The sequence below is a fragment of the Amblyomma mixtum genome, chromosome 2 (assembly GCF_055824585.1).
Source record: "Amblyomma mixtum isolate Tamu chromosome 2, ASM5582458v1, whole genome shotgun sequence".
NCBI classification, from domain to species: domain Eukaryota; kingdom Metazoa; phylum Arthropoda; class Arachnida; order Ixodida; family Ixodidae; genus Amblyomma; species Amblyomma mixtum.
Window position 1 is genome coordinate 54,505,334 of NC_143013.1, and position 72,089 is coordinate 54,577,422.

General features: G+C 43.9%; 1 protein-coding gene across 1 annotated transcript; it reads left to right on the top strand.

Annotated features, from left to right (window-relative positions):
* The first annotated feature begins 13,799 nt into the window (after window positions 1-13,799).
* LOC149359398 (lipase member N-like) lies at window positions 13,800-55,427 on the top strand. Its single transcript, XM_089567668.1, has 9 exons — window positions 13,800-13,895; window positions 21,102-21,312; window positions 24,427-24,538; window positions 25,144-25,294; window positions 33,371-33,463; window positions 35,712-35,867; window positions 40,998-41,069; window positions 49,232-49,300; window positions 55,179-55,427. The coding sequence occupies exons 1-9, from the start codon at window positions 13,800-13,802 to the stop codon at window positions 55,425-55,427; spliced, it is 1,209 nt and encodes a 402-aa protein (XP_089423794.1).
* The last annotated feature ends 16,662 nt before the right edge of the window (window positions 55,428-72,089 follow it).

Genomic DNA, 72,089 nt, shown 5'->3' on the forward strand with positions numbered 1-72,089 from the left:
TAGAGTAGAGAAAAAGATCATCACCTTTTCACTGTTGCACACGGCGAAAAACAGTTTGCACCCAACAATCTACTCGTGGAGCAGTATGTCTTTTAGGGAGCAGCGGTATTAACCCCAGCGATTTCTCAATTTTCTCTAGATGCGCGAAACAGTCCGGTATCTAAAAAAGCCGAGACGTCTGGAGTAACCACTGGGCGCCAATCCTGGCACTGCAGGACGACTGCGTCGCTAGTGCTTTATGGCGGAAGTCTTCACTGTGAAAGTGTTTTATAGTGGAAGCCTTCACTTCAAACGGACATGATAGAACAGCGCATTCTTAATCTAGCTAGAAATAGTTCCCAACGACATGTTTTCCGTACAGGGTTAACAAAATACGATACATTTTCACAAACTTGGCATGTTGGTATTAAAAAAAAAATGGCCGGGGGTTTGGAGTAGTTTGGCCAAATGAGAGTTAGGTGGGCTAGCACTTCGGTTTGTGTTCGAGACTGTTTCTGAAGTCAGGGAGGCTGCAGAAAAAGATCCGCGAAATCGGACAGAAGTTCCACGTAAGGGTATAAACGCGATAGCTTTAATGGTTAATGCCCATATATGCCCAATTGGTAATTCTCTGCTTCGCAGCAATGGTTCGCTGGTAATCCACTCCTGGAGCAGCGGTTAAGTGGTGTGCCACTGCCCTATGATACAAGATGCTGCCATCGGTGGGGCTTGCGAGAGTGTGTTTGCTGTTGCTGAGCAACCTCAAGGTCACGGAAAGAAGCTTTGAACAGACAAACACCGGCAAAATCTGAGATTGGATGTTTTAATGCCAGGCGCTGTAATAGGAAAAAAATATGCGAGCGGCGCGGGTGTTGTTCAGAGCGTCCGCCACACACTAAATGATATATGCACAGAGGGTAACTTTCGTCGTCTAAAGAACAACCGTTAAAGGAGATAAAGCTTTTTTTGCTCTCACGAAAAAAGTGGGCTATTCTCAGATCCGAGCCTTGGGTTGCTCCATCGCAGACTCTATATATGTCCGTATCTTGCTACCTGAAAAGGAGTAGATCGGATCTACGGTTCTTTACCTCTGAGCGAATAAATTTCGCTGACATTTCAGTGGCACCTACAAGTCCTGTCCATCTTTTGGTGCCTAGCTTTTGTTGACAAGAATCGCTCTGAAAAAAAAAAAAAACCAGCCTCCGGCCTGGGAGACTTGTGTTAGTCAACGATTGATGGTGCGTGTTCCGCGGCCTTCAACGACATAGCGTCATGGGACCTCGGTCCCGCTTCGATTGTCGGCAAGAAGCATTAGCTTCCGGACGCAGTAAATCTTAGGGGCCATTTGTTGTGCAAGCGCCGCTGGCTTGTAACGAAAGCGAAGTGCTTGATAAGCATCTTCCTTCAGTGGTGCTTGCTTTCTTTTGGTGCCGACCGCCTTTTGCCATTAAGAGAGTGCGTTTCAGCCGAATTACGGCCTGCCAGCGTTTTTTTTTATTCTGCTGTTTTTCTCAGGGTGCCGTAAGACCTTACCTACCTTTTCTACAGATAATGGAGCCCTATTGCGAAAGTCAGCGTTCTGTAGTGTATTTCAGCGAAACACTAGTATGTTCTTCGCCTGGATTTGAGTGGGAACACTGGTGCTCGATGGGATTCGCTACGATTGGGTTTGGGCGGCACTGGTTAGACTGAGGTCATGCTGCGTAACGAAGGAACTTTCTTTACCAGAATGATTTAGCCACTGTACTAAGGATGAACATACTGGAACAAACGGTTTACTAGCTTTGGACCAGTAGTCCTAGTTTTCTACTCGAAAATTGCCGAATTTTCGGAAAGGTACAGTGGAACTATCTATCAAGGAAAAGTATTTATGCGAAAACAACAGTCCGTAGTACTTATTCTACAAGAACAGTATGGGAATTCGTTTGTTCTTTTCAGTTTCGATGTCAGCAGATATTTCATAAGTTCTTTCGGTGGCGTGATCAACGTAGTGTTCTCTCTAATATGAGTGATTAAATTAATGCTTTAGAGTACATTTTTGGCAATAAGTAAGGAATATGCTTGAAGATATTGATGAAAGCGGTGAACTATGAAATATGCTCGGCCTATTTCATCGCATACGCCGTAGTGCACGAAGGATCCAGGATAACTGGGCCATCTTAGCGCGCCACCTAAGAGTGAAGAACAGTGCGAAAGGAATGAAGCACGTAGTAAGAAGTAGATAACATTAAGTACTGTTGACGGAGAAAAAAAGGAATATAGTGCCTGTTCCGCAATATTTCATCTGTATTTGTGGTCACTCCTGCAGAAACATTCGGTATGAGGCCAGAATAAAAAATATTAGTAATACTGAGTCCTTATAATGCAGAAAATGTAGACAAACCTTTATGCTGCCCATATGTTTGCTGTGTAATTTTCGTATTTTCGTATGGCTTTCGTTTGATAGCATTTTGACATCCATGACTTAATTATAGGAAGTCCGAATGCACTCCATTTTTTTTTCTGGAGGCGCTGCCATTATAGACTCTGTAGACTCCGCCCGTTAAGTGCGGTTGTAGCCGTACAGAAAGTGTACTGATTTGTGTGGACTTCAGTACGGAGCTTTTGAGTAGGGCTTCTCATTTTATAAACCAATTATCCGAAGTAACGAGCATGCTGCATTTACAAATTAAGTGTGGCTGAATATCTAATTTGCAGAGATGGAAGTGAATAGTGGGTGTTGCTGACCCTTAGCAAGGTTTGTAGCTAATTGCAACATTCGGCTGGGAATTGCCGCCGCAAAAAGAGGCACCACCATGTTTCCCTCTTTCTTGGAGTCACAGGGCCACGATATTTTTCCAGTTTTGGGTTACCGTCGCTAGACAACCAAAATACTCATGGAGCGCGTTAGCGTTGTGCGCCCCCCCCCCCCTCCACCCCTCTGCTATTTCCTTATCCTCGAAAGTGATAGTGTCACCCTGTTCTAAAGCTTTCTAGTGAGATCTATTTGCTCGGTGACTCCTTGTACTTAAACGACGATGCCTCCTTGACCAACAACTAATCTCGATTGAAAGCTACCATGTGTGTATTTTAATAAATGCAACATTGTCGTTAATGATTACGGTTCAAAATGCCTGTAAGGTTTCTCCAGAGGTATCGGAAAAGTGCCAGACAAATTTGTTTTAACGCAATACCGTTGTGGAGCTCGGGTCGCAGAAAATTCGGCGGCGCCGTAGCCGTTCACCAAGAGAAATAAACTACAAAAAATCCGGACAGAAGAAACCGAGGGGTGTCGGTGGACCACGCGAGTCTCGTGGCTTTGTGATATCATCACGGCTTGCCTACCGGATTGTAAGCGAACTGCGCGCAATGACAGGTGTAACTTAAAATAATGACTGCAGTCGCGAGAGGTTGCGGTGAAGAGCAACCTGTATCGCACAAGTCCCAACAGTAGCAGCACCTGCCATCGCTGCACAATGGCGCATCATCTAACCACTGCAGCACTGCGTCAGTGGTGGCATGAGGATTCCCAGAGATCTATGAATGTTAAATAGAGATTAATGAATAATGTATATATGGGCATTAATCCGTTAGCGATTAAGTTATACCCTTAAGGCGGAGCTTAAATGTCCTCTTCAGTTTTTGTTGCTAATGATAAACGTATATTTCCAGTTTAGTGCTTTCGGTTATATTCACATTTGCTATCGTCAAGCTTCGCAAGCCCACAAGCTCTTCAACGCCGGGGCCACAAGTGTAAACCTGAAGAAAAAATCACTGTTTTCTAAGGCATATAAGGTGAAAACACATGTGTTACGTGTGGTGATTACGTATTATCGCCATAAGCCACATTACATCTCTGCTGGACAAAATAATCTAGCATTGGCCTTCAATTAACCAAATCAGCATCCGCCAATGGCTATGTGTAAACGGGGGTCCTCATGAACGAACTGATACGTTGAGCAAAGCACACCTAAAAGCATATAGTAAATGAAGTTCCTAAGGAATGAAATGCATTTAAGACTACATTTTTCCTTTCTCCCTACAATTATCTGAGTTTCCGGCTTCGCGATGTGCGCTCACTCGCGACCGGTCATTATTTCCGTCAGTCCGAAGAGGTGCCAAGGAGCCCGTTTGCGAAAGTCTGCCTACCTTGCTCTGCACCTCCTCTTCCCCTGTTCAGCTGCATGGACTCCGAAACGTCATGAAACGCGGCAGCGTCTCTTAGTCAGCTTGCGGTGAGCGCCCACCTTGCAACACTGCTCACATGGTAGCAGGATAGCACACATGTATTCACAAGAGCAGACGAAAGCCTCGATGATAGCCTCTGTGGTAGCTCTGTTCTGAGAGCATATCCTGCAGCATAAGATAATTCTGTGTTGCATTTAACGCAATAGGGTTGTTCCAGGCATATCGTTGATTATGTTCATATGTTTGAATTTAATTTAACTCAGCACCAGTCTCGGGTACCTTGCACATGGCAATTACATAAACCTCGCTTTTTCACTTTACCTGGCACGGTAACGTTGAGCTTCCCTTGGCTTTTATTGTGTAGACATTGAAGGTCAAAAGTCAGTAGTGCTGCTTACTACATAACCTGCCGAATCCGTTTGTTTTATTTTCGGTACAATACTACTAACTCGCCGTCATGTAATTAAAAATCTTAAAATATGTCCAATCTGCACTGAAACGGTCATCGCCATCACTGCGAATGTAGAAAGCAGATCAGGATGGATGCGCATGTGAATTTTACGCTCTTGTGCCGAACCGATGTTTAATGATTGTCTGGATTTAGTGGTTGTAAAGGAGTAGAAGGACGTATCTGGTTGCATTTGCCCTGAAGGAAAGGGCACAGAGTCCACATGGAAAAGCTCTTTGCTGCCTCCAGCAGTCCTACGCCGTAAGGAACAGACATCTGTGGCTGATCCCATCCAGCGGGTGAGCTGTGGGTATTTTGCACACGCCGCTTCGGAAGCTGCTCTTAGCAGGCATCATCGGGTTTGATAAATGATTCTTTGCGATGTTGGCGAACCAGACAGCTTATTCATTACTGGACCTGCCAAGTCACTTAGGTAGGGGAGATAATCCATGACACGACTGCATGCCCACTGTTTCCATCATGTGAGCAGATCTCCGTTTTTATGCCTTTGAGGGTGACATAGAAAAAAACTCCCACTGAGCAATAAAGTCAAACAAGAAAAAGGCCACGCTGAAGAGTTTTGGTTTGGTTCGTGAGTACTACGTTACGTCATGTCATTGGTTAGGTAAAACAAATTATTCCTAATTCACCCTTTCGAACGAACCAACTTCAGCTCAGCTGAAAAGTCCACTATGTACAATAGTTTTATAAAAAAAGCTGTATAACTCCGTCTAATACGTGTGCATTGAAATCGTTATAAGTGGTAGAGGCCATAAACTAGTCTGTGTTTAGCTATTTAACGCATAGCCATAATTCAGTGAACCGTAGCATGGACGCTGCAATCCGAATAAATGATGGCTCGAAATAAACAAACCATTTTCTTATTCAACTATGTCGGTGTAAACTTCACGAAAGCAGAAAAAGAAACCCAAAAGATTGGTGACCCTCTGTATTAAATTGAAGACTCTCTGATGCAAAATATATGACATCTCTTTTGAAAACCTCCTCTTGGGATGGGGTTGGTAGTACCTCTATGGATTGATGATAAATACCCTTTGAATCCGTTTAGACTGGACGTCACCCTGCTTCGCGGTTAGACAAATCATTCGCAGACTTCGGGCGGTGGCAGAGCGGCCTATACCGCCAAGCAGGCTGGTGCCTTTGCTTCGGCGTGGGTTGCAATCCCTTTCGGAGCGAACAGGCTACCCTAATAAAAGTTGCATGCGTTCAAGCACCTTGAAAACACGTGGCCTCAGGGAAATAGAGCGACCGTTTGTTGCACATTTTACTGGCATTCATATTGAACTTGCGCGTTCATGCGCTTCTTATTCTTCTGGCCTCCATTCCATGTTTTTTTTTTTGCTGGTCTTTTGATAACTTTCTTATGATAATTGTTGGCAGGCGCCTGATGTGAGCGGATCGGAGTGTAGGCCTGTTTTCTACTCTCCTTCTCTTTAGCTTAGCTGCCGCTACGATGAGCTCCGGCTTTACATTGACATGGACAATGCACCCGGCCAGGAATGTAATCTATACAGCTATCGTTGCAAAAAGCAAGCATTTATTAAACCTTTTTTCCCCAAAGCAATTCGCGTTGCTTAAGTTTACGGCTACTCTCCCAGTTCTACTGTAGCTCCGGTGGCGGTAAAATTGGCGTATCATCATCAACAATAATGATTATGTTGGCGAGTAAAGGATTTGTGGATATTAGGGGCATGTCGTAAGCATATTTTCTTTACACTTTCAGCTCCTTCATGGAACAATAAGAACAATGGTGCTTGTCCAAAAGCTTCTCTTTTATACAATCTATTCAACACGAGTTCATTTAATAATATTAAATTCGCGTTTAAGTCCTCAGCGGTCGCCTTGTAGATTTTGGTGAATAAACAAAACTTATTCTCTCCTTTGCCAATCATCCAGTGTCTTTAAACACAAGTGTTTTCAAACATGCAATACCTGTGCTTTCCATAAGCTGCGCTCTAGCCCCTATCAGATACCCGAAAACATGACACCGAAGGCCCTAAAACAAGACTTTGCTCTGCATGCTGAATGCAGCACAGGAGAGCCGACAAGGCAGACCCCGCGCTGTGTTTCTCTTTGCCCGCTTCTTCTTCTTCCTGTCCAGATTGCGCCGTCAATTCCTATTCCAGCTATGCACCAACTAGTCTAAAAGATGTTCTATTTCTGTGTCATTTGTGTCATCGAACCAGTGATCTATTTCCCTTTGTTTTATTTTGTTTTCGAGTCTCTGCTGTGTTCGCCCTTACTTGGAAAACAACACTCAGGAACAACATGCACTCTGTTGTACCACTTTCGTTCAGTCACTTACGTTATGCTATCCCGGATGGAACGCATGGCGTTCAACAAAATAGCCCTCGGGGTCATCCGACAAGTGGACTGCACCGGATGGCAGTTTCCTGCATCATTTGCGAGGTTTTTTCTCATTAGCGCCTTCCTCCACCGTTCATATTGAGGCAAGGCTTGTTTACTTGGCGAGATGGCCGCAGGCCACTGATAAAAAGAAGTGAAACGGGTCCTGCTCTATCAGGAGATCGAAAAAACAAAACTAAGCCGAATGTTAAGGAAAGATCCAACCTAAAGAGTGTTCCACTGCGCAGCTTTGTCTTAGGGATTAAATGTTAAGGACCGCCTTCAGCACTTTTAATGTTAAAATAAAAAAGCTTCCACTAATCTCACTGAAAATGTCACGTGTGTTATAGGTCCCTTGCCCGATCCTCCGGCGCAGATCTGGGCATTGAATATTTTTGCTCATCTGCAGAACATTAAAATTTCCGATAAACTATAATACTATATTGTTCTTTCAACGCATTATTCTAACTTTATGATGAATTTATCTTCTTGAAATGTTTTGTATTAACCATTTTCTGCGCCCTTTTTTCAGAGCATTTCTTCTTGAGCCCAAGGGCTGAAAGCTGCGGGTTGCAAAATAGCATTTCTCTGCGCTATATAATTGACGCGTGCCCAGAAGAGGCTACATCGTCACTGGGTGATACAGATCCCATCTGAATTGCTCTTGCGTTCACTATGTGCCCTCCACAGAACAAACAACCACCCTCCGATATCAGAGGGTGAGTTCATTTACATCAGGAGAACTACCCGAAATAACAGAAGCAGTTGATTGTACTTTGTCGCAGAGAGTGAGAAAAAAGATCGTTTTACGCGTTGCAGGGCTGGTCCGGAAAATCTTTGTAATAATTTATTTATCTGGAGTGGCTCTGTGTCCGGTTTCTTAGCCTGCTGAGGCCATCGAAGAGGAAACCAGTTTTCCATCACATTGGATTCCTCCATCGCTTCCTCATAGTAACTGTCCCCAAAGATGTTTGTGTTTCACGGGGTCCCTGCATACTGTAGGATATTACGTGACGAGAAAGCAGATGGTGCGGTCCTGTACTAATTTCAGCACTGGAGTTAACGAAAAACATTACTTACAAACACTGGCGCGCCGGTATTTGAAAGGTCAACTACTGTAAGAAAGGAACCTGTTACGGATCTATAATTACGAATTCGCCCAATATAGCACACTTTAAAACAAAGCTTCCTCACTGGCTGCCTCGTCATCCAGACCGTCTCTGCCTCTGGTTCCTTCCGAACGCAAAGCATTTGCAAACAGCTACAGATACCGCTTCCGAGGGGACCATCAATCTGCGTGGTAACCACTGCAGCTAAAACCTGAAAGAGAAATGTAGGCCGCATTCCTTTTAAATGTCTCGCATGTACAGATGGCAGAACATGTTTGCTTTTTAATTTAGAGAATCTATCATCAGTGCTGCTGACAATCAAACGTATGTTAAGTCCATTCCACTGTCCTCCGCAGAAATGCACTCATCTCCAACGTGTTTTTTTCCCCCAGTCGCTATCCCCTAGACAGAGAAGCATGATCTCTTATTAAACAACACTGCATAAAATTTGCTTTTCTATTGCAAAGCTCTCTCTTTGTCACTGTTAATGGAGAATGTCAAAGTTAATGGAGAAACACTGTGTGTATTGTCATTACTGCGCGGGATATTCTCCCGGTATACATCGCTGACATCACATGGCCTACTAACAAGAGTTCTTCACGATAAATAAAATAATAAAACACTAAACTTTGCACTAACTTGGTGATATTAACAGAACTGACAGCTGGTTGACATAGGTGTCATTTGGATTTTACTAAACTTATATTTAAAAAATTAAGTGATCATCAAGTGGCTGCCGTCGGTAGTTTTATATCACCAGAGAAATGCCTCCAAATGTAGTGATATATTGTCGGTTTACATTCAATGCGAGATACGCCTTGCAGACTTGATCGCACGTGAGTGAAAGACGTGGCCCTGAGGTGGGCTGTTACGTCTTTAACTCCTCTGCAGCAGTTTATTTTGAAGTACCGAGCAGAAAAGAAATTCAGCTCATGAGAAAAAAAAAAGAAGCACGCAGGCTGATTCAAGTCAGCTTTCTATATCGAATAAATTCACTTTTATAAAATTTGCCCGTTTAGATATAGTAATGCATTATGCAAGATAAAGACATCTGGTAAGGTTCCTTTAGTACTCACTTTTTTCTTGGTTTATCTACTGCGGAGGTGCTTCGCATATATCAATAACTGCGTTTTTTGTGCATATTTGTAACAAGTGGTCATGCTTCACATGAGAAAGATAGCTACATAATGACGCAGGCATCACCAACACAAGAACCGAGCAAGCACAGCGTTGTGTATGTCCGGTTGATCTGTTCGTGCTGTCCTTTCTCAATTTGACTAGCCTTCACGAACTACACAATAGGCCGAACTTCTACCCTGGATCAGCTACACATCGGGCCGATCGTTCTGCTTCTGCTATGTTATTCCAATACGCATTTTCAATCAGAAATTAGTTTACGAAATTATCCCAGAATCCTTAAATACGTTTAATCGCCACTGTCGTTCCTCCTTACAACGAGCAAGGACAGATGCTATCTACCGCCCTGGTCTAAAATTAACCACTATAAGTCATTCATGGCTACCATGTAAAGCAAAGCGCTCCGGGTAGCGGATCTGTGTCGATACAGTGATATCCACTTGCAACACGCTTCAAGCGCCCTGAAAAGGCGATTGCGTGCAGCCCGAAGACGAAGAGTTTCGAACAATACACTTCGCTCAATCGAACGCTATTGTCGGACGGACGAGGACAATGGATCGAACAGAGCGTAATTATTCAGCACAGCAGCACGCAGCAGACTCGCCTCTAGCAGCCGGAACACCAGGGGGCTGAAGGGTGCTCGGGCACTCCTAAACACGCGGCTCTTGCACTCGGTAACACAATGATCGCAGCCAGCGTGATCAATTATGGAGTAATTAGCGGCTTCCTGCGGCTCCCCGTTTCATGGGACCGGTCAATGGGCTGCCTAGAGCGCCCGCGACTGAAAGTTCCTCCCGCCTGGGATGGAAAGCGAAACTCTGAAGGTGACTCCCTGCGTTGCTTCACGTAATTGCTGCACGCTTGTGTTATTCAGAAAGCAGCCCTGGGAAGAGTTCACTGGCTTGTAAGCTGATCAACTTTTACCACAGACTTCTTTAAAGCATTACTATTGATCCGCGATGGGAAGTTGAGCAAAGGAGGAGACTCAGCACTAGTGGGCTTATTTAGCTCGTAGTTAACTTATTCATTTGAATGTGTATCAGATTAATTGTTAATTTTATTAGGGTTTTACAACTGTGTACTGTAGTAACAAACTTAACGAGCCCACATACTCTGCGTTCTTGTAATTTTTGCAGTCAGTATGTGGAAATGCCTGGTTCTTCAAGTAAGTTGAGACCGACAGCAAGCTTGCTTTCTTATACAACCGCCAGACGTCATACAAACGTTTGCCGTCTTTGCGATGACAATATTGTACGTCTGAGAGGGTGTTTGAAAAGCTCATTGACCTGCTTGTCGCCTCCTCTCCCCTCTTCTCCCCCCCCCCCCCCCAAGCCTCCCCTCCCGCAAGGAAAAAGATGCAATACGAGTGTTCACTGGTTTAGTGTGCGGTCGTCGCCAGGTGGCAGACGCGAAATGGGCGCGAAAGAAAGTAGTCTGGGAGGGTCCAGTAACTACAACTGATTAATGGTGGAGATACTGTGGTGGAAACCTTTCGACTTTGCGTAATCTTGCGTAAGCGTAACCTTTCGACCCTCTTTCTTTCGACCTTCCGTAAGCGTAATAATGGAAGCATTTATGAATGCATGCATCGTAATAAACGAACACAAAAGGGATGTCCTCAACTTGAAAATTTTAAAACCAGTTGTGTTATGGTCTAAGGCTTATAACGAATTTACTAAAGTAACCTCTAATAGAGAGAGAAAAACTTTAGGCATCAGTCATGCAAGAAAACAGTTTGGTTTGCGGGAAGGGTACTGGACAGAGTACCATAAGCCAAGCAGTAGCAAGTGTACAGAATATAACCAGCCCTTATGCATGGCTCTTGTAGGCTAGTAAAATATATTAGATTGAGGCAGATATTTAATCCACAAGTCATTCAGGTTTTGCAAAACCAGAGGACCATAAAGGCACATGTATAGATCTGAGAAAACATTCATATGGAGTCCAGAGACCTTGGGTCCAAAATTTTCTAAACGAAGAGTAATCAAATATTGTATTGATAAGGAAGATGTATGTACGGGGACACAGTCTTTCCGCTTCTTGACTCCGAAAGCTTCTAAGACAAATTCGGAGTGTTCGAATATGTGCAGGTTTTGATAAAGTTGATTGGCAAAGAGCTTAATAATCAATCTTGGTGGTGTGACTGCCTTGCTAAGTAACTCAAAAGAAAGGTTGTCGAGTATGATAGGCACGTGAATAGGCAAAAAATGGTGGGAGCAAATATAGTAATGAAACAAACTAAAGTGACCTCCTACAATTTTGTAATGAAACAACTCTATATAGTAAGCAACGAGGCGTTGGAATCGCTCGAGAAATGCATTGGTGTATGAATAGTAATTACCGTATATCCGGACCGTGAGCCGGAAACAAATGCAAGAAAAGGGATAGTGTGGAATACAATTGGCAGGTAATTTCCGGTCATGAATTACACCTTACCAATATCCCCCAAAACAAGAACACAGTTGCACCTTGCGACCACATACCTATGGGGCTGAAGCTATGCAGCAAGGCTTCAAAAGTAAGCTGAGGCGATCGCAGCAAAGAATGGAAAAGTAAAAAATAAATGTAACGTTAAGATACAAGAAGCGAGGGGACCCTATCAGCGAACAACGCTGCCTAATGTTAGACCTGCTTGAAATCAAGGAGGAGTAATGGGTGCGGACAAGTCACACAGTGCAGAGAGCAGATCTCCGAAGTTCCTTTGGGTTAACGAAGTTGATTCGGAGAGAAGACAAACCTGGGAGGAGCTCAGTCACAGGATGTCAGGTGGGCGGATGAGATAAGACATAATGAGGGGATAGGGTGAACACAGATACGACGTATAGAGTTCACTGCAATCAGTGGCCGAGGACTTTGCTTTGCTCTAGACATCAATGGGTTGCTGATGGCGATAGTGACTATTTCGCTGACCTTCCATGTTTCTAGCAGGCTTTGCGCCGTCATGTCCTTTGTCATAAGGAAAAAACGTGCTCCTGGTGCTGGAGAAAAATGCTTTCAGGGAAATATAGCTCCTTTTAGGACCAAAGGGCGCCATTTGGAGAAGAGAGCACCGCTGCTGAAAGGCAGTTTAGGGATGTACAGTGGACTGAAGCCTTGCTCTTGCTAAAAGCGAAGCCTACTTACTACTTTGGAACAACCTGTTCCCACCAACAGATCGCGAATCGATTGCTTGGACACAGCGTCGGCCGTGGATTCTGCGCGAATAAGATCAAGTTGAGCTCGTTCACCTCTGGTGTGCGTACCATGCCTAGATTAGCTGTTTATTCATGTCAATCAATTTGTGGTTGTACAGACATTACAAGCTGAACCTAATGCTATTGTTGCTGTTATCTGCTTTGCCTCTTTACTCGCAAACATGATTTCCTGAATGGTGTGGTATTTAGGCGCAGCAAAATTCGCATAATAATGTCATTAAAACATCGAAGTCGTGAAACGTTACAATTCGGAACACGACCAGCAATATTCCTAATACCGTATTTTCCGGTGTATAAGACGCGGCTTTTTTTCGAAAATCTTGCTGGTGCGTCCTATACAAGGGTGCGTCTTATATGCGAATTTTTCATCTTTTTTTTTTGCGAGTTCATCGATTACTCCGGTTCATGCTCAAGCTTTTTTCACCTACCAATATCACTACCAATAACGCGGTTGTAACACGGTTAATACTTCAATACCGGGACCGCCGTGCCCGACATTCTAGGTGATCTTTATCATGAAACGGCGGGGATGACAACTTCCGGGATCACAAACGCGCGGCTGCTTCGGAGGCCCCAAGCAAAAGTAATGAGAAGCCCCAAAAGATGGTGACAATCGCGCTTCTCGCCATTGTCAAGACAAGCCGGCGTTCTTTTTTAGTCACCCTTTGCAACTTTTTTTGCTCCGTGTAAGTAGTGCATGTTTCAGCCGAGTTGCTTCCAGAAATGGGTGAACCTTTTGATAGCGCATCTGAAGATGAAGAGTTCGAAGGTTTCAAGTAGAAATAAAGAGTTGTTATGGACATATGGGGAGCTGTATCGTTTTTTCTTTCTTTTTTGCTAAAACGTGGACGGGTATGGCGTGAGTGTTGCCTTTTTCGATCACTTAGCGTTGCTTAAGAATTGCTCACAAGTACGGTGCATTTCGCGATAGTCGCGCAAGCGTGTTTAATTAAGCCTCACTAGCCTAACTGGGTAAACTGGGGTGCGTCTTATACACGGGTGCGTCTTATATATGAACTTTTTCGGTGACAGCTTGCATATATGGCAGGTGCGTCTTATACAAGGGTGCGTCTTATACACCGGAAAATACGGTAGTTCTTAACTGCATCCTCTCAAGAAAAGAAATTCAAAGCGAAAAAACTGTGAATTACACCACATACGGTGTGCAGCTTCCTTAACATGTTTTGTTTCAAATTTCCGGTCATGACAGCTGCAGTGGAGCGGTGTCTCACCAGTTTCCTGTTGATATACGGGACGGTTAGCAGCATCCGAGAATGTTTCAAGGGTCTTTATCTCTCATCAATGGGATGAGGTGTAACACGAGCCTTCAGATCTAGCAAAGTACTTGGCTGGTCTCTGCACTTAAGAATAGACTCCAGGGAAATTTTAATCCCAGTAATGAAAGTATTTCCAGATTTGCCTGCTGTTATTATTCTGTGCGTGTGCAGCGCGCTAGGACGGTTCCACTTTGACTCGGATTCGCTCAGAAATGCGGTGAGTAAAGCTTGAAGCCTAACGAGTATTTTGCTGTTTGAACTGTTGACTTCTTTTTTTACTGAAAAACTGGAGACAGATGCAACTGAATGCGAAAACGGTAGAACGTGAGATTTCAATTAATCGAGCAGATTGGGCCCTGGAAACTAAAACTGGTATTTGTAGGATTTTTAGACTATTTCCCAGCCAAGGCAGCTCAACTACGCGTAGCCAGTTACATTCTAGTTTCGAATATAGGAACTTCGCTCGTAGCTCACTGGCTTCGTATTTTCTCACGTCATATACAAATTGCGGCAAGTCTCTACATTTACACAGATATGTGTTGTAATCTATAGTTTTTCGAGGTGATCTTTTCCTGATTAAAGCCGAATAAAAAGAGCAGGGCATTACAGCTGTTCTTTCAAAACTGTTATAAAAGCCGCTTTTTCCTTGACTTGTATCCGGCCATACGGATTTGGTTGCAGCGGCGTTCGGGGGACTAGCAGCAGAGCTGCGATAAGACAGGCCGTGCCTAAAGTGTTCGGCTAGAAACTTTGAGTCTTCTTCAATTAGTCCAGGGAGAAGTAACGTACAGAGTCATGCCTTATTCGCACACCTCATGAAAGCGCACAGTACATGGACCGCACGGACGCGATTTATTTAACAAACAACCCACGGAAGTTCTGGCAGATAATAAACCCCACTAATCATCCTGACATTATTCTTACCAACGCGGAAGGCAGCAGTGTTCCAGTGGCCGAATGCGCCGAACTTTTCAATAACGCATTCACATCCGTTTTTACCCGTGAAGATCTCCCTCTACCTCCTATTTCTGTCAGCACTTCTAATACGTCAATGTCCGAAATTTGTATCAGTGAGACCGGTATCTTATCCTTACTAGGGAAACTTAAAACAACTTCAGCATCAGATCACCTTGGCTTTAATAACAAAATACTCAAAAATTCATCTGATGGTATTCATCGCATCTTGTCCGCTATTTTTTCACAATCGCTATCATCAGGCATTCCGCTGGACAGGCGCCTAGCTAAAGTTGTGCCAATTTTCAAGTCTGGCGATCGTTCTTCACCACTAAATTACCGACCCATTTCATTAACTAGCACTGTCTGCAAACTTCTTGAACACGTAATTCACTCGCAGGTAATTAACTATCTTGAAGAACATAACATTATCTTTAAATACCAACATGGGTTCCGTAAAGGCTACTCATGCGAAACGCAACTTGCCGGATTCATTCAAGACACATTCATCGATTGATGCTGGCATTCAAGTAGACTCCATATTTCTTGATTTTTCTAAAGCTTTCGACAGAGTACCTCACAACCGGTTATTAATGAAACTAGCACTGCTTAATATTCACCCTCTTGTCATTGCATGGGTTAAAGATTTTCTCTTTTCCAGGTCTCAATTTACAACTGTCAATAACCACAATTCGTCTTTCAGCCAAGTACACTCTGGCGTCCCACAAGGAAGTGTGCTTGGCCCCTTACTTTTCCTAATATTTATCAACGATTTACCGGATTCCATTTCTTCCCATATCAGACTTTTTGCTGATGATTGTGTAATTTATCGCAAAATTTATTCTAACACCGATTGCCAATCCCTTCAATCTGACCTGGATTCAGTAACAGCATGGTGCTTAACCTGGCTTATGCAACTTAATCATTCAAAAACTAAATTGATGTCTTTTACTAACCGAATGTCTCGAATTCGAACAGCATACTCCTTAAATAATAGCCCACTCGAACTAGTCACCACGTACAAGTACTTAGGACTTCACCTTCATTCAGACTTAGCATGGAACCACCATATTAACCTTATGCTTGCATCTGCTAATCGGTAATTAGGTCTCTTAAAACATAACCTAAAGCATGCTCCTCCTCACCTCCGTGCCCATGCCTATACCACTCTAATTCGACCTAAAATTGAATATGCCTCGGCTATTTGGGACCCTTACCAATCTTACCTAATAAATAACATTGAATAATTGCAGAACCGCGCCGTTCGTTTTATTTACTCCGATTATTCACGTAACACCAGCATCACAGCCTTAAAGAAACGCGCAGGTCTCCAGGATTTATGTCTCCGCCGCAAAATTGCACGACTATCACTTTTTCATAAACTTTATCATCATCCATCACTTCATAACGACTTTTTTTCTTTGCCTCCTTCGATTTTTGACCGCCGCGATCATCCCTTTAAAGTTAGGCGTTTCACGTGCAGAACATTTAACTATGCGCATTCATTCTTACCACGCACAATATCTGACGGGAACACTCTGCCTTCACATATCGCAACCACCACTGATCCTGATAAATATTTTAAACTTATATCTTCAATAACTACTGCTTAACTCTTCGCATACATTGTTATTTTATTTGTTCATGGCTTCCTTTTTTGCAGGGTATGTTACTAAAATGATTCATTGCATTAGTTTTCTGTTTGTATAATTTTAATACTGCTGTAATCTTCGTTCTTTGCCGCGCTGCCATTCTTTTGATTCTTTTGCTTACTTATGTGATGCAAAGTGTCTTATTTGTGCTTTTGTTGTTTGTTTTATATTTGTGCTTTTGTTTTATTCTGTTCAATTGCCTGTGCCCCCCCCCCCCCCCCTATGTAATACCCTCTCGAGGGCCTTTAGGGGCATTCTGTATAAATAAATAAATAATTGTATCGCATCAACCTATCTTCAGCGACAAAGAAAGGGCCAACATTACACCTGATACGTAAACAGGAAAAGGACAAGATCTCAATATAGGGAGACAGAATACTCGTCCGGGTGATTTTCTCTTGGATGGTGCGAAGAGCGCTGATTGGAAGTTTTAATGTAGCTCGACTGCTCAATTTATCAACCTTTCTCACTTCTCGTTATCACCTTTAATTTGTTCTGTTCACGATTCATTCGACGGTGTTGGTGCAACGCATAGTATACGAAAGACCGGCCGTTCTCTGAGACACCTATAAGACTTACTTAGTGTCGACCACGCTGCGACGAGAGCATCCGCTAGCAGCATACAGCTACGCTAGCGCTGACGTTGGCGTCTATGCCTTCTACCAAGAATAAGTCATCTTTACAAAGATTTACTCGTGAAATCCGTTATTTTAAATTCTTATCTGTGGGAACAAGCGGAAGTGGTTCTTGAACAGCTTTTCTACACTGCCTCTTTGCAACGTTTCGGTCACTGCCGCGGTAGAAAACGTGATACGATTGTTCTGCTGCCACTGCCACTCTCACTTTCATTCAGGATCATTTAATCTCTACCACGGTAGACAGGCGATGGGATTGCGGACCTTGCGCAACCCCTTTCATTTGTAGCGCTTAGGCTCTTGTGCGGGGTGGATACGAGACGTTATTGGGGTATTTCGCACCCTCGGCTTTCGCTGCCGACATTACTAGCTCTGAGAGCAAGGATATGACTGCTGTTGATGCGCAGCATTGTACCTGTGCACTCGACGCCAAATATATCAGTCTCCACAGGGAGAGAAATATGATGACCTTCCTTTACTTCCTCTACCCGTCGCATTTATCTGGTGACTTTTCGGATTCCAGCACGCATGCGTAGGAATATGACTAATGGATTACTCTCGCCCCTAGTTACATTTCAGTGTTGAAACACATACACCAATGACCACCAACACTATACTGGGGAAAGTACTGGGGAAACGGCTTAGAGATCTCATATATGGCTTTTTTGCCATTAAAAATCATTTCCCTTAACGTCAGTACGGATTGAAACATAATACATTCACAACCACAGAACTCATTGAAGTTAAAAATCGCATTGTAGATGCAGATGAGATAAAGTAGGAACTTTACTTATATTGCTACATACTAAAAAATCCTCCACTTTCATTAAATCAAGTTTAGTAGCAGACAAACGAATATATTCAACTGCCACAAGAGAAACCCAGTCATATTTAAAATCAGATGTCTGCGTTAAAAGAAAAAAGGGCAATATAATTAGCCTTATATATAAGACAGGTAAAGAGGAGTTCTTGTAAACAAATCTGTATAGTAGCCAAGGCAATCAAAACGGTAACGAGAGAGTCAGTAGAGCAAAGCAATGGGGCCTCCCGCTTATAACAAAAGAGGAAGTAAAGAAAGCCTTAGAAGCAATGAAAAGAAGGAAAACATCTGCAGAGAATAAGGTAACGCCAGATCTGTTAGAGAACGATGGGGAGATTTTGCTAGAAAAACTAGTAATCCTGTATAGCCAATGTCTTATGACCTCGAGCACACCAGAAGCTTGGAAACACACTTAATCCGTAAGGATGGGAACGTTAAAGTCTTTAAAAATTGCAGATCGATCAGATTATGGCTCGTTGTATACATGATAATTTATTACGTAATTGCTAATAGAGACAGGACAACCTTAGACTTCTATCAATGAAATGATAAAGCAGGCTTTCGTACAGGTTACTCGACAGCCGACAATAACTGCACTATCAATCAGGTGAGAGAGGAGTTCGCAGAATGTATCCAACCATGAAATATAGCCTTCATAGATTACAACAAGGCCTTCGCCTCAGTCCAAACCTCAGCAGTCATGCAGACATTACGTAATCATCCTCACGAGCCTTATGTACAAATTATGGAAGATATCTTGCAGCTGCACATCCACCATAGTCCTCCACAAAGTGATCAATGAATTCCGAAAAAAATTGATAGGGGCTTAACGTAGTTAAACCGAGTAGATCTGCGAAAGCAGGAGTTTATTCTTCAACTGGAGGGGGCACTTAAACTCCGCCTTAGGGGTGTGGCATAATATCTTTAGTAGGTTAATGCCCATGTATGCGGAATTGGTAATTCCTACTGTAGCGAACCACGACTTAAGATTCATGGGTGGCGGCGAGTCCTCATATACCACTACCACCGCAGTGGCGCAGCGGTTAAGCGATGCGCCACTGCACTGGTAGGCGGCTGTTTCTATCCCAGCCACCCGTCGGGATTTCCCGACCCATGTTGCTCGTAGCGAGCAACCTCTCGCCCAGATGGCACGACGCTCGTCCGAACTTACCCGAGCTTACCCGAGTTACTACCCGAGTTTACCTGAGTAACTCGTGTGAGCTCGGGTAGCAACTCGGGTTGCTAGGCAACGGCACAAGATCGTACGTGCCGCTTTTGCCAATACGCTTGTAGTGTTAGCTTGGGGTTAAGCGTGTGGTTTAGCTCGTGCCGGCTCCCTGGCCGGAACGACGCTGTCATGAACGACGCTGTCATGAGGGTAGTGCCCTCTGGGTGTGTAGGAGGCAGCAGCGCGGCGCCATCTGTTGGAGCATCGCTGAACCGGTTGCTAGGCAACGGCGACTCAAGGTCGTTTGGCAGCCGCACCGCCACGAGCATACGCGACGAGCTGGGCTCCAGTACCGACACTGTGAATCAGTTGATTCTGAATGATTGATTTTACACCGAAAAGATGGTTTGGTTTATGGGGTTTAACGTCCCAAAGCGACTGAGGCTATGAGAGACGCCGTAGTGGAGGGCTCCGGAAATTTCGACCACCTGGGGTTCTTTAACGTGCACTGACATCGCACAGTACACGGGCCTCTAGAATTTCTCCTCCAAAGAAATTCCAGCCGCCGCGGCCGGGATCGAACCCGCGTCTTTTGGGTCAGCAGCCGAGCACCATAGCCACTGAGCCACCGCGGCGGCTACACCGAAAAGAATTGCATATCCAGACCTACTTTCAACCGGATTGGCACTCACTATTAGTGTGGTGCGGTGAATTGCCTTTTTTTCTAGTTATTTGTTGCTCAGATGCGTCGTATTATGGTGTAGAGTCTATGTGCTCTGCATTGACTCTTTTCTCATGCTTCGTTGCTTAGGCGTGTTCATTTGCCACTGTTTTCTTAATGTTTACTGATCGCTCATTCACAAAAAAACATCGCATCATTTTATAAAATACCGTGCTGCAAGAAGAAAAAGGCTTTGATAGACTAGTGCTCTGGAGCTCCGTCCGGCGAAGGTGATCTGTTTGCGCCACCGCGGGTTCGAATCCCAGTCGCGACAATTCTTGCTTTATTTTTTTTATTTATTTAACCTGGTACAAACTAAGAAACACCTTAAAGTATTTGTCGCAGACTGACAAACATTGCAAGATCTTTCTCGGGTTTTACCTATCAGAATAGTGCTTTTGCACTAATATGCGCGCAAAGGAAATTCGGCGGAATACGCAATAAAGATTACGGTTCCAAAGTGACCGCTTAAGTTAGTCCTGATTAAGCAAAATATCTAAGCACAGGTAAATGTTATGGTACGAATCTGCCCGTGCTCAATAAAGACCAAAGAAGGTTTGCTCTCTATAAAATTATAACAAAATTAAAAAATGAATTGAAATATTAAAGCAAAATAATATTATGCTTCGCCCGTGGTTAATAACTAATGTTTTTCTTCTTTGTAGATAACTGGCAACACTCCAATAGACTTTGAATTTTCAAAGTTTATCGTTTAACTCTATTTCACAATTTCCCCTCTCGGCGACGTTCAAGAAGAACTCTCCAATATATTACATGCGAGAAACGCTACACTGTATACGCTGCTGTAGTTGCAGCTGTTTTAGACTTATCCAGACACAACACTTTGCACTTGCTCTTAGTTTAACGTCTATTCGGCCGAAATCTCGCGTTTAATTCCTCTGCTTTGCCACGTGCTATCAAGTGTTCGAATGGTCTTCCGGATTGCATTGCTACCATACGTGACCCATTAATGTTCAAAAACGAATTGACCACTTTTATGCATCCATGATATAGTACATGAATTGTGTTCGTATGTGTAGTCAAATCCATGCAGTGCCGCTATTCGTTTGCTGTTTTTTCTTCTGTGTCAATATTATACGGTTTTCTTCAAGTACGTTGTAATAATTGTTTGCGGTCCAATGTATTTAATATTGTCTACTTTTATCCTTTCAACTTTGTACCATCTTTTGTCTGCTAAATATTGTAACCCCTCCCCTCACACAATGTTCCAAGTGTGGAACTTGTGAGGTATTTGTATAAATAAATAAATAAATAAACAAACAAACAGGACCAACAAATCTCAACATTTTTAGTTTTAAGTGTGCCTCCTTATAGGCGAGAAAAGAGAGAGAATGGAATTTTAATGAGAGGAAAAGGAGGAGAGGCCGGCCGGTGGTAACAAGAGCCTGGCCTGCTACTTAGGAAGTACTCGGGCGAGAAGTAGTTCCTGAAACATGTTGTCTCTACCCTCAGTCGGGGCTCATTGTGAGCAAGGGCTACCCAGTAGAAGATCACACAGCAGTCACGGAGGACGGCTACTTGCTCGGCATGCAGCGGATACCTCACGGAAGAAACGAGACTCCAGTACTCGGTTCAGGACAGAAGAAGCCAGTCGTGCTCGTTATTCACGCTGTGACCGTCTCTTCCGCCGACTTTGTGATTAATTTCCCGGAACAAAGCCTCGGTGAGTCATATCTTGAGCTGACTGGCTCAGAATAATTTAAGAGGGATAGAAAGTCAATTACTGCTGTCGCAACTGTGATAAATTTTATGAATTCTGTTTCCATGTGTAATTCCGGCTTGCCTTTGACTATACAGACACATAATTACGAAACCGGTAGCGTTGAGACATGTTCCTCGCTATCATAAACCGAGAGTGCGCACTCACTACGGCAAAGCAACTAGAAACTATTACGTGCCAGCTATCTTTAACGAATTACCGGACGATTTATTTTCTTTAACCACCCGCAAAAAACTGCGATTTGCTGTTGAAGCGTTAGAGAATCTTTAACATGTACTAAAATCTTATCAGTGCTTTTTCATTCTTTCCGTGCCAAAATTTTTGTGTTCTTCATATTTACGTCTTTTAATTTTCTTTTGCCTCTGATGGAGCTCTGATGTAGCTCGAAGATTGCCGCGGCTGCCGGTTGTCGCTGCAAAGCCCACTTGTGGCTTCGGCGCTTCCGTTTTTTTGTATGTTCAGACTATACTGAATAAAGATTATTGTTATTGTTATTATTATTATTATTATTATTATTATTATTATTATTATTATTATTATTATTATTATTATTATTTCAGCTCCTTTCGAAACGGCCAGTGTACGTTTTTGGCGTTTTGTTCTGCAACTAGCAATGTACAACAAAGCCATGAGGTTTATAGAAACCTGGACGAAGCTTTTCTGGACATGGCTTTTCAAGGGCGAAACAAAATTTCGCATTTATGACCCTTTGCTATAGTGACATCATAGACTACGCACAAAAGTACCGTCCAGCTCAGAAATTGTGTGCGGCAAGTTACACAAACCTTAGACAACATTTCATTACATATGTAGCTGAGCTGAGAATAAATCTTGAATCAACGCAATTTTTAGCCGGAAGTAGGACGTATACAAAAGGCTGTTTCCATTTCTTGTGCTGTCTCGCACCCGATGCACAAAAATGTATGAACACAGCAGATGCATTCTTCAGTATTGTGTAATCTTGCGGCGGTCCGCGGTGTTGTCCTCTCGTTGAGCTGCTTAGGGGGAAATGGGACACGTGTTGCTTGTGGAAGAAGGTTTTGTGCCATCACCGCGTCTAAATATAAACGTCCCAATGAAGTCGTCCTATGGAGCAAGCAGCGTCAGCCTCAGAACTCACACAATGAAGGTGATACGGCAAATGCGCACTGTTGTTTCTTTCTCTTTGCTTCTCTATTTCTGTTCTGAACCTTTTTATAAGAATCAGCATAAATTCTGTTAGGCGAGGCCGAGGATGACGTAGCCAATCACCGAGTTTACAGTGTGTCGTTTTGGGCGTGGGGTAGCGTCCAGTGCACAATTGGGCACAAAGACTGACAGAAATTCCAGCGAGACAAGGAACGGGCGCCAGTGCTGACAAATCCTTTTACCTGTGTGCAATTAGTGGTAGATGTCGGGTTTATCTTTAGCGTATCATTGAAACGCTAATTCTAACTTCGTACCTCACCCTATCTATTCCTTACTGCAATATACTAATTGGTCCTGTCGCAATTTGTTTTGCGTTTCTTCGCCGAGAAAAGTTTTACTTTCTTCCGAACTCAAGATGTAGCAAAAAAGAAAACGTTATTCATTCAAGTGAGAAATAAACTTCATATAGTTATACACCCGTGTACGATGACTGTGTGAGCCGCATGAGAAGATAACGCTAAATAAATTGATTTTTCTTGTTTCGTAATATTTACTTTCAGGTATATTTGGTGTTTTTCTTTATTCCATTTCATAATCTCACAACAGAGAAACAAGGAGCAGGAGCTAAAGGCTCATAGCCTGACAGAGGCTCCTGGCCCAGGTAGCACAATTCGGCATTTCAGTGCACACTTAATAAAAAGAAAAGATAGATAGGGAAACCTCTCAATTACATAAACACATTTGAACATATAAATATTCCAACATATAAAAGTGAACATATAAATATAAAATTAGACAACACTTAGTAGAATTTAAGGGAAAAAGAAACGCTAAATGCACATCTCGGCACTCTGCAAAACTCATGTAATTGCAAACACACACACACACATAGATTACAGACACATAGCACACCGTACTCTGGTAATATATATACACCTTGATTACAGCGAAAATTAATTATTGCAAACAATGTCTTATTGAAGGAAAGAAATGGGTTTTTTTAACAAATACGATTTGACATATTTCTTAAAATCCGATATTTGGAATTTAATTTCTTCTCCTATGAAATTCAGCAAATAACGAACTTGGAAATGTAAGATCTTTCTGCCATAATTGGTCCTAGTGAGCGGTATTCTTCTTGTGTGTTTACGTAAGGTGTATTTTGATTCTTGGAGATTTGCTTCAGAGAGGTACAATTAATTGTTTTTTATGTATTGTAATAACTTGAAATAATATATTTGCGCTTAAAAGCCCGTTCCAATCCCAAAATAATTCATTTCGTCTCTCGCTGACTGTTGCTATTTAAAATATTTGGCTTCATTAGTACCACTGGGCAATCGACGCCTGTCCCTAATGATTAGAGGGAAAACTCTTACTTAGAAGGACGGGATTGTAGGAGAATTGGTTGGACATCGTGAGGAGCAAAGCCGCAAAACCGAAAGCTGTGCTAGGAGAGTAATTGTTTGGTAGAGTTGGTTATATCATTGATTGACACTTTGGAACATGCAGAGAAGAATAATTACCCAGCAGCAATTCAGTTAGGGTCACAAACTTAGACGCGCACACGCACTCACTTGTTTGAGTGTTTGAGTGTGTGGTTGTTTGTAGGGCGATTCTCGTACCAATGACCAGCTTCTGTTTTGAGCGATCTGAGAGTTAGCCCGACGCCTAGCTTGAAAAATGTTAGTGCGACATGTCAGGAGGGCATTCGCGCTGTTCTGCGCGAAGTGCCCACAGTACTACTCCAAGAATTGCAGAATGAAGACGGGGTATGTAGGACTCATATTCAGCGAACGTGGATTTTCTTTTCGTATGCGCTCACTTTGCATGTTAAGGCTTCTGCCATTGTTACAGCCTATTTCTTGTGACAGAAAAAAAGCTTTCTCAATTATCGTGAGACCTAACGAGTTGAATTTCGTTTCCAAACAGGCTTTGTATTGGCGGATGCCGGCTACGATGTTTGGCTCGGAAATTTGCGCGGAAATGTGTACACAAGTCACGTCCGCTACACAAAGGAAGAGCGAGCTTTCTGGGATTTCAGGTAGCTACTGACATTCTGGTATAAGCACACAAAGGGAGAAAGGTGCAACGTATAACTGAACTTAGGTACATCTAGAAAAGATATGGAGATGACCACTTTGATGCCAGTAAAAATGTCAGTAACTTGAAACAGGAGGGTTCGTTTGTGATGATTGGCGCCAGAAAGATGACTACAGGACTAGAAATTCCTCTACTGTCACATTTTCACATATCCCTGAACACTTTCGAAAATTTTCAAGCAAAAAATAGAAATTGCCACTGCTTATTTTGAGTGCACTCTGAATGATAGAAGCTAATACTGAGTGGGGGGCAAATGTTGAGCTAATTCATTAGCTTCCAGCAGTGGTGGCATTAATCACAAAAAAATCGGCCATGAAGAACTGTGCAAGAACACGACTCAAATTAAAAAATAAAGAGAAGCGCATTTTTACTCGGTGTCTTTGCAGAATTCTTCATAGGATTTCAAATAAGGAAAAAGCAAGCGCGACAGCATCTTTTGTTAAAACAAATGATTGGTGAAAAATAGGCAAATGTAATGGGGCATCGCCTAACTATTTTTCTGTTTGTTCTCATCTCTCGATTTTTGCATTCTGTTTAAACTTTCAGTTTTGACGAGATGATTGAGTTCGACATTCCGGCAATGATCGACAAAGCACTGGACATGACAAACCAAACGAAGCTGTACTATGCGGGCTTTTCTCAGGGAACCCAAGTTTTGTTTGGTTTGTTGGCGGAGAAGCCCAACTACAACGATAAGGTTATCCTCTCCTCATCACCGTGTTTTTTTTTCGGACTCTGTCGCATCCTTTGTATCCGATATTGTATCTTTCTTACACGACATCAGTGGCAGCAGCATTGCAGCCAGATGTGTTGGTATTATATTTCGTAGAAAGTATGTATTAGAAAAGACATGATAAATTTTACAGTTCTGAAACCGCCGTGTAGGCCAGTTATCTGTAAACGCCGCAAATACATACCGTAGTTGCCGTTTTCTGGGTTTGAGAAAGGTTCGTCGAGAGTTCCTCAAGATGGCAAGAGACTCTTGAGAGAGACCGTGTTGAGTCTCTTCACTTCTTTGTGGGGCTCACACAACAAGCTATGTGTGACCAAGGGTCTCCAAAGATCCCAAGCAACTTTACTGTACCGCATACGAACGGGCTGTGCTCATACTCCTGTGCGGATGTATAAGAAGGGCCTGGCGTTGTCTCCATAATGTGCAATGTGTGTTGTGTGCGGTGCTATATTATTATATTAGAACATTACTTAATGAGCGCTGCTCTTTACAATGTGGAAATGTGCGTGTTAATCGGTTCTCTCAAGAAGGCAGGACTCCCTTACAGCTCCCTTCAGGACATTGTTTTCCCGCGCGGGAACTAATTCTCTAGAAAGCACGCTTCACGTCTTCTTTTAAAGTACTTGCTGGACACGGACAAGTCTCTACATGGTGACAGCAGGAGTGACTATTATTTGTGTTTGGGACTTCGGTGCCTGATTATGTGATTTAGTTCTTGTAGGTGTCGCTACGTTAGAGCAATTTCCGGCAAAAATGGCTAGGCTAACCTCACTTGTAGCTTACCGCATCTGAACTCAACCCAACTCACTCGCGAACATTTGGAAGCATGCTATGTGATTCTTTTTCTAGTAAGGTGATGTTAACTCCTTACTGCATACCAAGACTAAGGGATACGACTTTGAAGAATGTACTATTCAAAAGTGATTCGTGCAATTAAGTATTTCTTGAGTGCCGAAATGTGGTTATGTAATGTTGTGGGAATATTGAAGGCAATGATCTATTCTTGACACCATAGCAAAACCTTTCTTATAAAATTTTTCCAACGGTCGTATCGAGCAGTTGGGACTGTGATAAAAAACCAATGGGAAACGTTTTTGATAGCAGTAGCGTTAATAGCAAGAAATGGAAGCCTGCAGAGGGCGGATCTTAGGATATATTGATTGCTTTGGTTAAATCTTACGACGTGTGGAAATATTGCGTTCACAAACTATTTCATTCTTAATAATAAGTTTGTCTAGAATTGCTGGGTACGGTTAAAAATCAAGTTCAATAGTGGTGTTGCCACCAAGCTACATTATGCATAGACGTGGACACATTAAAATGCAGCTAAGTGGCTTACTTGTTCTTATTCATGTTAATTTTGTCAGGTTTCTTGTAAATTTGCACGGTCAGCTCGTCTTGCCCATATTAGTGTGTTTGGTGCGCATTTTCAGTGCGCATTTTCGGTTGAAAACTGGGGAATTAATTATTAATTTGTCATCTTTTTCCTTTTTCGCTGCGTTTTTACGGGTAAATATGTATATCTGTAGCCCGAGTGTACGTATAGACGAAGGGCTTAAAAAGCACGCACGAGAACGTATTAGCTAAGTGCATGCGCGTAGGAAGTAGCCCGAAGCACGATGCGCGATGATAGATTACAACACGAGCCTGAAGAAATGCTCTGATGACAGCTTCACTCCGTCGCCAATATTTCGGTGAGGGGCTGGTCTGCACGAGCGCCTTAGTAGTCACATTTGCCGTGGTTGATGTACTGGTCACTGACGAAGGAAGACACGTCACCGCACCAGAGCATTCCCATTGGCTGGAAGGAAGTGACGTCAGCAGACGGAAGCCTTTCTATTGACTGAACAAAAGTAAGGCCAGCTGAACGGAAGTAACTTCTTGCTGTAAAGGAATCAAGAACTGCTAACACTAAATCCCTGCGAACACAGTAGAATTATTTGTGTCTGAATTTTTTTCTAATACAGGAGTTGCAGATGCAGAAGACTGCCAATATGAAACCTAATTATATATAACCTACTTCTTGTTGTACATCGACGTGATTTACACAGTTTGATAGTTACGGCCAAAGGCGAGCTGCTAATCGCTGAGATGAAGATTTAATATTAGTTTCGAAACCGAAGAAAAGGTCATTCTGCTAGGCCCACTTGCGCGCGAACGTCCGGCGCTTGTTTCTGCACAAAACTGAAACACGGTGACTGAGGGGCGCACGCATTAAGTACAAATACAGTGACCACTGGTAACATGTTTAAATCCCCATGGGAGCCCATTCAATCCACCTGCAGTATTATACTGTGGTATGCATTTCATCTGCTTTGTCACTCTGAGAAACGTCCGCTACGCAGATGGCGATAATTATTCTTTTTTTTTTCCTCACTAACACTTGCTGCTGCCTTGTCCCTCTAAAAAAATGATTGAAGGTCTAATACCTGTAATTCGTTACTTGCCGGAAACGAACGTGTAAAGTTTCATCTCATACTCTCTAAAGATAGCTAAAAAGCCACCAAAGTGTCATGGTCGGTAAAAGGTTTTTTTTTTCCTTAAATTTCTTGATCACTCTTTGCTTAGCTGAAAACTTAAAAAATGCGTTCTTTTGTAAGAAGTTTAAAAATCATCTAATGCAGGAGAGGACAATCTTGCACGAAACTGAAGCCAGACCTAACTAAATGCAACGCTGTTTTGTACGAACAATCCATATTCAAAAGCATGAAGTGTTGCGCTGAAGAAAATTTTAGGCAGGAATCGGAATATTTCAACATACACAGGAGGTGCGTTTTCAAAAGAGATCTCACCATTCTTTTCAACTCACTGAAGAACCGAGGAAAACAGTTCTTTGTGTCGGATAGAATAGAAAAGAGCTTCAACGTCAACTGAGAACACGTTGTCAATGGAACTGTTTTGCACAAAACTTGTTATTTCTTGCAAATTCCTATTTTCACAAGGGTCGCTGGCACACTGCGTGCTAAGGTATGGTAGGAGATACGAGCTGTTTCGCCAGATGTTTAGCTCACTTAGAATATCTCTGGAAGATACTTCTGTTGTGCGCGTTTACGAGTAAAAAATTATGTTCAAGTTAAAGTTTTGCGAAGAACATGGAGTTAAAGCAACACTTGGAACAGACCAAGACAAGACAGGACGGGTGCTGCAGCTGCAACTCAAACTAGTTTCCTCCGATCCAGCTATATGGTTTTAAAAAAACCAATAGCTTGGTTTTAAAAAAACCAAGCTTGTGCCAGTGCCAGTTTTCACTCTTTCAGGGAAGAAATAACTTCTTTTACGGCTCTCTTGGGTAACAGCTCAGCGCAACATTAGTACATTTACGAGAGATCCACACAGAAAAGATGCTACTTACAACTCATTGTTTTGTTTACGGCTTTGTACCGGGACGTAACTGAAAATATTTCCATTGTGATCTACAAAGATATTTATTTTGTACCGTTTTTCGACTATGCAGTTTGGAAAACCCGTACATTTTTTTCCTGCGTTACGAATGACGCAGTTTTTTTTTTAATCCTTGTCGCTCTTTTTGATTAAGGAAGGCCAAACTAAGAAATTTGCCAAGTTCTCTATATTGCGTGCGCTTGTGTTTGCTTTTGAGCGCTCCGACAGAAAGGTTGTAAGTGAGTTAAAATATTTCTTCAGTCAGCTTGCATCTCATAAATAAAGCAAAGCAAATAAGCATGTAAATGACTGCCACGATTTGGTATCTCGCACGTAGCTTTTTCAGGACAGTGTCAGCTGAATGCGGCCACTACATCTACTCTCATTTTAATCAATCCTTCTCAAAAGTGCAGAATCTAACATTTAGAAATTGGAAAAATAAAGACGAAGCTTGGATGTCGTGTAGGCAAATAAAAAAACCTCGAACCACCAAAGTATGATATATATGACAGGCACAGCGTATTGCACGTTGCTAATGCAGCATCGCAATGAAAATCGCTTTTCCGGAGAGATCACTGTGTTTACGCCTAGCGCACAGAACAGCATAAAAGCGAGATGTGCCATTGTTGCCAAAAGCAATCGGGCAACGGTGGTTTGCTTCTTAGCCGCGTAGCTAAGCACCTATGGCAGCCCTTAAGCTCTGAATCTGTGTAAAGCAAGCTGAGCTCTTGTCCTCAGGTTCTGACACCTTCCGGTCCTTATGGGTGCTGTAAAGGCTCCGTTACACGGTTGAGAAGAAAAAGACTGTTGCACGGTTATTTTTGGCAAAGGAAGTACGGGAGCAGAAGAGAAGACGCGCAATGGAACTGCCTTTTTTTGTGGTAGTAATATTCTATAGACAACGTAACGTCCGGATTATCACTGATATCTTGAATAAGAGCAGTAATCTATCCAAAAACAAAAACTATCGTGGGAAGGCCTTATCAGTGAGATGTATGCATGGAGGTCTTGAGTGCTTATCGCTGTATCGGCTTTATTGAGGAATAGTTTTTGCCACTGAGTTTGAAAGCGAGCTTATCCCTTTAGGCTCAAGGTAATGGTGTTTAACTGCGCTAACGCGATTTATTTTCTCACAAAGGCTGAAAGGAATGGAGGCCTCATCAAGCCGAAGCCTTTCTGTATCCTGCATTGTTTACTTTTATTCCAGATTGAGCCACTGTTAAACAAGAAATTATTTATTGGCTACTTCTGGCTGTCGCCAAAACAATTCTCCATTGGTTTTCTATGGAGTCTTAACCGTTGAATACGATCGATGGAAACATTTTAAAAGAAAGATGTTGCTACATCTCAGAACACTGGACCATTATCTTCAATATTTCACTGAAACTACATTAAAATTTTTCAGTTTTAAAATTTTTGTCCGATATTGTTGGACATAAAGTTTGCGGCATAACATTAAGTGCAAGACTTCCACAAATCACGCAGAAACAAAAAGAAACAAAATGATAGGCTAATAAGTAAAAAAAAAACATAGATAGTACTATACTTGTATTGTGTGGGTAACAGCAAAAAATTCCGCCAATACAACCGAACTTCCTGCTGTGTCTTCGGCATCGTGTAAGCTGAAAAGGCTTTTTCCGAAGATAAACGAAGGGAAAAGAAATGAAAGCTGGGAAACGAAGTACGAGAAAAGATATATGTATTGCAAGGCAGGGACTCTCAATGAAATACCGCTCACTCACGGTTCTGAACCTAGAGGTAAAACGGCGAGTCCGGACGTTGTTAAATTAGCGCCTTTGTAAGCATGCAGTATCATTAGATAAATGAAATGGATCGACTCTGCAGTTGACTGCAAGTCTGGCAAATGGCCTGGAACATGCAGATCTCCCCCTGAAAAGACAGATGTATTTAGAAGAAGCAGTGTCAATGAATCCCGTGAGTAGACAGAGGTGCTTCACATTTGGAAGAATAGGTCGGTCGTATTGCATCTGCACGGCTTTGCGAAGCTGTAAATACGCGAGTTTATATTTAGATAGCTAAACCGGGTTCTTTTACTGTTCTTTGATTTCGCTGGTTCGTTTTTCTCACGCGGCCACGTTGACCTGTAAGGCATGTTGACGAGCTAGTTGGTTTTGCATCTTGAAACTTGGAAAAAACCACCTAGGCGCAAATGGCTTGTACCTGGCTGAGGTAGAAGTGGCGGGGGAAGAGGTGCGGATGATGTCTGTATGGTGTTGGCTTAATTTGAAGCTTAACAGTTAGATGGGCAGTTGAGTGAACTGGATACGGGCTAAATAAGGATATACTAACTAGAAAAACATTATGTGCGGAAACCGCATTGTGGACGAGTTAAAAGGCAAGAATGTAGAAATTGGGTTTTGATAACATTGATCATTGTGGGAATGTGGGCAAACAACGGTCACTGAATGCGAAGAGAAACCACTACAGGGAGCCATTACGCCTACGAGTAATAGCCTTAAAGACGGAGCTTGTGTGTCCCCCTAATCTTTGGTATTTCGCCCTCGTGAAAATACGACTTCCGACACTGGTATCAAGCACTAGGCCTTGGGATGAGCAACCGAACGTCGATTCCATTGCACCCCCAATACGGGTCAATGTGTACGCAAAAGAAAGCCAAACTTTCTGCTCTGTACAAGTATAGAAATCAACTGATTTTTTGTTTTTAAAACTGACTTGGCATAGTATTCGATGCGCATACGAACCCGCCATAGGCACTAAGAACTGTAGTGTGCTAATGAAGTGGGCAAAAACATGAGGCGACACTCAATCTCCGCCTTGAAGGCACGACACCATAACATTAAGGCGTTCCTTCAGCTGCCCGGCGTTCAATTTTGATACCACTTCGCAGACAGGGTCATTCTCCACATTCATAGATCGTTGTGAGTCCTCATACCACTACTGACGCAATGGTGCAGTGGTAAAGCGCTGTGTCACTTCCCGGGTAAGCTGGTGTTCTAAACACAGTCACCGGTGGCCCTTCTGACACCAAGGTTGCCTTCCCTGAGCAACCTCTCGCGACCAGTCATCAATTTAACCGCAGCGTGCAAAGGCCGCCAGTTCTCTCGCAGTCTGGGGGTCAGGTAGAGGTGACATAACACGAGACCTAGGTGGCAGGACGACTGCCTGTTTTTTCGCTCACAATGCCGACGCCGTATTTTCTGCCCAACAGGAGCCTTAACGCTGTCGGGTTAATAAAGTTCAGGAAATAGGCTTGGTATTAGCCACGATTTTTTTAAATTACTGGCATCAGCCACAGTTGAGGATTTGTTCCTAAGAAGATGCTCATTTATGAGAACCCTAGATCTTGTAATTTTAATAACTGTTCGCTGGAATACTGGCCTGATTGCTTTTTTAGGGAAATGTAGGTTGAGGATATTATGAATGTTGCTGCCTGCTAAGGCGAGAACTAGTGCGCAGACATAAGAGAGAATCGATTGTTAAAGGATCAAATGCGAGAAGGAATGTCTTTGTTATCTGTTGGAGATGAAGACGTTTAACACTTGCGCTTTCAGGTGTCGATAAAGATAAAAAAAGGATTTTTTGGTGTAGGCAATTCCCGGGTTCCAACCCGACTGCGGCGGCCGCGTTTCGATGGAGGCGAAACGTATGAGGCGCCCGTGTGCTGTGCGATGTCAGTGCACGTTAAAGATCCCCAGGCGGTCGAAATTATTCTGGAGACCTCCACTACGGCACCTCTTTCTCTCTTTCTTCTTTCTCTCCCACCTTCATCCCTTCCCTTACGGCGCGGTTCAGGTGTCCGCCGATATATGTGAGACAGATACTGCGCCATTTCCTTTCCTCAAAAAACCAATTTACCAATTTACCAATTGTTACGTTTTCCGCGTATGAAATAAAGAACCTTACCTGGAGAAAGGAAACGCATGCGAAACGACATAAGGAAGCAAATCCGAAATAAACCGTGCAAAGAATGGCACCTGCTCTCCTAGCTTATACAGATCACTTAATTCGTTCGATGGTCTGAATCGAAAAGGACCGCCACATGCGCCATTGTTGACCTCTTGTTTCTAACGGAGCGACTAGCACGAGGAGCCGTATATAGACTATCTTTGTTTTTCTGTTTTTTTAATTTACGCACCATTTCCCTCAAAATCAGTTTCGAGCGGTCTCAACCTATTCTTTGATAAGATACTGTCACACTTCAACGTTAATCGAAATCCTCAGGCGTGTGGCTTGGACAAGCATTAGCCCTGCCGAGTGTAGGCCAATATGTCCCACAAGATGCCAGGCTCGCTGCAAGCGGTCGCTATCGCCAGCCGTAGCGGACAAACCGTGAAACACGGAGTCGAACTCAGAGGCAAAGGCTCTGCGGCGGAAAAGCCACTCAAGGCCACACGCACAAGCATTCGTGTTGTTTGCTGATAGCAGTACCTTTCAGAGACAAGTCGATCTGCGTGTGCTGCTTTCCTCCATTTAGGTAAATTTTTGCACATTCCCCGTTCTGCTCTTATTGTTGTTTTTTTAGTAGTGTATTATGCTTGTTTTATACTCTCCGTCAGATGTTGATATTTTGTTGTGTCTTCAGTGGCTAAGGAATCCTTGACTAATTTACTTGCGCTACATGGACCGATATCTTCGAGTAGTGGACATATGACTGACCAAAATTATGTATGTCTGCAGATAGCCCTGTTTATGGCGATGGGCCCCATCGCCTACCTTGGTCACATGACAGCGAGCGCCGTCCTTCTGGTACCATTCGCAGAGCTGATTGTGGTGAGCAGAGGCTACACTAGTTTGCACATGAAAGATCGTATACTTACAGAAAGGAACGACTAATTAAGCTAGGCTGGTGCATTGTCCTTCAAGATCTTTACCAATATTTTTGTCATGCGCAGTAGAGACATAAGTATCTCCGAAAATATTAAATGAATTTCCCAGTTCGCTCTTGTATGCACTCGTTTAGGCTGCACCGAGCGTTGTATGCTGTTTTCCTCGTGAACAAAGCGAATTAGGTATCATTACAACGCAAGAAAATCTCCACAGGTGTCTACCGCGACAGCACCCCCCCCCCCCCCCCCCCTTCCTGTTCTCTTCTTCTGCATAGGTGCATTATATGAGTGACGATGACATCAACTCGACCGAAACTGCTGTACATCCTCACTATCAGATTGGAAGCGCCGCTAATGCTAAAACAACAACCCGAAACACTAAATATGGCTTTATTTAGCAGCTTTAATACCATATGGGCAAGCTTTATTCATATCCATTTCAAGGTAGCGCAGCTTTTGACGCATAAGCTTGGCAGCACAGCGCTCCGCTCTATAGTGCCTCGATGCAGCGTCCTCGCTGGAACGGCCGTTCGAGACACTGCACTAATACTCTTTTTCTCGTCCTGCATTCTGCTGGCGCTCCGCTGGGCGCTGGGAACGGGGTGGAACGTTAATCAAGTCAAGGTCCTATGTGATAATGAGCGGAAACTTCAGTTTCTTAAGTGTGAATGCGTTAACGGTAATATTGAACACGATTGTGCATTAAAAAAAGTTACTTTGTTTGCTTCAATGAGGCCCACGTATCTCTTAATCTGTTATCAGCGACCTTAGTTAATGAATTGACGAGAGCAGAACTGCAAGCAACTCGGAATCCCATATTGTTGGGCTTTAATACGACATTTCTTGTAGATTTGTGGTATATTACCATCCATCGGTACCTTTCTTCTGTTTCAGGTTCTGAGCCGATAAGAACACAGTGTTCAGAAAAGGAAGAAGAGTCTAAGGCATCAATCTATAAGTTCGTGACTTCTCTGTAACGTTGAGGGCCATTCCAGAGCAGAATGATGGCTCATCTACAGAGGTTTTCCGTGTTTATACAGGCTGGCCGATGCAGGAACGTGGTAGCGTCATCGCAGCAGTCAGTGCTGGACGTGACTGGGTCACACATTGCATGCGCATCTTGTACGATACGTCTTCCCCTTTTGACTAGTTTTTTGAAACGTGTTGTGCTTTTGAAAAGTTGCGTCCGTTGTGAACCCAGTTTGGTTCCTGTCTGTTTGTGGAGGGCTGCCTCATTGTTGGTGTGGACTACAAGTCGGTGGACGGGCCATAGCCCTACTGTTTGCGCTTTGAGAATGCTTTTTGAATCATGGTAATATGCGACGTTTTCCCTTTAATCGGGTAGAGAGGCTGTGTTCCAATGCACCTTTATGTGAGAGAGCAGGGCTACTTTGTCTGCGTCAGGCATGTTTTGCAGAAGAGTACAAGTGACACAGTCAGGGCCCGGCGCCGTCGTTCTATTGTTTTGGACTAATGCCATGTTAAGTTCTGAAATAGTGAATTCACCGTCGATGTTGGTCTTTTGGAGGGAGGCGGGGGGGAGTGCTTTAATCTTTATACAGTGTTCGGTAAGTGTAGTTCGATTCCCTCTGTTAGGGCGTGCGGGCATGGTTGACTGCCTGCATTTTTATATCATATACCCTTTTGTGAAGCTGACTGTAATCAAGTTGCACTGCTTGGCTAAGGCTCTCAGCAGCTTTTAGCGTTTTATCCAGACACAAAGGTGCCGGTTGGGTCGGTCTGCCGGCACGTACGGCGCCTACTGAGAACTTATTTAGACAAGCCCAACTACTCCCAATAAGCGAGGAACTTTCACCTGAAGAACTAGCGCACAAAATATGACGTTCACCCATGCTGCACAATACAGTCAGCGGCATCGCCAATCCGCGCTGTTTGCGCTTCATACTTTCTTCATAGCATAAATCGAGGCACGAGCGTCTTACCTGAGTGAAAGCCGAAGATAGTGTGCGTCTTCCTATGGGTTATCAGCAGTTATCAGGAAATTCGGGCTATCATTTTTAGTCAGCGTACACCTGGACCCTTCAGTGAAAGAAGGCATGAAAAGATTGATGAAATATGTAGACATTAAAAAAAAAAACATGACTATTAGGATAGCCCTCACTGAATACTGGCAGTTAATCAATAAATGTGAACTTTGTACATTTCATTTTTAAATCGATGTTTCTCTACAGGCAATCACAGAGCTGACGACACCAGGCGGTGTGCTCCAGATAACTTCGGAGACGGTACTCGCCGCTGTAACTCTGTGCGGCGAAGATTTGACCATTAGCCTGTGCTTGGAATTTATGGAAATTGCTAACGGCATCGACTGGAACGAGCTCAATGTTGTAAGTTCCGTAATGCAGCAACACTCGCAGCAGTAAGCCTCCCTTTTTGGCTATGGAATCTTGGCCGTGCTGTTTATTACGTAGAGGCATATATGCGACAGAATTATGATACTTCGCGGTTTCTCTCGTGTGCAATATGCGCAGAGTGCATTATTGGTGCCGCACAATGTACAGTCACGCTGGAACGAAGCGCAAACAGAGCCTGCGGTGAAGACCAAATTTCACCCGTTTACTATAGGCTCATTATAGAACTAGGCTGATTCATATTTCTCGGTAAAGAGTACTCAGAAGTACATATTGACAAGCTGATTCTAAAATAACATCACGCTGCAAAGTAGAAGAGTAAATTTTACTCGAGTACACTTTACTGCACGTTCCTGCTTGTATGCAGGAAATGGATTACAAGGACCGTTTGCATTCTCTCTGTTATGTTCAGCTATTTCTAGCATTTTAATGCGACAACATTACTAGTCACATTACGAGAAAAGCCCACAGCATGCGCGCTTGTGCATGTTTGCTCTTTTGTATGTATACTCGAAGGTGGTATTGAAAATTCCAGCGATGACAAGGAAGTAGGGTGACGTCAGTAAACGGAACACCGCCTCTTCACACAATCATATGCATGTCGTTCGTCTATATACATGTCATCTATACATATATATATACGTGCCATTGATCTGCTGAATTTATATTTTTCTCTTTTGAAAAATTTCTCGAAAGCTGCCTTCATGAATAGTTTCTGTACAACGCGCAGAAAAACCAACGACGAATGAAAATTGGAGGAGAAGCTTAAGCCTCGCCTTACAACGCTGGCATTGACAACGTTGTGCTAGAAACGCTGCCACCTGCCAGAGCGGGTGGGGACTTTAATGTAGATATAAAGAGAAGCGGGAATTTCCTACCACTTATACGGGAGAACATACCGTTCCTCACTCGTAACGCCTCCCATGGCTGTGACAACCTCGCGAAATATTTGCGCAGACCTCGTTTTTGAGAATCAGGCATTGGTGCAGCAAGTCGAGCATATATCCATCTATTTCTCCGTCCACAAAGCTTCCTTCATGACAGTCAAGAACTTTTAGTGGAGTGTTTCTTGAAGAAGGAATATGTGTGAAAAATAAGTTGTCTGTAATTGTAAATACATGCCTCGCTTGAATTCTTTGCCTCAGTATATCGAAAAACTGAAACAGCTGATGAGCTGGCCTCAAATTTCGCATTATTAATTTCACATTAGGAAGTAACGTAATCGTCGGCAATTTTTCGGTCCCAACGCCGATGACGCTGACACCGGAATTTAAAAGTAACGGTGTCATTAACGCTATAACGTTAAAAATTGGTTATCAATGCAGAAAATGCGCAGGATCCGTCTCAATGCGTTAACAATGTGATTAAAGAAAAAGGTTTGGTTTGGTTTATGGGGTTTAACGTCCCAAAGCGACTAAGGCTATGAGAGACGCCGTAGTAGAGGGCTCCGAAAATTTCGACCACCTGGGGTTCTTTAACGTGCACTGGCATCGCACAGTACACGGGCCTCTAGAATTTCTCCTCCAAAGAAATTAAACCGCCGCGGCCGGGATCGAACCCGCGTCCTTCGGGTCAGCAGCCGAGCACCATAACCACTGAACCACCACGGCGGCCTGGTTAAAGAAGGCAGCAAGTAGGGAGTGCGAAATTCGGCAGTGACACTTAACATTGCTTACGTGTAGGAATGCGAAAATGTTATCATCCCTGGGAGCATTACTAACGCGTATTGTTTCTGCATGCATTAAAGTTACTTTCTACGAGTTTTTGTGTTTGGGCATTGACTGCTCACGAATCCGCAACCGTTCGAACCCTCTCGCTGGACGGCGATGAGGTTGGTCGAATTTGCATGCCGTGGACGCAAGGCATAGACTTTTCGTTTTGGCACGCGCGCACGCACGCACGCACGCACGCACGCACGCACGCGGCTTCTCGCGTAATGTGAATATTAACACTTTGGCATTAAATGATAACGAGGCCGCGGTAAGAGAAGGGATGAAGATTTCAATGAAAAAAAAACAGAAGCCCGGTCGAGGTGGCCGGGTTTCGACGGAGGCGAAACGCATAACGCACATGTGTGCTGTGCAAAGTCAGTGCTTTTCCATCCTTTCTTCCGTCGCAACAACAACACAACATTAAAGCTCGGAACGCAAGCATGGGCTTTCCGCGGATTGCCAGAAGAACGTGTGCTGCGTGCCCAAGGTGAAACATAGGGTCAGTGTGGGCAAGCAGTATTGCTTTCGTGCTTACTAATGATATTTCGATGGGGCGCTTAGGCCAGATTGACGTTTATAAACTTAGTGCAAGTTATTAACCTTTGAGGTAGGTACAGCCCCCGTCAAATGTATACAGCCCAAGGGGTTTGCTTACGGGGCCTACAGAGTGCCTAGCTATGCATCCTTAAGCGACCGTAATCTGTCGAACCATAAATGGCCTCGAGTCCTCAATCCTGCCAAGCTTTGGGCTGCTAGCTGTGCTAAGGAGCCGCGCTAAAAAGATTAGAAGCAAACCCCTTGGGCTGTATACTTTTAACGGGGACTGTGCATTAGATGTATTTGCTGCAGGAGCGACCCCTAAAGAATCCATATCAGCTTCTTGTATGAGCTCGACCCCTTAGAACCTGCAATGATCCCATATCGATTTCGCAGGTACTAAATGAGATCAAAACCTAACGTTGATTCTCAGGAGGTACCCACATCTGCCCAACATAGAACCGATGGCGGAGCTGGGTGGGCTACCCACATTAAGCAATGCAGGTCGAATGTGGGCAGCCCAACATCGACTTCCTGCATAGCTCCCAGACTGACCGACAAGGGTGTTTTTGGGCAGCACACTGGAGGCCGACGAGTGGCCAGTTACAAAACCCTCCTTAGTCCCACTGGGGCCCACACGGGCTACCCTCACTGTACCTGTTGTGAGCCTAACTTCATATCGCGCTTTGTGCTACATGGGCGGTGGGGTAGGATCGGCGCTGCCTTGTGGGGTAAACTTGTCCAGGATCTTGATTTTTCGAGGTTTAACTACCTGGTGGCTGTCGGTAGTGACCGAGATTGTTGTACTTCTAGGATTACGGGGTTTTTCGACTGTGAGCAGTTCGCACTTATCACGTGCGCTGTGGAGGTCATGTATGAGTGTATACTGTTGCACTGCGTGTGCTGGTGCCTTCGCTCTATATCTGTCTCACTAAAGGTGCAGCACCAGGCTTTGATGTCGTCCGCGTGGAAGCCGTGATGAATGCCGTCGATCTGTGGTAATGGGGCCAGAAGGTCCTTCAACGCTAGGTTGAATAAGAGAGAGGAGTTACTGCTCCCTGCTTTGCTCCTCTTGTAGTGAGGGCGATTTGGTGAGATTTTATAGACCCAAGTGTAAGGGTGGCTTCGGGGTCGATAAGGAAGCCCTTTACTTAGTCGTATATTCGTTGCCTGCACTTAATGCTTTTCAAGCTGTTCAGTATACTAGAGTAAAGGACACTATCGATAGCCCTCATACAGGTTACTTGCTACCGCCATATTTGGCCCAAGTTATTTCAAAAACTTGGCCCGGACAACCCCTGAAATTCGACATCGGCCGATTTCGACCCTAAAGCGACGTCCAAATTTGGCCCAGGCCAATCACAAAATGCTATCGCTCGACCATTGAGTATAACCGTGGTTAAACCCTGACGCGTTTTTTATGCAGAGCGGCGAAATGGTTCTATAAAGACGAGTATTAAGCGACAACAACTGAATAAGTACACGCAATAAGAAAACAAAACAGTTGCAGACGCAGACATTCTTCATAGCCAATATGTAGCATCGGAAGGTTAAATCCTCACGTACCTGAGGTTAGACCTACCAGGAATTGGGGTGATTGGTATCGAGGAAGTAAAGGGTGCAGTATCTGTCGCACTTATGTGTGGGCACCTTAACCGCGACGTGAAGGAAAGGAGGAAGGCGGGAGTGAAAGAAGAGAGGAATAGGGACCCTACTGAAGGACTCCGGAATGATTCAGAACATTCGGGAATCTTGAACGTGCACCTACATAGCACTGCACATGGGCGCCTTTTGCGTTTCTTCTCGACCGAAACTCACGCTTACCGCCAGTCTAACTTTTTCTCTCACCGTTCCGATGCGGTTGAGATGCTCTCTGATTGTGATCCAGTTACAGAGCCTTAGCCAATGTCACAGTGTGTTCATCGTCCTCCTCCCTTGGTGTGCACCGTCCCACATTGGATAAATTTACCCGCCGCGACGGATCAGTGGTTACAGCGACCAACAACCGAGCCGGACTACCCGGGTGTGAACCCAAACCGTGGGTGGTGGTGGTGGTGAAAACATTTATTAAGAATGAACAGGAGGTATGTTTGGATCAGCCCGTAGGGGACCGATCCTTACAAACACTAGGTGCAGGTCCCTAGTATGGGACCCCATTGGCGGTGGCCGCCGCCCGGGCGCGCCAGACTAAGCCTCGTTGGGCCTGTAAGCCGTGGCAGTCGAGCAGGGTCGCCTCCCAGTCCTCCCGGGTTGGTTTGGGGATGGGAGGAATAGCGGGGTTGGAGGGGCAGGCCAACACAATCTGATAGGTGTCCGAAGACACCGCACTACAGTGCGGGCAGCTGCCGCTAAAGGAGGGGTCAAAATGTTTTAGCGCTGCCGGGCACAGTAATGTATTGGTGAGAAGGCGGAGAAGGAGCCGCTCATCCGCCGTCTTCAGGCCTTTATATGGGCTAGGGTAAAGGCGATGACCGTGGCGGCGCCGTTTTGATGTACACTAAACGCAAATGTGCCCGTGTGCTCTGCGATGTCAGTGCACGTTCAAGATCCCCACGTGATCAAATTTTCTCCGGAGAGCTCCACTACGGCACCTCTTTATCTCCTTCCACTCTCAACTTTTCCATTCGCTCTCGATGTGGTTGGGGTGTCCACAGAGAAGTTGAGTAATTACTCCGTCATCTCCTTTCCTTAAAAGGCATTACTTGAATAATTGGATAATCGAATAAGGCAAGCACGCGCGGTTAGTTTTGAAAAATAAAAGTAATTTTTTTTTACCATTAAGACGGAAGAACTCTAGACAGTGCCCGGGGTGTGCTTAGGAATCTTCAGTCATGTTTCTTGGCAATTTTGTTTGCAGACTAGAATTGCTGTGTACCTTACCCACAGTCCTGCCGGCACTTCCATCTATAACCTTTACCACTTTGCACAGGTAAGGCTCAAATTCATTCTGCTAGAACAAAAACGTATATCCCAATGACCTGAGTCAACCTTAGAAAAATATTTAGATACTGAACTACATATTTCTGTTTTTTTTTTCTTGAATCTGTGTTTATTTTACAGTCAAGCCCTTAAATTCCAAACTCGTTGCTCGAGATTTTCTGAACTATGGTGAACAGTAAGTCACACTGACGAAAAAAATTTAATGAAGTCGTTACATTTTAAATTATAGTTCTAAACAGCGTGCTTAGTCTTTAACAACGACACAGCTACATCACACTCGATACGTAAGCATCGAATACAGTTGTCTTTTTTCTAAGCAGCTAAAAGAAGGACAGTATTCACTGTTCTTGAACCTATTTTGATCTGAAGTCATTTCAGCGCAGTCTCAAATAACGTACATATATTGGAATTGTCACAGGGACCTCCTGAAAAAATCCTTTCGATGCATGGCAGTTGCACTGTAATGAAAGTCATGCGTGACGGAACAGCCTTTCCAGTTTTCCGGGCGTGCCATCTGCTTTAAGCATCCCGTTTAAACCGCGCACATTTATGCTCCATGACTGCGTCGTATCCATTAAGATTAACGATGACATTGACAGGCTAGCCCTCAAGTCGCACTTAAAAAACATCCTTCTTTGATGGAGTGCGTGGTCATCATCATCATCAGCCTGACTACGCCCACTGCAGGGCAAAAGCCTCTACCATGTCTCTCCGATTAACCCTGCACTGTGCCAGCTGCGGCCGCCGTATCCCCGCAGACTTATTGATCCCATCCGCCCACCTAAATTTCTGCCACCCCTGCTTCGCTTGCCTTCTCTTAAGTTCCAGTCCATTGCCCTTAAAGACCAGCGGTTATCTTGCGTTATCGTTACATGCCCTGCCCAAGCCCATTTCTTTCTCTTGATTTCGACTGGGATGTGATTAATCACCATTTGTTTCGTGATTCTCTCTGCACTATTCCTGTCTCTTAACGTTACATCTATCATGTTCGTTTCTATGACACTCTGCGTTGTCCACAATTTAGGCTGAATTGTTATCGTTGCCCTCCACGTTTCTGCCCCATAGGTGAGTACCGCCAAGACGCAGCAGTTATAGGCATTACTCTTGATGTATATTGGTAAATTGCCATTCGTATCTGAGAGAACCTGCAAAGTTCGCTCCACCCCATCTTTATTTTGATTTCTTTCACTCTCGGGGTCCAGATCTCAGGTCACTACCTGCCCTAAGTAGACGTATTCGCTTGCCACTTTCGGCACCTCGCTACAAAATGAAAACTGCTGTTGCCATGCGAGACTGTTGAACTGGGTTTTCGGCATATTGGTTTTTAAATGAGTCGTCCTGCTCTGCCTGCCTCAGTCGTTTTTCAGGCTTTGCAATTAGTCTGCTGAGTGACTAAACAAGACAATATCATTAGTGAATCGCAGATTTCTGAGGTATTCTCCATTAACTGTTATCCCCGGCTGTACCCAACCCAGCCCTCTGAATACCTCCTGTAAGCGGTGGTGAATAGCGTTGACGAGGTGGTGTGTCCCTGCCAGACAGCCTTCCTTGTTGGAACTTTACTGCTGACTTAACTACAGTGGCTGTGCGTCCTTTATAGATATCTTCAAGTATTTATTACTGTTTTATTTTAACTTATTTATTGAATACTGTGAACATGCTGTATGTCTAAGCAGGAGAGGGAAATACATACAGGGGAAAAAGCAAAGATAGTACGGTAGTACCAAACATTATAGATACCGCAAAATAAGCAATACAAAAGTACAATTCAAAAATTGGTTACAGTATAGCTACTAAGCCAACGGTGAAGATATCAATAATGATTAGAAAGGAACGATGAGTTTTCTGGGAGAGCATTCCATTCAGAAGCTGTTCTTGGGAAAGAAAGAAAACGTATGTATTTTTGCGTTAAAAATAGGTTTCAGGCTAAGGGTATGCTTATGGCGCGAGGCTCGTCTAGAATCATTAGCTATGTAATTTTCGGGTCGAATACCAACTCGAGAAAAGTATAGCAAATGATAGAAGCGGAGACAGGCTTTCTTTCTTCTATCTGCAAGTGGTTCTAACTGTGCAAGTTTCAACATGGCGGAAGGAGAGTCTAGGCGCTTGTAACGGTTGAAAATGAAGCGAGCCGCAAGACGATGCATTTTTTTTCTAATTCTTGGGTGTCATCTATCGTGTAGCGGTCCCATACAATGTAGGCATATTCGAGACTTCGCTTTACAATGGATTTATATGTCTTCAGTCTTCAGTCTTAGTGCACTAGGGCAACCGCTGATCCAAAACTTCAAAAATCCTAACTTTTTGAGGAAGTAGGAACATATATTATCGATGTGTTTCGTCCATTTGAACCGTGACGTTGTTGTGACACCTAAATACTTATATTATTATACATCTCTGATTGTATGGTTATTTTGGGTTGTATGAAAAATTAACTTGCGTATACTTTTTACTGATGCAGAGAGAAACTGGTTTGTCAGTCAATAACTATTTCGCATTCGTTACACCGTTTTGCTAATAATTGCAGATTTGCGTTCAAAGTAAGCTCGAGAGTAAGAATAGAGTAAGAAAGTAGAAATCGACAGGTGGCTCCATCGATGTCGACAAACTTCTTCGTTTTGATAAATATGGTGTGATCCAATTGATTTTTTGACACGGAATGCCTATTAATTTAGTTTTTGTTACTACATTATGATGAGGGACTCTATCAAAAGCTTTGGAATAACCTGAAAAAACCCTGACGACCTGTGCGCTACAATGAAGCACTTTGGCCAGTTCGTCTACAGTGACCACTATCTGTGTTGTAGTTGAGAATGCCCGACGAGAACCATGTTGCGCTTTGGTTTAAAAAATTAATGAGGTATATGGTGAACGCGTGTTTTGGCACTTTTCAGGAGGTGTAAATAAGTGAATTAAGGCGGTAATTTGAAACTTTCAGTCGGCTGCCATTTTTAAAAACCGAAACCACGCGGGCAATTCTTCATTCATCTGGTGCTATACACGATTCAAGAGACTTATTATATATTATTATCGAAAACTTGGCTAGTATTTCAGTGTACATTTGAAGAAAGGTAGTGGGAATATGTTCGGGGCCGGGGGTATTTTTGGGGTCTAGCCGTAGGAGTAGCTCTATTATTCCTTCTCTGCTAATGGCAGCACTTACCTCGAGACTGTTCAGACAACAATCATTTAACGCTGTGTTAGATTTAGTAAACACGCTTTGGAAATATGTATTAAAAGCATCAGCTATCTTGTTTTTATCTGTAATGGCGGAGTAATCGACAATAATCTTGTCAGGTTTTCTACTTCCCTAGTTTCGAGAGAAACGGCTAAACCTAACTGGGATTTCGATAAGCGATCCTTACGGTAGCCAGTGAGAGAAAGTGAGAAAATGCAGCTGCCAAGCACAAGAGGCTGCAGCCTTGTTTCAGAGCTAACCACCACATGTGGATTGTAAGAAAGTAAAATATGCTGAAGAAGTTCCCGCTTGTAGCACGCACTTCGTGCATTCAAACAAACGAGGCGAAAATCTTTCCGCTCAGTCAACCCGTTATTGTCAAGGCGTCATGGCTCTTCCGGCTGCATCGTGCTACGCAACAGCATGCTACAGTTCTTTTCATTGTACCACGCACAAAGATAATCTTTCATGAACCGCTTGTCATGGACCAGCTTTGCTTTGTCATTACGGCGACCATCGTCATCAAAGGACTCCCACAATTTTTTTTCTTTTCTTCTTTGTGACGTACGAGTAATAGTGCGACACCGACACCCCGGAATCCTTGAGTTTGGAAGAGCTTCGAAATATTACGAGCTTTTTGTAGTAGTTATACACGCGAAAAATTACTGGCCGAGGCCGATCATTGTAGGGTTTGCCAATTCGGTGGATCCGTTCAGCTGCGCTCACTGAGACGCCTAGTTTATCTTGACTTATGTTCTGGAGGGCGTTTTCTTCTAAATTAGCTCTCGTTTCTTTTAGGCTTTCTTTTGTACCAAACACGCCAACTTTGCTCCGCCGAGAGCGGTCCTCGTAATCCACCATCTTCTTGCCTTGCATTTCCAAGGCTTTTTGCAACTGCTTCACCGATACATCAAGTTGCCGTATTCTTTCTTCGTTATCTTTGCATAATTGCAGAACCTCGTCTAGTTTTGATAGCTTTGAGTTTATCTCAGAAAGTGTTGCGTCGTGACTCCCATTATCGGCCTTCATTTCCTGCAGTTCTTCCACGATTATGCTTAATGTTTCCTTCTGTCCGGAACCTGGATTAGGCTCGACGTCCCGCACACAAGAATCCAGAGAACTGGCCAGCAACCAACAATCATGCGACATCAAGACACTTCTGAGGTCACGACAGGATCACAACTGCATAATGGCTGAAACGAATGAAATAATACGGATTGTAGATACTAACCTGCACAACCAGCCAGGCAAATTTAGCCATGCTTCTCTGAGTAATGCTGCCGTGCGCTCAGAAGTTTACAGGGCGATCCGCAGGTTTTAAAGCGTTGTCTGGTGACGTCGTTGTCGCGAAATCCAGTGATGCCATCTGATGATAGCAGCTTGAATTCCACGTCGGTCATCTTGAAAAATCGCTGACTAGCGGCCCAAACATACGTTGTCGCACGTCGCAAAAGCCCAGCCAGACCGGGCTTGATGGGTCCAGGCGGTAGCCCGGCGAGGCAAAGAACCTGCACAGCCAGCCAGGCAAATTTATCCACGCTGCTGTGAAGATTTCTGTCGTGACCTCTCATAAGGCTCATAAGGTTCATAAGCGTAAGGCTCACCTACACCTTGCTTCCGCAAGGCCACTGTGACTGCTGAGGTTTCGACGGTGTTAAATGGTTTGTGGTAATCTATGATGGCTATACATAGAGGTTGTTTATGTTCGGCGCATTTCTTTATCATCTGATTTATAGTGTGAATATGGTCTATTGTCGAGTAGCGTTTTCGAAAGCCTGCCTGATCAATTGGTTGAATGACGTGTTAAATTTTCTTGTCTTTGCTATCTATTACCAAGTAAACATCTTGTAGGAAACGGGCAATAAGCTGATGAGTTTGCGTTTTTCTAAGTCCTTGACGTCCCTTTTCTAACAAATTAAGATTACGTTACAGTGATGTTCTTACAGGTTTGTGATACGCTCCACTTCATAAGACTTTGCTTAGATAAGGTGGCTAATTTATATAGCAGAAATTCCTCACTGTGCTTTTAAAGATCTGCTGTTACCTGAGCTTCACCAGCTGGTTTCTCCGTTTCCGTTGTTCTTAAGTATTTATTTACTTTCTTTTTCGTTACTGGCAAGATGTGGCATTGCCACTCTCATTAACGACCTGATTATACTGGCTACTATTCATATTGGTGCAGAACTCTCCGTTTACCTCATCTCTTTCATCCTTATTGATAATGACGTCTTTTTTGTCTCTTCCCGGCATACATCCGAAGTTTGCCTGCACCTCGTTTCCTGTTCACCGCTTTTCGACAAACACTGTTCTTTATAGCATGGCCGGTTCTCTCGTTATTCAGCTTTCTTTTGTCGGTTATGTTGCGCTTATGAATTAGTTTTGATAGCTGTAAGGGATTTATTTGTATGTGGGGTTGCATGTCTTCATGCTTTGAAGTTTCTTCATTAGATATTCGTCTCTTCACAAAGCTTGCTGGTATTCTGCCGCACCACCCTACTGCCTACTTCTTCTACGCGCTTCGTAATGGTAGCTGTGAGGTTACCGTTCATTTTGGTTGTTACTTTCTCTGTTCCCACTAACTCGCTGATGGGCTTCCCTTTCCCTAGTTTCGCTCGGTCCCTCTTCTAGTGTAGTCAAATTCGCAACCTTAACATCCTGTGGCCGCTGCAACGTGTCTTTCCGGGGACCTCCACATCCTGCATGATGCTACGGTTAGCGCATAGTACGAAGTGTAATTCATTTTGAGTCCCACTTTTGGGACTCTTCAACGTCCACTTCCTGTTTTCATTTTCGTGGATGAAGGTATTCATGATCCGTAAATTATGTCTTTCTGCGATCTCCACAAATAACTCCCCCTTCTATTCCTAGGGCCTAGGCCATAGTCACCAACTGCCTAGTCTCTAGCCTGCTTCTTGACTACCTTGGCATTAAATCATCCCATCAGTAGAGTGTACTGGGTTTTGCTTTGCTCAATACGGATTCTATGTCTTCATACAAGCTTTCGGCGGTCTGGTCGTCATGGCTGAATGAAGGCGCGTAGGTGTGTACCGTCTTCAGTTTAGCAGTCTGTCAAGAAGTACAAACTAGTTAATACTGTAAAATTCCTATATGTGGCCAGTTATATTCTTATTGATGAGGAATCGCTCACCCAGCTCTCATTTATCCTCTAATCCGCGATAGCATTGTACGTTCCCCCCTTTGAGCACTCTGTAAGCCTCATTTGTCCTCCTAACCTCACTAAGCCCTATTGCATCCCATTTATTGCGCCGCGGCGGTAAAATTTCGATAAAGGCAGAAAAAAACCAAACCAAAATAAACTTCCAGAGGCCAATGCGTTCGCGATGTCAGTGCATGCTAATGAACACCAGGTGGTGGAAATTTCCGGGACCCTTCACTACGGCGTCCCTCATAGCCTGAGTCGCTTTGAGACGTTAAACACCAATATAGCCAAAACCATTTATTACGCGTTAGCTCCTCGCACAGCACTGCTAGAATTGCCTCAATGCATAAGGTTCTAGCGTTAAACGTTGCCAGATTCAGCTTCCGTTTGCGGCTTCTCCGGAGCCAGATATTCTTAGCAGCTTCCGTCACATCACAGGTCTTACCGCAGCCTTGGTCACTGCTCCGCAGCACTGAGGACTGAGGGCCGGGGGTGGCCAAATCCTGCTCTTGCGAGGGTGGAATTAAATTGAAGAAAGGCAAACTATCAAGAGTTACATGTGGTGTGGAACCCTCACCAAAATACACACTGAACAACTTTAAGCTCGATATTCAGGCGTATTAACATCACCTGCCTGGAATCACCACAGTGACCTTATAATCGGTAATGCAAAGCGCAAATTGGGTTACCGGAGACGAATGTTCAGTGCCACTCGTATTTCATTAAAGCACTTCTTCACAAATGTCTGGTACGTTCACAATTAGAGTACTCAGCATCCATCTGTGATTCTCGAAGTGTCACTTAATATGCAACTGCAGAACTATTTCATAATAGCGCCATTCGTTTCATTCTGTCGAACACTGCCACTGCTGAGCTTAATCGCACTGCAAGCATTACTAATACGGAGGCTAGCCGTTAGGGTAGTATTTATGGTAAACAACAAAGAGTGACAAAAAGGTCACGCACATGTCCCTAACCTGTTTGTCACTTTGAAGAATATTCTTTCGTCTGCGAGTCTTTTATAACTTTAGCATCATCATCCTTTCCAAAGCTTCTTCACATCAGTGCCGTCAAACCGTTCTTCGCGAGTTGATCGCCAGCAGATTTCTTTACCAATTATACAACACTATTTTATTATCAAACGCATTTTATTATCAATTCACGCAGCACACATTGAAATATTGCAGTTACCTTCCCACGGATTGTGTAGCAATCACCAATCCGTTCCGCTTCAGTAATTGCCGGCCTTCTTTTCAGTAGCTTTCCTTCCATGAGCGCGCGTATTCTTTTCAGCTATTATTATTTATGTTTATGGGCCGCCGCGCTGGCTCAGTGGTTATGGTGTTCAGCTGCTGACCCGTAAAACGCGGGTTCGATCCCGGCCGCCGTGGTCGAATTTTGATGGAGGCGAAATTCTAGAGACCCGTGTAAAGTGCGATGTCAGTCCATGTTAAAGAACCCCAGGTGGTCGAAATTATTCGGAGCACCCGACTATCGCGCCCTCATAGCCTGATGTGCTTTGGGACGTTAGACCCCCATAAATAATAAACCATATTATTATTTGTGAATTCGTTTATTGTTTGTATTGTATTGTTTTTTACGTCATAAATTTTTATTTAATACTTTTATTATTTCATTCTTGTTTGTAAACTTCTCTACAAAAATTTTGTCTTTTACGCTTTTGTTATGTCAATCCGTTCCCCTCCGCAACGGTTCTGTGAATGTGGGTATCTAAAATAATTAAATGAATAGCAGTCAGTGCAATGTATTTTTCCCTAACATGCCATTCGTTGCACTGCTTTTTATTTTCTAGATCTATCGTTGCAATTGCTTTCGCAAATACGACTACGGATTTTTGGAAAACCTATTAAAGTACGGGTCGGTGAGTAACTGCCTCTCTGGAAATTTTTTTGTCTTGAAAAAACATCGCCAGGCATAAACTTTCACATCCGATATGTGCACGGCTCTAGATGGATTCGAAGGGCCCTTTCCCGTTCCTGCTTAGATTAGGTGAAAACATACAATCGTAGCCAAAAGAGCAGTGACAAGTCAAATATGCGAGATCCTCTCAGAGCAGCTACTCGATCACAAGTTGCAGTGCGGAAAGCCTTCGTCCAGCAGCAATGGACAGAAATGCTTAGCGCATATAGTTTGCTCGGCATTTGAACCTTTATGAAGGCAAAATTGTTATCTTCATGCAGCACATTTTTGAACTTTCTCAACTTACCTTAAGCCGCTTTTCCTGGTATGGCTCGTCAAGAAAATACATTGCGCTTTCAGCGTGTACAAAAGCTGTTGTTGATGTCAGGACGGAGCGAAAGGAACGAAGACGAGACAGGCACAAGAACACAACAGGACAGGCACCAACTTGCAACTGTGCTTTATTCGCCTAAACCTTTACATTTTCTCTTCTTCTTCTTTATTGAATACTGCAAACCTTATACAGGTCCAAGCAGGGTGGGTAAAATGACAAACAAAACAATAATAACAAAGTTAGTAAACATCAAAGTGTGGCGAAAGGCAATAAAGAATCATTCCAGTCCGTTACTGTGCGAGGAAAAAATGAAAACTTGAATAAATCTGTTATGAAGCACCCGAGCCGTATCACAGTAGCCGATCACAAAAAAATAATACGAAGGTTACGAAATTGTCAACAGCAGTCAGAATTCAGAAAGTAGGCGCTACTTACAACAGACAGGAAGATGCATTCAGCACTACAAATCTGATAACAGCAAACTTCCTGGACTAAGTCCCAAGTTTATGTGAGCGCAAAGCCAAAAAGGGCTTCGTCCTCACAACAGAAATGCACGCTTGGCCGAGGCAAACAGGGCGCAATCTTAAAATTCCTGCTTTAATATTTCGAATGATTATGAATGAAAAAGAAAAACTCAGAAAATTGGATGGACATGAAAACATTAAACCTTCGAGAAATCATCTCACCGTCAATCCACTGAAAGTATTGGCTTGTACACAGTTCTATTTTGGCCGATAAAACACATCCAAAAACAGTAAACTATGCACATAAACTTATGCAAAGTTTGCACATTAAAACTTAAAGACACCCTTCAAGAAAAGCCATCTGAGCGTCACTGCATGGTCAAAATGGACGTTTTAAAAAAGCACACACTTCCCACTTTCTTGATATAATATGCGTCAACTACTTGTTGCTTAATTTTGTCTTTTCAGCTTTCCAAAAAACAGTGCAAAGAGTGTCTTCCGCCATTAAACAAAACAATTTTTTTTCAAGAGCGGCAAAGACAAATAGTAGCGAGAAGTAATTGAGGCATATTATATCGAGAATGCGGGAAGCGTGTGCGTTAGTAAACCGTTCATTTCGATCAGTGATGCTAAGGTGGCTTTTCTTGAAGGGTGTCTTTAGGTTTTATTGTGCAAACTGTGCATACGTTTATGTGCATAGTTTGCTGTTTCTGGATGTGTTTTATCGGCCAAAAGAGAACTGTGTACAAGGCAATACTTTCAGTACATTGACGCTGAGATGATTTCTCGAAGGTTTTATGTTTTCATGTCCATCCAGCCGCCGCGGTGGCTCAGCGGTTATGGTGCTCGGCTGCTGACCCGAAAGACGCGGGTTCGATCCCGGCCGCGGCGGCTAGAATTTCTTTGGAGGAGAAATTCTAGAGGCCCGTGTACTGTGCGATGTCAGTGCACGTTAAAGAACCCCAGGTGGTCTAAATTTCCGGAGCCCTCCACTACGGCGTCTCTCATAGCCTTAGTCGCTTTGGGACGTTAAACCCCATAAACCAAACCAACCATGTCCATCCAATTTTCTGAGTTTCTGTTTTTCATTCATTGTCATTCCAAATATTAAAGCAGGAATTTTGAGATTGCGCCCTGTTTGGCTTGGCCAAGCGTGTGTCTCTGTTGTGAAGATGAATTGCGTTCCTTTTTGGTTTTGCGCTTACATAATCTTGGGACTTGGTCCATGAAGTTTGCTATTATCAGATGTATAGTGCTGAATGCATCTTCCTGTCTGTTAGAAGTAGCGCCTACTTTCTGGATTCGGGATGTTGTTGCCATTTTCTTAACCTTCGTATTATTTTTTGTGATAGGCTACTGTGATACGGTCGGGTGCTTCGTAAAATGTAAAGGTTTGGGCGAATAAACCTCAAATGCTAATTGGCTCCTGTCCTGTTGTGTTCTTGTGCCTCTCTCGTCCTTGTTCCTTTCGTGCCGTCCTGAAATCCACTACAGCTGTGAACCAACTAACCCAAACCAAAGTACTTCCTGTGTACCGATTTATTCGTTATTAGCAGTAATAAACAACAATAATTAACAAAGCACAACAGAAAATCGTAGCAGCAAACCCTCTGCTTGCTTTAAAAAAGCCGCATCAGTACAGAGCGGACATTTTTGCATGTACTTATCCATGCCATTGCTCCAGTCACCGAAGTCACGCGAGCGAATACCGCTCAATTTCGACACGAAGCGAACAAGAGTAACTACAGGGCACTCGCTTTGAAATTGTGCAACTTCGCCTGCTAGATATTCTGGAAAAATTCTTCGTGCCTACCCTTCAGAAAGAATGTATTGAGTCTGGTTGCCGTAAGACATTCACTGGAAATCATTTTAGGGCGAAAATAAGATGGGCTGAAAAAGAACACAGGATCGGTTTGACAGAGTCCGGTCTTCACGTCTTTGTATAGTTTTTGTCCGCTTTAACCCACCTTTCAACGACCTTCACGAACAAGGCCTTCAGCATTATTCTCACAATAATCCCTGGCATTCACTTATTCCTAGTCCAAAACTCATATGAGGGAGAATAATCGGAGCAAGTAATTTTTTTGCTCCAGTTTGTGTACCCGTTTCGTATCATCCCGGAAGTTATGCATGTGTCCGAAGTTCAGCGCCAGTTGCTTTTCTATAGAGATGTGCTGTGGCTGAAAAATAAGCATTTTATTTTCTCGAATGCCTTCTCACAAGGCTGAATTAGTCCGGCGTTTTTTGTAGCGAGAGCTACATTGCCGGCAGTCTCGCCGTTTCGCTGCAGGCCTTCGGCGCCACTTGTGCGCATGCGCGAGGAGCCGAGTGACGTCACAGTCGCCCTTCGCTTCCGACCGAGAGGAGCCGCCGAGTGACGTCATATCTACTGGCGCCGCGTGCCGACGCCGCTCGCCTCCGACTGAGAGAGATACTGCGCATGCGCTACATGCAGCTGGTGCGCCATGCTGTACTCTGCATGCGCGGCAAGGGGAGGAGGATGGTCACTGTGTATAAATGATGGTCATGCGGCGGTGGAAAAAAACACTGTCATCGTCGGACCATGACGATAAGCAAAACTCGACGTAACCGGGGGTATACCGTACCTCTAGCTACGTCTATCCTGGCATAGCTGAGCTAAGCGACTGCAAAGTTTTTGCATTACAATAGTACGGCTGCTTTAGCCGGCAGCATTATAGGTTAACAGCCGGACCTATTTAATACATCTTATTAACAACATAAACTGTCTGGTTCCCGATTAAAACTCTCTATATAGCGAGTTCTCTGATATAACGAGTTGTGTCGGAAAAAAAACAAAACAGAAAAACCTATGCCTTAATATTATATGTGGCCCAGCGGTGAGCACTGCGGCCGATATTAGAGAAATGTTTGCCGACTGCTGCTAGATTACTGTGGTTGTCATTGTATTGTAATGGGACGACACGCACAGTTAGTATGGACGGCCACAGTCCTTGTTCCAGCAGTGCTGCTCAGCAGGCCATCATTAAGAAGCGCAAAACCCAAAATTCGTCAGCGTCGGCTTCCTTCTTCCTCTTCTTTGTCGGCGCTAGCTGCTGGGGCATCAAACCCCAACTCTCTTGCTTACAGTATGAACAAATTTTATTGGAGCTTGAAGTTTCTGACGTGATCCTGCCTTCGCGAAGATGGAAGCGTTGACTACGCCCCCTGGACTGTTGAATCAGCATTGCATCCCATATTTATTGTCGAGTTATGAACAACTTTTCGTCACTGAGCTGCGTCTCTATCAGGATCGAGTAACTGCCAAGCAGCGCTTCCTTGGTCGACTGCACCACCTTGTTAGAGTGCACATTCGCAAATCCATATGCCGCATTTGTTTGCCTGCGATCGCCTTCTATTAACGTAATTTTGTTGCCTTTTGAACGAAAAGTATGGTGCGCTTCATCCCAAATTTTCCCAGTATTCCTTGGATATGGCGGGCGCCAAAAAGTTCTTGCTCGTACATAGATGTGCATTTCCACCTTTCGCAGTGAAAATATAGGTTTCTTGGGGCGCTCAGCTGCTCCCACTAATTTCTGTGTTTGTGACAGCAGCATTTCTTCTCACGTTTCCGAACAACATTAGCACGGCTTGTTTCATTTTTCGAAGTTCGCACAAAATGTTCACTATGGTTGTCTCTGCCACGTCGATGCCGAAAAATGTCTAATTCCTGGGAGTACTGCCGTATGGATGCTACCAGCTACCTGGCGAAGCTGAGAGTAGTTTAATTTGATCGTGCTGCCTCATTGCATGGATTGAGAGAAATGAAATTTGCTGCTTGTATGGCACCCTTAAACCTGCCTTAAGTACTGCTATTTTGAGCATAACGTCCAACGCACCTCAAACTCAAGAAACTTTCGTTACGTTCTCCAGGCACCTGCGTGTTTCTTTTCCTTCTTATGTGGCCATTCCGAGAGGTTATACTCTATGAACGCGGCTTTGTTCGGTTATTTTTGAACAGTGTCATTCCTTTTTCTTTTATGAACAATGCATGTCTGTAATGGCATTGGCAGGCCCTTCAGCAGCGGCTCGCCTACAGCGAATTTTTCACCAGAAAGAGAAGCGTTTTAAGTCAACGACATGCGTGATCACGAGGACTCAGCATGCTTGGTAATTCACAGCCTTCCGAAGAGGTGCGCGCGCACAGTAGTGCTTGTGGTATGATGCATATTTCAAGGCATTTGAGTCGGTGCATCTTCGACCTTCCTCCTCAAAGGCAAACAGTTCTAGCACTCCTTCCTCTGAGTAATGCTATCTGGTTGCCGCTGTCATGGTTTTGTTCCCTTCGCTGTCTATTTTAACGCAACAAAAACACATCACTCCCACTGGGTTATGTGCATTTTTCTTCCCTTCCGAAGTCTTCCTCTGGGCCGCCGCGGTGGCCCAGTGGCTATGGTGCACAGCTGCTGGCCCGAAAGACGCGGGTTCGATCCCGTTCGCGGCGGCTGAATTTCTTTGGAGGAGAAATTCGAGGCCCGTGTACTGTGCGATGTCAGTGCACGTTAAAGAACCCCAGGTGGTCGAAATTTCCGGTGCCCTTCACTACGGCGTCTCTCATAGCCTTAGTCGCTTTGGGACGTTAAACCCCATAAACCAAACCAAACCGAAGTCTTCCTCTTTTCTGTCTCTCTCTCTTTCTCTCATCCTTTCAATTGTCCGAAAAGAGTCTTTCCTCATTAACGAGGCGGAAATGTGCTGGAAACGTTTTTTCTTTGGTATTCCAATTCGTGTCATCTGCGGCGGTAAATTTCATTGCTAAGGAGACGACACCAAAGGCTGTTTTTTGTTGTGGTTCGACATGTTCACTACCATTCGCTTTGGCTTGCGGAGCGTTTGGCTAGGAGCATTTCAACCGGTTTCAGTTCAGCATTTCTGCGCCTGATTTGTACGAGAACAGGGCTCACAAAATTTACTTTCTTCGTTCTCTAATACTGAACGCACTTTTCGAAGTAGCATATGACCTAAATGTTTGTTGAAGTCTTCCCGAAATAACAGCGCAAATGACAAAATGGCTCTCTTCGCAGTTTCAACCGCCAGCCTATGACATGACTCTCGTCCGGGTTCCAGTCGGGCTCTACTACAGCAACGGTGACGCCTACTCTGTCCCTACGGATGTGGCCAGACTCGAGAGTGAACTGCCCAACGTCGCACGCAGCTACCTGGTGCCGGAAGAAGAGTTCACGCACTACGACTTTGCCCTGGGGATGCATGCAGTGGATATGGTGTACAGGGACATGCTCCAGCTAATGGAACAGTACCCTATCCGGCAGTGACATCAATTTAAGCGAATGAACACTGATATAAAGCTTTTTGTTGCATAACAAACCGGCAAGACTTCTTGTTTGGCGCGTGAAGTTAAGAGCTGGCTTTATGTGTCCATTCTGCCACCGAAATAGAAGTTTCTGAATATGGTATCCTTAAAACAGAGTAAATTTTGTTTCTTTGAATACATCAATGGGAATCCGGCAGCGTACTAAGAATTTTCGTTGCCCTCTTAGAGCGTCTTTTAGTTTCAGTATCACTGTAACTAGGTCATGCAGTCTCGTATTTTGTCATCTCAGATATTTATCAGATATTACAATTTTGAGGCCTTATTTTCTACTCTTAGATTAAAGCTCCGCGCACTTTTGGCGTAGCATCGATTGTCATTGCCATGCTTGATAGAATATGTTTGAATTTGACGATTACACTCCTTAGTGACACCTATTTTCGCTGGATGATTTACCCGTACTGAGCCAATTTTGTTTGGGTGCCGGCAAACCCACGCCGAAGGTCTTGCTGCACCTTTATGATAGATACCAACTCTTGTTCTTGTTCTTGAGGGGGGCATGCACAGTCTCCTTTGCATTCCAAATAACGCTGTTTACTCACTGCTAGCTTTTTTCAGAAGCGTAGTTGGAATAGTACAAAGCAATTTTAACGTAGTAAAAAATATAATTAGGGTGATCACAGAGAAAAAGAAATGAGGCATGAAACAGTCTACATGGCGGCATTGGCATGTCGACTGATGTCGTCACCTCAGGGGGGATGGAGTTAGATTTGATGAGATTATTCTTCTTTATTATCCTTTTTATTACTATGGTTGCTGACGATGCTATGTTCATAGGTTCTCATTCGCTGCTTGTAAATCTCTCATCAACCCTAGCGCTTACCCCCATTCATCTTTTCGCAGCGTCGCCAAAGACAATTAATCTACAATAAAGAACAACACCTGATATAAAGCAAATCCAAGATATAATCTCGTTCCCTGGTTCAAGACCAGGTAATCTGTATTTCTTTTTCCAAACGATGGACAATGATAGGAGCTCCCTATAATTAAGACGAATACTACGGTTCGACTAGCTCGGGAAACCATGTATTGGCAGGTTGAGAGAGGACCCCTTGTGGGTGATAGAAAGGAGAAAATGCAGGTGGAAAGGTGAAGAGGTTAACCGGATCAAAGTACTGCTTTGCTATCGTTGACTAGGGGAAAGGGATGTGCAGGGTAAGGAGAAAATCGAACTGAGTTAGAAATTAAGACTGTGAACTTAGGAACAAATTTGGTTGTGACGATGTACCAGGCTCTCACGCAGGTGCTACATTCTTGATAGATGGTACAGTGGCGCGCAGGCCTTCATAGACAATAATCCGCACTTTGACCCTGAGAACGTGCATATCAGTCGGTGGAAGAGGCTAAGGACTGTAAAGTTCACCGCATAGCGATTGTCTATTGTACTATACGGTGGACATGTACAGAGCAAGTGTTTAGTAGTCACGTCAGACCTGCAGCTTATGCAGCCAGGGTATGTCCGCCATACCGAAGGAGAAAGGTACTCGTTTGTGAACGTAACGTCAAGCGACAGATCGCACCTTCACTTCGAGGCATGTTGTGCGCATGTCGAATCTGTACATTAGGGTACAGGGAATGAAAACGTGAGTTATAAAACTGGTCGCAAATCTATGAAGAAGATTAATGTACTTCGAACATTATCTTAATTCATAACATTATCTTAATTCATAAGAAAGGAGACGTCAAGGACTTGAAGAATTACAGACCAATCAGCTTATTATCCGTTGCCTACAAGGTATTTACTAAGGTAATCGCTAATAGAGTCAGGACAACCTTGGACTTTAGTCAACCAAATGATCAGGCAGGCTTTCGTAAAGGATACTCGACAATAAACCACATTCACACTATCAACCAGGTGATAGAGAAATGCGCAGAATATAACCAACCCTTATATATAGCCTTCATTGATTACGAGAAAGCATTCGACTCAGTGGAAACCTCAGCTTCATGGAGGCATTGCGGAATCAGGGTGTGGAAGAGTGTTATGTGAAAATATTGGAAGATATTTACAACGATTGCACAGCTACTATAGTTCTCCATAAAGTCAGCAATAAAATTCCAATACGGAAAGGTGTCAGGCAGGGAGACACGATATCGCCAATGCTCTTCACTGCCTGCTTACAGGAGGTATTCCGGGGACTGGAATGGGAACAGTTTGGGATAAGAGTTAATGAAGAATACCTGAGTAATTTGCGATTCGCTGATGACATTGCCTAGCTAAGCCACTCAGGACAAGAACTGCAAAGCATGATCAATCAGTTAGACAGGCAGAGCAGAACGGTAGGGCTAAGAATTTACATACAGAAAACCAAAGTAATGTTCAACAGCCTAGCAAGGGAACAGCAGTTCGCAATTGGTAGCGAGGTGCTGGAAGTAGTAAGAGAATATGTCTACTTATGGCAGGTAGTGACCGCAGATCCGGATCATGAGAGGGAAATAACTAGAAGAATAAGAATGGGGTAGAGCGCATATGGCAGGCTCTCAGATCATGAATGGTCGCTTACCAATATCCTTGAAGAGAAAAGTATACAACAGCTGTATCCTACCGGTACTCACCTATGGGGAAGAAACGTGGAGGCTAACACAGAGGGTTCAGTTTAAATTAAGAACAACGCAGCGAGCTATGGAAAGGAAAATGATAGGTGTAACGTTAAGAGATCGGAAGAGGGCGGAGTGGGTGAGGGAACAAACGCGGGTTAATGATCTTAGTTGAAATCAAGAGGAAGAAGTGGGCTTGGGCAGGGCATGTAATGCGAAGGCCAGATAACCGCTGGTCCTTAAGGGTAACGGAGTGGATTCCAAGAGAAAGCAAACGTAGCAGGGGACGGCAGAAAGTTAGGTGCGCGGATGAGATTAAGAAATTTGCTGGAATAGGGTGGCCGCGGCTGGCGAAGGACAGGGTTAATTGGAGAGACATGGGAGAGGCCTTTGCCCTGCAGTGGGTATAGTCAGGCTGATGATGATGATGATGTTGATGATGATGATGATGAATGTACTTCGAAATGACCCACAATTTTGATCTAGTCTCAAAACTAGGATCTGTGCTGAAAACGATCCTTGCGGCGAGATCAGAGAGTCTCGTCCACGTGGCCGTTGCCTGGGAAGCCGGTGTGTTCTGGTAACGGTTTATACAAGAGATCGTGTTCTTATTTAACTCTCCAATATCTGTGATGGGTTCTTCACGTGTTGCATGGCGATGAGCATAGAGAAGGCTTTGTCAGGCCGGTGTTGAGTCCCCAAAAATAGGCGGTTGCTTAGTGCTAGCTCTCCTGAATAATGCACTCAGTGGTGGCACGAACAGCACCAAGTTCTGCGCACGTCTATAAAATCGGATAAGATGCTCTTACCTTCGTCAGTGTCAACCTGCAGGGAATTACCTCAGGTCTTAAGAGCTGGAGCCCCTCACTGAGCGGTTTGTGGAGACTGGCACTGGCTGAACGCGGTCATCAATTCCGACAGCTTCAAAACGCGCCTTTGACGCACGAGAACAAGGCCACGCTTAATTCCACCAAATGTTTTTGGCACTTTTTGGATGTTATGATGTCAGTCACACAGTGTAGAAAAGCGGCCGAAACCAAGGCATACCGTGTGCACCCGACGCCAATGGTTTAGGTGGCACACGCAAAAAGCTGAGTTTTGTACCAGGCTTTGCACGTAACCTGAAGTGAAAGAGTGGAACCGATTTGCTTTATTGCGTCAAAATGGCAGACCAGCTGTCATTTTCGGGCTGTGCGTCATGACTGCACGGAAATAACTTTTTTCAGCGTATCGTGTGCCGCGGAAACTTTTGACGCCGGTTGTACGCATACTTGGCAACCCTCCAGACGGGACTGCATGCGTGTAAGCATTATTCTTTGCATTACTTTCCATTTAGCATTACAAGTACCCCTTGGTTTATAGTCTAAGAAATTTATCAATCTATTCGATACTCTGACAAAGTAATTCAAGGTGCCGCACAATCCAGTTAAACGCAACAGCGAAAACGTATCGTCTCCCGAACATTGAATATATACAGAAGAGGATTTAAAAGCAAATTTGCATCTATTTCGCGCAAAACATATTACGCCTAACACTTTCAGTTGTCATCCGGCTATGCCGCGCCCCATAATAAAACGGAAATCGAAAATTACCTTCTCAAATTAGTAGGTTAGGGCAATGAGCCTCAGGGTGAATGACCTCATCTTTTCGCACGAATCGTTTACTGAACTCCGACAATTCGCTTTATGAATGCGAGTGCTTCTTGCTTTCGGGAATGATATTCCGCCGTATTACGAGCCAATTTAGTTTGAAGAGCGTGGCATTTACCGGTCATCAATTTCGCTGTTTTCTTTGATAGCAAGGCCTCGAGCGCTTCTCCAAGTTTCTGTTTATACTGAAGAGGCAAGATCGATTTTCTCGTTATAACATGTGCCATCCTGAGAGGTGAAGCACAGGGTTAGTTTATTCACGTTAAAACTACGCGAAGAGGTAGAAAACTAGTCCTGGAAGCACGTGGCTTGCTAAAACCAAGAGAAAGTTCACATAAGCTTCCAAAGAAGCATTTATTTTGAATGACTGTTTTCGTTCTTTTGCTCGTTTTCTAATTTTTTTTCTCAATGATGGCCTCGTTTAATAAGGGTACTCCTAAACGCTCCTCATTTCATTTATCCTTTCCCTGAAGGTACGGACGCATTACGCGAGTGGAGACGATGTAACAAATATAAGGAGAAAGGGAGTACGAATGTGCAGGTTAAAACGAAGCAGAATAATCTAATCAGTTAGATGGTAAAAAAGAGCAGAAGCTAAAACAGAGGACAAAAGAGAACTTAGAAACCAGGGGTACAAACATAAAAAAATAAACCCAGAAACATCCTGATAACTGCTATTATGGGCTAGTCTTTCGTAATTGCACTACCCTTCCTCCCAGTTTTTCTTTTCTGAAGTCCGATAAGCAAAAGACCCTTTGCACAACTCCCAAAGATTGCGCTCACTGACGCCAATGAATGCCTCTCCCTCTCGTCCTTATTGATCGGGAGTAAGGCTTGGGAGACGTTACGGTGTCCTACGAGCCTTATCGGCCCAAACATCTTTATTTAAAGGCGCAAAATTAGTGCAGGCGTTGAGTGATATAACTCGATAAGGTCTTTGTAACGTTCTTGGGCTCGGCTCAGCAATCAAATACTAGGTTAAAATTTTAAAAATATTCTCATCGATAGATTTGCATGATTTCTGTAATAAGAAAATTTCCGCACGAAACTAGCCCATCCGTCCCCTTATTACAGGGAGAAGGCAATACAGTTTGGCGTGTAAATTACTCCGTGTTTCAGGCTTATCACCGCAAAGACAAAAGTACATTCAGTGTCCTACTAGTCTGCACAACAAATTCGCCTATGAAACAGAAGTGAAGCTGTCTGGTGCAATTGCGTGCTGAACGTTACCGCAAGGCAGTTAAGAGATTTTTAGAGGAGGACGAACTTTGGTACCGGTCATGTTTTGAACTTTGCGGGAGAGAGTGACTACGTGGATCACCGCAGCTGTGAACAGAAAAGGAGTCGAGATTTATTGAGGAATGGAGTTTAGTAGCTGTTGCTTAGGTGGCGCTAGCTGAGAGGTCTTATTAGGTGAAGAGTCTACAGATAGAAGGCGCGGACGGAACAGAGCGGCGCTGCCAATGAACGTGTACATAACCCGCTCCTATTTCTCGAAAATTAAGATTGCACAGGCAGGCATCCCGGTTATCTGAAGTCACTGCACGTGCTTGGACAACAAGCAGGACGCTTTATGTTTCTTCCTAGGCCAGTTATATAAGGTGGGAAAGAGCTACTTGATGCGGCTGAACTAGGACAGAGTACGCTGCGTTCTGTTGTGGAAGGCTTGGTTCGATGATCTCCTAGTCCTCCGGCAATGCTTGAGCAAGCAGGACGTTCCGCTGTTCGTGGTCGCAGGTGGGGATTCGATTACTTATGAAGATGCCTACGATGTTCGTTTTGAAGGTGTTATGATTTTTTCGCTGTGAGATAGACTGACGACACGGACCTGCCCAGTTGTGAACAGAAAAGGAAGTGAGGTTTATTCAGGATAGGTGGCGCCAGCTGCCTGGCCTTGTTAGGTGAAGAGTATAGGTGGAGACTGCGGCACCGCAACAGAAGTGGCGCTTCCGATGTGCGTATACTAACACCCCCTTCATGAGTTTTGCTACAGCGCTACCTGAACGCTAGCTGTCTATACGTCTACCCCAAGTGCTAGCTGGGTAAGAAAACAACATTGAAAGACCGCGGGCATAAGTACCTTGCACACGCAGGTAAGCTTTCTTTGCTGATATAAAGTACTTTCTTTGCTCGTGTACGAAAGATTACATAAGGGAGTTTGAAAAGGAAGAGTAGGTCTAGTGACAAACGGGAAAGAAATATAAATATCTATTTACAAAAGAAAAATGTGCGTTATGGAGTACCGTAGCACACTGTTACAGCACTCCAGACAAGCGTGCTCACGACTGCCCATAAGAAGTCGCAACTTTGTTAGTTTTCCACCTATGATTAATGTTGTCTGTGGGCGTCTGAGAGTAGGTGCAATCAAGTATAGTGGTTTCGAGAACGTATTTTTTATATGTTGCCCAAGCATCCTCCGGTAGGTGCACTTATGGGGCAGGTAGGTAGGTCACTGGAGCCGACACACATATCACAACTTGACATGTCTACCTGGGACCGATGTTCTGAGCTGGAACTGGAGCATTTCATTTTTTTTGTTGCGTTAGCATTAGAACCCGTGTTGTCGAAATCCATCCTTCCGTACTTTCGTAAGAAGCCTTGGTCGGCAGATGGGAAAGTGGAGAGAGGAAAATTTTCCTCGCTACTTCCAGAGGAGCAGCAAATAGGAGATGGCAGATAAACAGAGCATGCGAGGGGACGTGTGATGAATGGCGCAAAGTGGAGGAGACTATGCCGGGTCGCAAGGTGACTGACGCACGGCATCACGCCACCTCATCGGAAGGTCTGAACACGCCAGTGACAGCGGCTCCTCCATCCAACGGGAACACTGATACTCAACCATAATCGACTGCATCAATCACATTGATCTCGTGTAATTCTTTTTCTCAGCAAGCCTATATATTTGCGATCACTTTTGTACGTTTTTGCATATCATTTACTTCGAAATCCTTCGTATTTCTGGTGTGCGATTTTTCTGCTAAGAAAACTGGCTTCTTGCTAGATTGTTCTTCAGTATTGTACTACTTCTCTTCTTAATAAAACAACAAGTGCTTAATAGTTCACCCCTCACGCTGTGCATTATTGAGGGGCTTCGAAATATAGGGATAAAAAGGAAGAGCAAAGTTTAGAAGCACTCGCTAGAAAAATTTTATGTAAGGCGCCCAGAATTCAATTTGTGCGCATCAAACTCTTGTTCAGTTTCAGAGCCAACAAGGAAGATTTTCTAGACAGCAAGTAGTAATGAACACATTGCTGCATCTTTCTGGAAAGCACACATGTAGTAAAGGTAGTCAGTGCTGACTATTTCTGGCTTTGCGTCGTATGGGCGTTAGTTACTGTGATGATAAATTTCTCTTGAACATTTCGGCTTTCTTTAACACGTTATAGTGAACTGCACTTAGCACATGCGCTGTGTTTATGTGAGACGGCACATTTTCTGTTCTTTTCTTCCAAACATGAGAGAGCGGTTGGCATTGGCAAGACAAAGATTTTAATGAGTATTGCGCTCGTAAAAAAAGCCTTATTACGAAAAGACAACGATGTGGCACGCGTGTGAAGCTCACATTCTTGAAGCAAGCCCACTTCGTAGCTAAAACGTCAGTTTTTTATCTCATAACCAAGGCTTCTGCCTCAAAACTGGCGAACAGATATTTTGCTTTTTGCTCAGCCGGAGCATTCTGGAGAGCCATTAGTAAATATCAGTTTTATATGGTTCAGGGCGTTCTCAAGACTGCCGAAGTAACTTACCTTCGACTTTCGTTAGGCATATCAAAAAATCATGAATCCACAGCCGGTCTTAACCTAATTTACGATTTTTAGTGACACCCTAATGGCTAAGCAAAAGTCAGCAGCAGTGAACAAAAACCCTATTAAGCCCCACGCTTACCGTGGTGCCAAACTTGCACAGCCACTAAGTAAACGTATTTATTATGCTGTGCTGGTATCACCGTTAATCCACATTGCACAAAGAAGTCCTCCTTATAGACTCAAAGATTAATTACACGGGGGCCTAAACTGACGCCTTCTTGTCTATAAAACCTCGCACAGCCTATAAACAACCTCCTGCGTTCCTTTCAGAGCTGTCGGTTTAAGGGCAGGCAAACAAGCAAAACTGTCGTCATCGTAGAGACGGCCGCTGTATCCACGCGTCCACGTGCCGACCAGCGGTGCCCCGTTTACCCATCGTACCGTACTAATCGCGTCTCCGCACCCCGCGTTATCTTTCTTTGTCTTCGTCTTATTCCGTTTGCAGCGTTGGGTAGTGCGACGCATAGAGAATAGGCCGCCCCCGGCCATGTTGATTACGAGACGGTGAGGGGAGACAGCTCCGAAAGCGGGTCGCCATCTTTCTTCTTCGCGGTCCACCGTGGCGGGCGCGCGGGGACGGCCAGACGACAGCCACGTGCCGGCGCAGACGGACGGTTGGTCTTCAGCGCCAAGTCTTTCTCTCTTCCCCTATCCCGTCTCCCTCGCTCTCTCTGTCTGACGTGCCTGGCGACCCTGAAGCCTGAGATATTTCAGCGTTGGGCTCCGGGTTTTATTGCGGAGCACTTGCCCCGAAGCTATCCGGCGAGTTTGTTGGCGTGCGGAACTCCGGGTGCTGAACTGTCCGTCTGAACAGGAACTGCATGCCGGAAATGCTTGTCGCCTGCACATAGCGGCTTTGTTAATACGGCTTTGGCCCAACCGTCGCCAGCGGGAATGCTTGGCACGGTGATCGACTGAATCGCTATAGAGTGCCACAAGTTACGCGACTCGTGTTATTGGCGAATGTGGTATTGCATGTTTCCAGGCAGACAGAACTACACGCAATGCACGAGCAACAAGTCGCGGGTAACAGTGTTGCAGCGTTAGGTCATGTTTCAAGAACTGACGCATCCGACCCACGAACAGGGAAAGTGCTTTCGGGATACCAACCGTCCGAAGATTTTGCTTCTTTCCAGTGAAGGGTGACTACAAAACAGTGTCTTGAACGTTGCTCCGCGTAGGTCCGTTAATCTTTTTTTTTCTTGAGAAGTCCAGAGACAACAGATTCAGTTACCTTCGCGTCTTAAACAAAATCAGTATCACGCAGAGACTGCAGCATCCTTATTCATTATTATCATTGTACTTGCTGCGTAGATTAATAACTTATGAAGTCCAGAAACAGCATCAAGAGTTGTATAGAACACTGGAAAATATTAATGACTGTAATAAAAATTTCGTATTTTTCTAGCTAAGAAGATCTTTTGTAAGACATATGGCAGATTCATTCCGACAACGTCGGACGGTGTTACCACAATACGGTGCCGAGTTTAGTCGATCGTTGCCTACAAGCAGCTAGGTCTTGTGAAATCACGAATACAGCAACATTTCAACCCAGCCGAATATTGTTTTTAATGAATACCTTTTCATTTACTGCGCATTACTGTAGCCAACCCTTAGCAAAAACTAATACGTTTGGAATATACGGAGGGCTATTTAAAATGTATTTTAAACATATTTTGTATTCATGAATGCACTAAAAATATGTAGGAAATACGTTTCTGAAATTTCATGCTTGGTATTCGAAACATATTTTTAAAATGTGCCAAAAATACCTCACTTAAAGCATACTTCGAGCACTTTTCAAATACATGAAAAAATATGCATGCAGTTTTAGCACCTTGTCAGTGTATTAAAAGTGTATTTTCGGAAATATGAAATTAATTCATCGAAAGTATACTTCAATTCTAGAAAACGGGCAGCCCTTGTAAACGTATATGTATGCAGTTTTAGCATCTTGTCAATGTATTAAAAGTTAACTATCGTAAATATGAAATTAATTCATCCGAAATATATTTAAATCCTAACAAACAGGCAGTCCTTTTAAACGTCTTTGCACACTTCTAGCTGCCATGAACAGTCGAGTGCTCGAAATCGCGTTTCGGGAAATGGCATTTGCGTGTCGTCAATGTATTTGAAGTGTACTTCCGTAAATACGCAATTAATTCGTCCAAAGAACACTGAAATTCTAGCAAATTGGCAGTCCGCATTAGCATGTTTGCAGCGCACTACAAGCTGTCGTTGAACAATCTAATGCTCAAAATCGAGTTTCGGGACATCGTATTTTGGTGCTGGCCATCTATTTAAAGTGTACTTTCGTAAATACGCAATTAATCCGTCTGAAGTATATTTAAATTCTAACAAATGGGTTGTCCGCGTAAACATATTTGCATTACACTTCAAGCTACCGTGGAACAATCTAGGGCTCGAAATGACGTTTCAGCGAAGAGTGAAAACTTTCCCTTTCTTGTCATCCTTTCGTTTATGGTAACTTCTAGCAGGAAGGTGATCACCACTTATACCCCTGCTACACGGGCGCTTCAAATGCCTTCCAGCCGACTGTCATCTAACGATGCTACACGTGTTCTGTCTAAGGGAGTGCTTGAAGATAATATTACGCCAATGAATATTAACCGCGTCAGCATGAAATTTCCCCGGGAGTGCGCCGATGAGGACGACTGCACTCATACGTTGTTTACATCGCTTGTTTACAGTACATAAAACGCAATATGCGCTTTGGTTCTATTAAACAATCTGTTTTCTTTTTTACTGGTTGTACTCGTGATTGTTTACGCAGTACGACAATGTGTGGGAAGCGATGATGCGATCGCACGCCTGAGAAAGCCGGGTTGTTGGCATCGCGCAGGACTGGCGCTTCTCGCTTCTTGTCCCGGCTTTCTCCGACGTGACCAGTACTTTTTTTTTAACTACTTTATCCAGAAGTATGTCTGGCGACTGTTCGCTTTAACTGAAACGGCCTAACTTGTTATCCACAAGCTAGCGACGGCGACGACTGCTGCTGGCCGTAAAGCACGGCTCGGCAGTCTGGGTCACACCGGCGATTCCCGTTCATCGTACGCGTGCCCTGCGATGTAAGCAATAGTTGATTTCAGGTCACTGTTGCCAAAACTACACCTGGTGACCATTTGCATTCGCTAAAGCTTGTGATTCGCTCTTCACAACCACCGAAATCACAGATCCAACCCTGCGAACTCGCTGGGTCTAGTCGTCGCGGAAGGGAACAGAGCCGTCGTCGATTGAAACTGATTTGGCAAGCGCTTATCGCTGGTGAGTGTTCAAGTATGCACACGTGAAATATAGCCGTTCGTTTCGCTCATTTAGAAGCGCGAGCATATACACACCGCCGCCTCATCACCGTGCTCTCGCTCAGCCGCCGACAAGGCTGACCGTCCGCCGACCGGATTCGTCGGTGTCGTTGGCCTGAAAAACGTGTTCCTCTAGAATCATATTATAGTAAACTAGATGTTTCACTATAATTACATGCTGTTGTTCAGCGTGATATATACTGTCGTTGTCGGACTAGTGTGACCGCCGTCGTCGTCGTCGTCGCTGTACACTGAAAACGAGCTGAGGCTTTCGAATGCGTTTCGAAAGTGTCGAGCAGCACCGCGGCAGTCCGTCGAGTCCGAATGTCATTCCTATTCTCGAATGTCATTCCAATCAATGTCATTCGAACATTTCCGTGTGAGAACGTGATAGCATTATACCAGCAAAAGCGCCTTGGGTACTTCTGGGTCCGAATAAGCCAGCGGAAAGGACCCCGTGTGGCAGGGCAGACCGGCTCCCTTACACGCCCATGTATCTGTTGGTTGACAGTTCGACTCCTGACCTGTGCCTGACGCAAGTTTCAACAAGCAATTCCTTTCTCAATTAATCCCAGATTCGAACGCGACCAGTAGGGTACTTCTGCGATAATTTGGCAGCCCACAGTATTTGCGCAAAAAAAGGCCTCACCGCGCTAAATAGTGCGTCGCTTTCGCTGGGTATATATACGGCAAGCCAAGTATAGCGCTTATCGTAGGATTTGTTGTTTGCTGTGTCACTGTCGTCTTGGTATGCTGTGTGTAGGTATCTGCCGTTCCCATTCAATCACGTGACCTTATAATATCAGACTCCTGTTGATTAATGATAAATACCCGTGTACGATTTGTTCTCCAGTTGAAGAATTAACCCGTGTCATTCCATGGAGCCGCCCAGTAGACTTTTTTTAAGCCCAAGTAAACACATTTTTAATGTATTAAATGTATATTTTTAGTATATTTCTAATGTATATTTTTATTATATGTTTAAAGCATTATAAATATGCTAAGCGGGCAAAAATGTACTTTTAACGTACTTTTAAGAACGTTTAAAATATTATTCCTAGTATACTTAGAAAGCATTCGTATTGCAGTTTAAGCATAGGGACAAAAAAATGCGAAATAAATATGAAATTAATACAATACGTTTGAAATGCATTTTTAGCACATCCTCTTTTTCGCTAAGGGTCCCTACGGTAGTTTGGGGTTTTCCTTCATCAGGTCTGGAATAATGAGTCTTATCGGGAGTCACAAATACTCTGTCAGGTGCCAAACGCAGTCGTGGATGGGTCGGGAGATCTCAATTTTTGCTAGGGCACAAGTGTGCAAGATCTTCTTGATTGTGGAGCTCTTCTATGCATTGCAAGTGATGTACTGTGCGAGCAAGAAGGAACAAGCGCGGCACAGACTATTCGCGACCTTTGTTTCCACGAGCTATTCGCGACATTTGTTTGGCGCTCTCAATGGGACCATATGCATCGAAACAATTTGTATCTTTCTCTCCAGCCTTAAGGAGTAGGCCTTGTTCGCTTGTTTGTTCACCAGCTTGTTTCACAGTTTTTTCTTCTTCAAATCTGCAAGCCACCCATTTCTGCTAGCGATGCTCAGAAGGCGACTGAGTTGTCGACTGCTCTATCTGCTTGCTTCCACTGGTCATGACCGATAGATTGCTTTGTGGGGTTTTTCCTGAAGGAGGTTATGATACCTTTGATTTCCTGACTGTTCTATTTTCGTTGCAATATTTATTTGGCCGGTCAAAGAAGCAGATAACAAAAGTACTAGCAGAATCTCTATTCCTTCTGCCCCTGTATCGGCAGTCTTACCTTGGTTTTGCGGATTCGAGTGTATTGAAGTGAGTTCAGCGAATGTATATTCAACCTGCTGCAAAATCCTTCTTTTTTAAACTGCACACTTCAACTCTACCTGTCAAGGCCTGGCTTCGCGCCAAGGGGCTTTTGTGTCATGGTCGGTGAACTGTCGCCTGTGCGGCCAACTAGAGACAATCGATCATTGCTTTGCGTGATGCCGTGATGCAGTGTTTTTCTGGGACATACTACAGCGGACAGTCGAAAAGGACATTGAGATTTCGCCTTACAGTATAAGGTTCTTGCCTGTCATGAAAGACTCCGGTATTCGGTGTGATCTGTTAATGCTGATTGGACTTTTTCCCCTACGGAAGAACTCCATGATAAATCGACCCGCAGAACCACCTCGTTCTTCTAATTCTCTGTTCAGTGAACAGTGTGCCTTGGTGCGGCGGTTTACAGTGGGCAGAATCAGCTTCCTTAATTGTTGCCGACTCTTCACGCATGTTTATGCCTCTCGCAGTTTTCACGTGCTAGTGGAGTACATTCTATGAAGACATGAGAATGTGTGTCTGTATCGCGGAATAGTATGTGCCTACGTAAAACATTAGGTAGCTTAGCTGGTTTGATTTCCATTCAATGAAGAAAAAACTGCAGCCATAGCCTAGTACTCTCGAGCTGTGACCAGCGAAGCTGATCTTTTAGCGCCGCCGCGGGTTCAAATCCCAGTAACGGATATTTATTTGATCTATGTATACTTTATTTCACTTGGCACACACCGAGAAATTCGCAAGATCTTGCTCTGGGATTACATATCTAAATAGCGCTTGCGCATTAATATCGATCATATACCACGTGCCCCTCATGACACTTCTAGTTAATCGCATTCGTTTGTTAGAACTGAATAATTCTTTTTTCCTGATTAATCTATGCTCTTTTTTATTTAGTCCCAGAATGTTCACTTTTAGGTAGGCAGTTGTGGAGGAAGGCGTCTGGTTTAAATAAAATTTGTTACAATAGTTTAAAAGCGCACAGTAGCCAAATTTGAGTTTACCTACTTCATTGGATTACTCCATGATTGTCAAAAATACCGTAATGTCCTTTTATAACATTGAAAATGCCAATAAATGAAAATAAGTGTCAGTATAACCCGTCAGTTTCGCAATTAAAAGTAAAAAATTATTAGTTTTTATACGCGAAACTCGAAGGATAGACTGCACTCCCTTTCACTCCAAAACGCTGACAACAGAGTCCTTTTCAGTAAGGATGTTCGAGTTTGAACCGAGAAGAGAGAAAATTTTAAAATAGAAAATTTTTAATAAATGTTTCATTTCCTGCTTAACTCATCAACATACACAGAAAAAAACGCTGAATCAGTTTTTTCTGAGTACAAAAATTTGATGAAGCTGTGCGCTACCTGTTAATTTAACGTGCGCGATATTCGCGTGAAAAGCGTATTTTTTCATGTCTTCGTCAAAATACTCTAGCCATGGCAGGGTTCGAACCTGTGAACTTGTGTCCAGCAGACCAATGCCCCAACGAATAAGTCACCGCTCCGGTTCCAGTTGGGTTTGGGTTTATGGGGGTTTAAAGTCCCAAAACGACTCAGGCTATGAGGGACGCCGTAGTGAAGGGCTCCGGAAATTTCGACCACCTGGAGTTCTTTAACGTGCACTGACATCGCACAGTACACGGGCCTCCAGAATTTCGCCTCCATCGAAATTCAACCGCCGCAGACGGGATCGAACCCGCGTCTTTCGGGTCACCAGTCGAGTGCCACAACCGCTGAGCCACCGCGGCTGCCTGGGTCCATTTCGCAGAAAATACTTATATGTTGGTGGCGAAACAGGCCAAGGCAAGAAAAGGAAACGTCAAAAAAAGCACAAAAACATGCAGCACTCAGATACTCTGAAGGCAGCGCAGAATTCGTAGGCACAATAGAGAATAAGGCTAACCGCACGCGTGAGCAGAAGCCAGGGGCCAAGAAAAAACTCGATTAAGAGCAGATTGCTTGAGACTACTATAAGGGAGAAAGTTTGGCTCGCGAGATTTATTATGTGGAAGTAAAATTAGGTGGCGGCTGGAAGACACGAACCGCACCTGATTACTTTCTACCCATAATGGAGACTTTTTTTCCTTCAAGAGTCGCGTCGCGGCGGCTCAGTGGTTATGGTGCTCGGCTGCTAACGCAAAAGACGCGAGTTCGATCCCGACCGCGGCGGCCGAATTTCGATGAAGGAGAATTTCTAGAGGCCCATGTACTGCATGATGTCAGTGCACGTTAAAGAACCCCAGGTGGTCAAAATTTCCGGAGCCCTTCACTACGGCGTCTCTCATAGCCTGAGTTGCTTTGGGACGTTAAACCCCATAAAACGAAAACAAAACCTTCAAGAGTAACTATTCCCTTCCACTTACTCTAAATCAGTTTCTTTTAAGCCATACTAGTTTGTTACAACTGCTGCGGCATTGTGCAGAGAGGGGCTTTTCTATATGAAAATAAAATTCATAACAATTTGTCGTTCAGTGCAAATTCCTAAAGAGGGAACATTAGCCAGAGCTTAGTTTCAACAACGTCAGTGGATTGGTTGTAGGCTCTGCTTTTTTGATGTTTTGTGAATTTTATGCCTGTATCCACACAAGTCCAAGATTGTTGAACATCAATTTTAATTCTATGGCAATTGCGAAATGTCGTGATACTGTAATGGAACTATTGAAAGTAATTCTCCAATCTTCAGACGCACAGCAATATTTTTTTTTAATTTGTCCTTCACTTTCATCGAGTTGTAAACGCCACAGAATACCACTGTGGAATGTTTTTGACGACAGGAAAAACATTGATAGCAGAAAAAAATGCAATCCTTCGGAGGGAAGGTTTGCAGATATATTGATTGTTACAGTAAAAAGTTCTTTCATCAAGAGCTTCCCATTGAAAAACGCCATTCTCCAGAGTTTTTGCTTATGCAACCCCCAAGTGTGAGCTCATAATTTCATTATCGGCAAGAGGAATGTGAGAGCACAGGAAAAGTACGATAAGTGGAACGTTTTACGTCCTATTACCTTTTTTACTGGCCCCTCCTACGGCCTTCACTTTTTTTTCCAAACCTAAGGATTTTCTCTCGTCTGCTCCTTTCCCACTCGAGTGAACACCACAGATATATATAGCGACAATACATCTCTGCCGGTTGGCGCGAAATGCGTGGCCAGTATTTCATGCGAGTATAATTGTGAGCAAAGCAAGCGGAAAACGCGCTTTCAACTCTTTTAGATCAGTCCATGGACAAACTGTAGACGCATTACTACAGCAGCAGCCGTTCGCGGAATCCCTGCACATGATGCGAGTGCGAATCAGAGCGAACTTCAAGAGTGAAGTAACTTACATGGTCCATTCGCCATTAGTGACACCAACTAGCCACGAGAAGAAAGGTAGCATACGTTAAAACGCCAGCTGAGCGCGCGAATTAACTCCCGCCTCATCAGAGAAAGCTGTAAA

What these genes read in the sequence shown, in the direction of transcription:
- LOC149359398 (XM_089567668.1), top strand. Translation starts at nt 13,800, where the DNA reads ATGAAAGTATTTCCAGATTTGCCTGCTGTTATTATTCTGTGCGTGTGC. An exon ending in CGGATTCGCTCAGAAATGCG is followed by an intron (nt 13,896 to 21,101) that starts GTGAGTAAAGCT and finishes CTCTACCCTCAG; the next exon opens with TCGGGGCTCATTGTGAGCAA. An exon ending in AGCCCAACTACAACGATAAG is followed by an intron (nt 25,295 to 33,370) that starts GTTATCCTCTCC and finishes GTATGTCTGCAG; the next exon opens with ATAGCCCTGTTTATGGCGAT.